General features: G+C 41.1%; 2 protein-coding genes and 2 long non-coding RNA genes across 4 annotated transcripts; 3 read left to right on the top strand and 1 right to left on the bottom strand.

The window, feature by feature from the left end:
- Positions 1-11,644: 11,644 nt before the first annotated feature.
- On the top strand, positions 11,645-30,389 carry LOC309512987 (nuclear factor 7, ovary-like). Its single transcript, XM_082188766.1, has 6 exons — positions 11,645-12,295; positions 15,138-15,233; positions 26,569-26,799; positions 26,877-26,899; positions 26,981-27,099; positions 29,006-30,389. The coding sequence occupies exons 1-6, from the start codon at positions 11,894-11,896 to the stop codon at positions 29,500-29,502; spliced, it is 1,368 nt and encodes a 455-aa protein (XP_082044892.1). The 5' UTR covers positions 11,645-11,893; the 3' UTR covers positions 29,503-30,389.
- LOC309513066 lies at positions 15,244-19,695 on the top strand. Its single transcript, XR_014211264.1, has 2 exons — positions 15,244-16,998; positions 19,123-19,695. It is a non-coding gene; the product is annotated as an uncharacterized lncRNA (long non-coding RNA).
- Positions 30,390-36,379: 5,990 nt separating the features above from the next.
- On the bottom strand, positions 36,380-37,355 carry LOC309513095. The gene is made up of 3 exons (XR_014211295.1): positions 37,258-37,355; positions 36,876-37,025; positions 36,380-36,491 (listed from the first exon to the last, which is right to left on the bottom strand). It is a non-coding gene; the product is annotated as an uncharacterized lncRNA (long non-coding RNA).
- Positions 37,356-49,263: 11,908 nt separating this feature from the next.
- LOC309513057 (zinc-binding protein A33-like) lies at positions 49,264-65,438 on the top strand. Its single transcript, XM_082188849.1, has 7 exons — positions 49,264-49,935; positions 54,961-55,056; positions 56,208-56,438; positions 56,516-56,538; positions 56,620-56,738; positions 61,756-65,047; positions 65,113-65,438. Exons 1-6 carry the CDS (start codon positions 49,534-49,536, stop codon positions 62,259-62,261), a joined length of 1,377 nt encoding a protein of 458 aa, XP_082044975.1. The 5' UTR covers positions 49,264-49,533; the 3' UTR covers positions 62,262-65,047; positions 65,113-65,438.
- The last annotated feature ends 6,651 nt before the right edge of the window (positions 65,439-72,089 follow it).

Raw genomic sequence — 72,089 nt, 5'->3', positions numbered from 1 at the left:
TTTTACAGGAAACGCATTTAGATAATCAAAATGAAATTGAATTGTATAGATGGTGGGAAGGTGAATGTATTCTGAGTCATGGAACAAATTTAAGCGCAGGAGTAGCGATTATCTTTTCCAAACATTTGGATCTAAAGATCCTATCCACTATTGAACTAGAAAAAGGTAGAGTTTTAATAGCAATAGTAGAAATTAAAGAGTTAAAATTTCTTTTCATTAATGTATATGCTCCAAATTTAGGTCCACAAAGATTAGAATTATTTGAAAAGTTAAGCATTGCAATAAGAAAATATGATGATGGAAAAATGTGTGTAATAATGGGAGGGGATTGGAATTGTACTACTGATTTTGTATTGGATAGGAATGGGCAAGAACCTCACTTACAGTCTAGTAATATGCTCCTCAGGATAACTCAGGAACTAGAACTGGATGATGTGTGGAGGAATAAGAATCAGTTAACAAAACAATACACATGGGTTAAAATTTTGGATTCTATTGTGAAGGGAGCACGACTGGATAGAATATATGTAAATAAATCAGACAATAATAGAGTCATGAATGTTGGTATATCTCCTTGTGGGTTTTCTGATCATCATATAGTGACTATTGATTTTAATACTAAAAGCATGTCACATTCAAAATCTTACTGGCATTTTAATGTCAAACTGGTGCAGGATAAGCTATTTTGTGAAAAATGTAAATGTTTTTGGGAGAGTTGGAAAGTAGAAAAAGAAAGCTTTGAAAATGTAATTCAATGGTGGGAGGTAGGAAAAGTCCAAATCAAGATTTTTTGTCAGCAGTTTTCTTATAATAACACTGTGATTGTAAAGAGAAATATTGAAAGTTTGGAGAAAGATATTAATGAAATAGAAAATGTAATTGATTTGAATGTTTCGGGTATGACTAAGGATTTAAAGAAAAAGAGATTGGAGTTGAAAACACTGTTAGAGGAAAGAGCAAAAGGTGCCTTAATCAGAGCAAGGATATCTTCCATTAAGGAGATGGACGCTCCAACAAAGTTCTTTTTTAACTTGGAACGTAAAGTAGTAAAACAAAAAAATATGCTTTACCTTCGGAAGGACAATGGCACATTAACTTCAAATCCTATCGAAATGAGGAATATCGCAGTGGACTTTTATGCTGAACTTTTTGGGTCAAAAGACTGTGATCCTGAGAGTATGGATCAGTTATTAAAAGGACTGCCTATTTTGAAACCTGAGGACAGAAAAACCCTGGATAAATTAATTTCATATGAGGAACTTTCAGAGGCCGTAAAGCAACTGTCCACAGGGCGTTCCCCGGGAGTAGATGGTCTGCCTGCTGAATTTTATAAATCATTTTGGGACATTTGGGGAGAGGACTTTTATAATGTAATCTGTGAATGTTTTCAAAAAGGTATTTTACCCAGCAGTTGTCAAAGAGCAGTACTATCCCTTCTACCAAAGGCTGGTGATTTAGGGTTGTTGAAAAACTGGCGCCCTGTCTCTTTAATGTGCCAAGACTACAAAATATTGTCTAAATGTTTAGCAAATAGATTAAAGAAGTTTTTGAGCATTATTGTGAGGAATGAGCAAACGTACTGTGTTCCAGGACGTACAATAATGGATAATTTATTTCTAATAAGAGATGTTATGGACCTTTCTATGAATGAGGATTTTAATATTGGTTTCTTATCGATTGACCAAGAAAAAGCGTTTGATCGTGTGGGTCATGAATACCTTTTAAATGTTTTGAAGGCATTTGGGTTCGGGGAGACTTTCATTTCTTGGATCAAATTACTGTATAGAGGGGCTTCAGTAATGCTTAAGGTTGGAGGGGGGCTGAGTTGTCCAATACCTGTGAAGAGGGGAATTAGGCAGGGGTGTCCAATTTCCGGACAACTATATAGCTTAGTTATTGAGCCCTTGCTTATTAAACTAAGAAATCATTTGAAAGGTTTTCACATACCAGGGGATTTTAATGGTTCAAGTGTTTCTGTTTCAGCTTATGCTGATGATGTCACTGTGTTTATTACTGGACAAGGGGACATTCAGATACTGTCTAAAAGTTTAGCTTTATATGAGAGAGCCTCCTCATCAAAAGTAAATTGGGCAAAGAGTGAGGGTTTTGTTGTGGGTCCTTGGAAAAATGGTGGGCCACCTAAGCTTCCACGGGGATTACAGTGGAATACGGAGGGAATTAAAATTCTTGGAGTATTTCTGGGTAAAGAAAATTATAGACAAAAAAACTGGGAGGGTATGCTGGAGAAGGTGTCAGCCAAGTTGTCTAAATGGAATTGGCTATTACCTGAACTATCCTACAGGGGTAGAGTCTTGGTTACAAATAACCTGGCCGCCTCCATGCTATGGCACAGACTGAATGTGCTGGATCCTCCAAATGAACTGATAAAAGTTACACAGAAGAAATTTGTGGACTTTTTTTGGTCGGGGCAACACTGGGTTCCTGGATCCGCATTATATTTGCCTTTACAAGAAGGAGGACAAGCTCTGATAGACATCAGAAGCAGGATTATGACTTTTAGACTGCAAACAGCACAAAGAATATTATATGAAGAAGATCTGGGATGGATTCGTGTTGCTTGTGCTATTTTAAGGACAGCATCTGGTCTTGGTTATGAGAAACAATTGTTTTTACTGAGCCTTAAAGAGCTGGACTTGAGTAATTTAACCCTGTTTTATCAGTCAATGTTGAGAGCCTGGCTTGATAATTTTAATATCAACAGAGATCTTTCAGAACCAAAGGAGTGGATAATGGGAGAGCCATTGTTTTATAACCCACTGATACAAACGAGAACTCTGTCATCGGGAAGCTTGGTGAACTGCCTTGCGGGAGCTGGACTCAAGAGGATAGGAGACCTGAGAGACCTGAACGGATGGAAGACGGCTGCAGTACTACAGCGTGAGACGGGTGTTCGATCTCTCCGTCTTCTGCAGCAGGTGTTAGAGGAGGTGCAGAGAGCATTGCCTGGAATCTGTAGGGAGGCACTGGAAACTCAACCAGCTCAAGAGTGGAGGAGAAACTATCAGTTTCCATCTATCAGTGTATCTGCAGCTGCAAAAGATAATTATGAAGATGCTGACACAATATTAACTTTTAAGACCCCGGAGATGGGACAGTTTCGTGAAACAACAAAAAAAGCAATCTACTTTACTTGCGTTAAAGTTGCCCATCAGACTGTTTTAAAACGAGTACGAGCAAGGAGGTGGACAGAAGTGTTTGGACCAGACTTTAAAGGATCCTGGAGGTCTCTGTACAAACCTCCCATTGAGAAGCGTACAGCAGACCTACAGTGGAGACTTATTCATGGTGCTATAGCTACAAACAGACACGTGGCACACCTGAATCCAGCAGTGGGGAGGGAATGTCCTTTTTGTGGAATTGAAGAGACAGTTGATCACTTATTTATTAATTGTGTGAGGTTAGGCAGTGTTTTTATTATTTTAAAAAGTTTGTTTGAAGGTTTTGGTAAGGATTTTTCCAATCAGTGTTTTATAAGTGGTCCTAAATATACCATCTCATGAGAGAAGAAGAATATGCTTATTAAATCTTTTGTTGGGTATGGCCAAAATGGCAATTTGGAAGACTCGAAAGAATAAGTTATTGGGTATAGGTACAGTAGATGCAGAAAATGCTTTTAAAGGCATGGTGACTGCTAGAATTAAAATTGAATATACATATTTTAAATTGATTAATGATATTCAAAAGTTTACTGAAATATGGTCCGTGGAAGGAGTTTTGTGTGAGGTTTTGGATGACATGTTGTATTTCAAATTTTAAAGATGTTTGAAGTATAAATCTTATATGTGTATTGTATATTTATTATAGGTGATTTTTTTTTGTATTATATGATCAGATAGGAAGTCTGGTATTTGGAAAAAGTTAATGTAATAATAAAGTCGTGTTAAGCCTCTCTCTCTCTCTGTCTCTCTCTCTCTCTCTCTCTCTCTCTCTCTCTCTGTCTCTCTCTCTCTCTCTCTCTCTCTCTGTCTCTCTCTCTCTCTCTCTCTGTCTCTCTCTCTCTCTCTCTCTCTCTCTGTCTCTCTCTCTCTCACTCTCTCTCTCTCTCTCTCTCTCTCTCTGTGCGCATGTGCGGAGTGAGTGTGGAAGGAGCCGTTTGTTGGGAGTGAAAGTGTCTCCTTGGTTGAGTGAGATTTCTTTCTTTATTTATTTTTTCACTTATTTATAGTTATTAGGTTTAGGTTAGTTTTTTTGGTTTGTTTGTTTTTTTCCCCTGACTTCGGTCAGAGAGGGAGGATTTTGGGGTCAGAGATGGCGGACCTCTCACAGTTAACCATCAAACATGGTTGTAAGTGTATGCCTGAGGCCGTGGTGTCAGTGGAGGATTGCCTGATAGCTGTGAGTGCGGCGATCGGTGGCGCAAATATCAAATCTGCCTCCCGTATGAACAAAGCAATTGTTTTTTTTCTCAGTGAAAGCCGCATGGTGAATGAATTAATTGAAACAGGGTTGATAATCAAAGACATCTTTGTGCCTGTTTTGCCTTTGTCAAGCCCAGCCAAGAAAGTCATTTTATCAAACATACCGCCGTTTGTAAAAAATGAACAACTAGAGCAATACTCCAGAGGTATGGAAAAATAGTAAGTCCAATTAAAATGATTCCTCTTGGATGTAAAAGTCCGGAGATTAGACATGTAATGTCGTTTCGGCGTCAGGCTTTAATGATTCTGAATTCTCAGAGTGATCCATTAAATCTGTCAGCGAAGTTGAGTATTGAGGGAAAGGATTACACTGTATTTATAAGTTCAGAGTCAATGAAGTGCTTTGTGTGCGGTGAGTTTGGACATGTCAGACAAACTTGCCCGAGGCGAGATAAACCAGCTCCGGCTCTGGTACCGGCTGTCGGTGCGGAGAACAGTGAGAGGGCGGCCGGCGCGGATGATGCTGCGACCGCTGTGGCGTCAGAACCGCAGCGGGACGGAGCGATCTCTGTGCCCGGTGTTCTGCCCGAGGGGACTGGGGTGCTGGAGGCCTCTGGAGACGGCCTGGCGGAGGCTGTTGAGGAGGAAGCCGGCCCGAGTCATGCTCCCGCCGAAACGCAGCCGGAGACGAGCTCGGGACAGGTGGGTTTGCAGCCCATGCCCAAAACTGATTTGTTTTGCGATGGAGGACAGGCGCAGCCTGATAAAATGGAGAGTGATACTACTACTGAGGAATTGTTTAAACAGGGTAAAGATGACATTTCATCTCAAGCCTCGTTGGATTTAATGGATGACTCTGAAAATGAGCATGATGATACGGATTTAATGAGTAATTACGGGGAGGATTCGGAGCTCATCTCTGGAGGTAAGATCAAACTTTATTCACTTCAGCAGATTAATCACTTTTTAGATACTACAAAAGGACTACGTAAACCGAGAATTGATTCATATTTCCCTGATGTAAAATTGTTTTTATTGTCCGGCGCCATGGCTATGAAGAAGGCTTCTTTTGATGAGCTTGATAAACCAAAGCGGTACCGTCTCAAGAAACTTCTTAGCAACGTTAGAAGTTCTTTGAAATTGCAGAGTAAAAAATGAGTATGTTTTGGTTGTCAAATAACCCTTGTGGAGTTTTTTTATTGTGTGGTTATCTTTTACTCTTTTTCATGGCACCTTTGAAATTTAGCACATTAAATATAAATGGGTGTCGTGAGGCTTTGAAAAGGACTAGTCTTTTTGAGTATATTTTTATGAAAAAGAGTAGTGTTGTTTTTCTACAAGAAACTCACACGGATGTTAATAATCAAATCCAGTGGCAGAGTGGATGGAATGGACAGGTTGTTTTGAGTCATGGTTCAAGTAACAGTGCAGGAGTGGCTATTCTTCTTGGAGCTGAGTTTAAGGAACAAAATGTGAGCGTTTTTGATGTTCTACCAGGCAGAATGCAGAGAGTAGATGTTGCGTTACATGGGCTCGGTTTTTCACTTTTCAATGTATATGCCCCCAATATTGGGACTGAACGTATACTTTTCTTTGGGAAACTTCATACAGCATTAAGCAGTGTCCCACAGGGGAGAATTATTGTTTTGGCTGGAGATTTTAACTGCACTTTAGATCACACAGTGGACAGAAATCATGAAGAACCTCATAGGCCGTCAGCAGAAGTTTTTAGAAAATTGATAATTTATCATGATCTTGTGGATGTTTGGAGAGAAGCTTTTCCTGATGTAAAACAATATACGTGGACAAAAGTAAATTCAAATAGGGTTTCTGCAGCAAGACTTGACAGAATTTATGTTCAAAGAAGTTTTTGTGAAAAGTTTCTTGATAGTTCTATTATTCCTACTCCTTTCTCAGATCATCATTATGTGTCTGTTAATATCACTTCTGCACAGAGCACTTTTAAATGTCCTTACTGGCGCTTTAGCAATAAGCTTTTGCAGGATCACCACTTTGTGCACTCTTTTACACTTTTCTGGGAGATGTGGAGAGAGAGTAAGTCTCAGTATAAATCCCTGAGTCAGTGGTGGGATATTAGTAAAGTTCAAGTTAAGATGTTTTGCCAGAAGTATACTGCATATAACAAGAATACTCTTGGAAGCGAAATGAGAAAACTTGAACAGGACATTTTGCAGTTGAACATTGAACAATATGATGGAAGTACTGTTGAAGTGTTGGAAACTAGGAAAATTCTTCTCCACAATCTCCTGGAAGAGAAAGCAAAAGAGACTCTGGTTCGGGCAAGGTTTACATCCTTTAATTGCATGGATGCCCCAACATCTTTTTTTTTCAGTTTGGAGAAGAAAGTTGTTGATAAAAAAACTTTAAGACGTCTGAAACTTCCTGAAGGAGGTGAAACAACTGATGAACATGAAATAATTGCTCAAGCACTGCTTTTTTATGAAAACCTTTACAAAGCAGAGCCATGTGATGGAGAAATAACAGAAACACTTCTCCAGGATTTACCTCATCTGATGGAGAGTGATAAGGCCAAGCTTGATCAGACTTTGCACTTAAGTGAATTGACTGCTGCTATTACAGACATGTCTGCTGGAAAAGCTCCGGGATTGGATGGCTTAACGGCAGAATTTTATAAACAGTTTTGGTCAGTGATTGGAGAAGACTTGTTCTCAGTTTTCTTAGAGTGCTTTGAAAGAGGCACCTTACCACTGAGTCTACGAAGAGCACTGATCACTTTGTTACCCAAGAAGGGTGATCTTGCGGATATAAGAAACTGGCGTCCAGTGTCTCTGCTTGGAGTGGATTATAAGATTCTGTCAAAAGCATTAACTAATAGATTAAAACTCCATATATCGACAATAATTCACCCAGATCAGTCATTTTGTATTCCAAAACGCACAATATTTGATAATTTGTTTCTGCTTCGTGATTTGATCTCATTCGCCAGAGACAATAATGTTAATGTGGGGTTTTTATCTTTAGATCAGGAGAAAGCTTTTGATCGTGTGGATCATGAGTTTCTTTTTAAATGTTTTGAAGCTTTCGGTTTTGGTTCTGTTTTTAGTTCTTATGTTAAATTATTGTATACTGATATTTATAGTTTTTTAAAGATAAGTGGTTCACTTACAAGACCTTTTTCAGTTGGCAGAGGCATAAGGCAGGGATGCAGTATGTCAGGTATTTTATATGCCATAGCCATTGAACCGTTGCTAACTGTTCTGAGGCGTCAACTTTGTGGAGTTTCAACGGCGGGCGTTTTTACATCAGAGATGGTATCCGTTAAACTCAGTGCTTATGCTGACGATGTCACTGTCATAATAAGATCCAATGAAGATGTGCGTGAGCTGGAAGTGGCTCTTGACATGTATCAAAAAGCCTCCTCAGCTCGAGTCAACTGGGAAAAAAGTGCATCGTTGTTATTAGGCCAATGGGAGGAAGAAGGTAGGCCTGTTCCTAAACTTCCTCAGCGCTGCCCCTGGAGTTCAGAGGGGTTTAAAGTGCTGGGGGTCTTTCTTGGAACAGAGCAATACATGCAGAAAAACTGGGAAGGCGTTTATGAAAAGGTGGCTGGTCGGTTACAGAAATGGAGATGGATTCTTCCTCAATTGGCATACAGAGGAAGGGTTCTTGTTATTAATAATCTAGCAGCATCTATGCTGTGGCATCGCTTGACTGTTATCGACCCCCCGAAGGAACTATTACAAAAACTACAGAAAGACTTTGTGGGGTTTTTTTGGGATGGTTTCCACTGGCTTCCTTCAGGAATCCTATATTTGCCAGTAAATGAAGGAGGTCAAGGACTGATTGAACTATCAGCTAAAATCAGAGCCATGAGACTAAAATCTGCCCAAAGGCTGCTTTTTTCTAGAGATTTTATCCCTTGGGTGTCTTTTGGACTAACTTTACTAAGATCCCTTTGCAGTAGTGATCTTGATAAGCAACTGTTTTTGATGTCACCGTTTATTGAAAATGTCACATTTGGTGCTAATTTTTATGCATCGGTTTTGAAATCTTGGGAAGTGTTTAGGTTGTATAGGTCTGAAAATGATCATTATGGCTTGAATGAACCACTGTTTTTCAATCCTTTTTTAGGAAATGTTTGCGTGTCTAATAGGATAGTTAAGTTATGCATGAAGAAAGGCTTTACTAAAGTGGGGCACTTGATTAATGTAGACTCAAAAGAGTGGAGATCAGCAGAAGATATTGCCAGTCAGGTGGATTTGAGGTCTGTGAGGGTGGTAGAGCGGATGATTTCAGGGTTGAAAGCTGCTCTTCCGTTTCCTCTTTTGCAGTTTGTAGAGCTTTCTCTAGAGGGTGGGCCTACACATCTTGATTTTCCTGATTTAGGTGTGTGCCCTGGAGTTTGTCCTGAAACCAGGCAGGTTGGAAAGCTGCTAAATTTTGAGAGATTAAAAGGGCTACTTTTCCATTCTGTGGGGAAAAAAGACATGTATCAGGCCTGTGTAAAAACTGCGTATTTTAAGGATCTTCATGACAGAGTTGATACAAAATGGAGAGAAAAACTCACAGTTGCAGACGATATTTCTCCTTCTTGGAGGCTCTTTTATAAAAGTCCTCTTCCAAAACGTTCAGGTGATTTGCAATGGAGAATATTACATTGTGTGATAGCCACTAATGCTTTTGTGTCCAAGCTCAACTTGAATGTTCTGCCCTTGTGTCATGCCTGTAATAGTCATGAAACGGTTTTTCATGTTTTTATTGAATGTCCAAGGTTAGTGCCACTTTTGGCATTGCTGGAAAGAATTATTGATGGGCTGGGTTTTGAGTTTAACAAAGTACTTTTTATTTATGGCTGTAGGTATTCTAAAGTGAACAAGGATCGCTGTACTGTTGCTAATTTTATACTTGGGCAAGCAAAATTAGCTATGTGGAAGACTTGCAGACTTGCTCTGGAAGGAAGAAGTTTTAACTCTGTTTACAGCACTTGTTGAATCAAGAATAAGGGCAGAATATATCTTTTTTAAAACTTCCAGAAATATGGGTGAATTTATGAACAAATGGTGTGTAAATAGCGGTTGGTTTGTGTTTTGTGAAGAAAACTCTTTATCTTTTGTTTGGTGAATACTTTTGAACATTTATTGTATTAATGTTGAGTGTGTAATGTAATTTTTGATTGAGTAAAGAATTTTAAACGTCTCTCTCTCTCTCTCTCTCTCTCTCTGTCTCTCTCTCTCTCTCTCTTCCCTTTTCTTTCTGTTTCTTTAATTTCATGATCCATCCACGTCTCTATTTCTCCTCCTCACACAAACACACAGACTCGGCCTTTTGTAAAAATCACTCGACAGCTTGTTATTTTGCAATGACTTGTAAATGGGTGATGAATGCTCCACAAATATGGGAAACGTCAGAGATGGGAAAGGTTAATAGACAGTAGAAGTTTTCATGTTTTTTTTTTTTTTTTTGATAATGAAATTCAATTCACTTCCAATGTATTTGTATAGTGCTTTACAAATCGCTTGACAGAGAACAGAAGAGTGTCGTAAACCCCAGTGAGCAAAACCACGATGACAAGGGAAAACTACCGTTTCATGCTGAAGAAAACAACATGTACAATATAAATATGATGTGAGTAAAAGACACTCAGTGATTATTACAGTATTTACGCAGCAATAAATATGTGTGTGTTATTTATGTACTGCTCAGTGGGATTGTAACAGTGGCTGTTGAGGAATGAGAGTGGGATACAGATGCAGACATTTTTTCTTCAAACAAACATAATAAAAGTAAATCCAGGCAAAACTGATAAATGCAAACTGATAACATGCAAGAAAGGCAAACAAAACTGACAACAAGCGCGCACACACACACACACACACACACACACACACACACACACACACACACACACACACACACACACACACACACACACACACACACACACACACACACAGACACAGACACACACAGACACACACACACACACACACACACACACACACACACACAAACACAAACAAACATGGCACAGAACAGGAAATAACAAAAGTCCACACAAGACAGGAATCATGACAGGTATAGTCTAGGGGCCTGTACCATGAAGCCGGTTTAGGGGGATAGCCAGGTGTGTTTCAGGTTAGTTTGCACCAACCCTGGGTTTTAGGCACCATGAAAGTGGTTTGGCTTTTAGCGTGTTCATCGCCATAGTAACTAACGCTCCACGGTAACCTGGTCCGGGTCAGGTGATGTTCCAGGTGAGAGGTTGCAAACCGAACTCGGACCAATCAGCTGTGAGCAAAGTGTCACATGTCTGATGCGATAAAGTCACTCCACTTGTTTCCACTCCAAATTAAAGATCACTACACAGCAAATCACTTTTAAAGACAAAATCGTCCGGCTTTTAGTAATGCTTATTTAGAATCATAACTTTGTATGATTTAGATATTATTTATGTAATTATTGTACCCTTAATCGATCACACATGTACCATTTTAGTTGATCAATTATTATTACGCACATTATTATTTATTATATAAATTATTATTTAATTTAATAAATATATAATCTCCTTTAAAGTTGTCCATTTGTGTTCGCGATTGTGCTGCATTCACTCACAAAAATATTTTTTTTATATTTACAGTAGGAAATGTACTAAATATCTTCATGGAACATGATCTTTACTTAATATCCTAATGATTTTTGGCATAAAAGAAAATTCGATAATTTTGACCCATACAATGTATTGTTGGCTATTGCCACAAATATACCCGTGCGACTCGAGACTGGTTTTGTGATCCAGGGTCACAAATGTTCAATTCTCTCTTTACCTTTATCAACTGTATAAACTAACTTCACAACTTTTACTTGCACTGAAATAGCAAGACTTTTTCTTTTAGTTGTCCTCTTTCATAGACAGCTAATTTCTGGTTGCTGTGTAAATTTGTTTAAATTCTTTATATTTTTCAATCTCGTAATATTCTGTAGTGAATCGAGCTTCTTTTCTCATGAGAAATGAATCTCAGTTTCCCTCTTTCTCAGCCTGTGATTGGCTGTTCGCTGCTGATGTCACTCCTAAACTCCTAAACTCAGGATCAAAGCCTGAGCTGACAGAGAATGTTGATGAACAGCATCATGGTACCAACAAAGCCTGGTTGGATTGGTTTGGTTTTGTCAACTCATCCTGTAACCCTGAGTTTGTTCAACTACCATCATGGTACAGGACACTGATGTTGTTCTTTGACCTGTTTCAACACACCAACTTGATCAGAAGCTCCACCCTCTTACAACACTAACCAGGAAGAGACTGACTTGTTATTTCTCTTTTCTGCCATATGGACTTTGTCTCGACAAAAGCAATTAAGGATCAGTGATCAGTGGAGTACGAAGGGGAAATACTTTATAGAAGAATTTGAGAAGTTTGTTTCTGAACAAGTTTGTTTATGATCTTTGTGATTCTCATGGGGATTTGTGTTTTAAACCGTCGTTCAGAAAGTGAAAGTAAAGTTTAGATTGCTGGAGCTCAAACAGTGAAAATGGCTTCACTAAATGTATCTGAAGAAGAACTTTCTTGTCCTGTGTGTCATGAAATCTTCAAGGCTCCTGTTCTTTTATCCTGTAGTCACAGTTTCTGTAAAGAGTGTCTTCAACAGTTCTGGAGAACCAAGGAATCTCAGGAGTGTCCTGTCTGCAGGAGAAGATCCTCAAGATCTGAACCTCCAGTTAATCTTGTGTTAAAAAACTTGTGTGAGTCGTTCCTGAAGGAGAGAAATGAGAGGCGTTCATCAGGGTCTGAGGAGATCTGCAGTTTACACAGTGAGAAACTCAAACTCTTCTGTCTGGAGGACAAACAGCCTGTGTGTTTAGTGTGCAGAGATTCAAAACAACATGACAATCATAAATTCAGACCCATCAGTGAAGTGGTTTCATCATATAAGGTAAGACAAATGTTTCTTGATTCACATGTAAAGAACCATTACAAGTCATAAACACAGATCGTTCCGGATACTAACGTAACCTCGGTTCCCTGAGATCATGAGCATTGCATCAGTAACTGACGCTTATGAGGAAAACGTAGTTTTTCCCTGAATACTGAAGCCTGATTGGTTCACGTCAGTGTATCTGCACAGACAAATGACTTTTCAGTCCGCCAAAACGGACAGGACCGACTGCCTATTTAAGTCACACCGAAAGCCGAATCTTTCTACTGATAAGCGGCAGCGGTGACTTGTGTACAGTAGAACGACAAACTAGACAATAATCATTCCTGTTATCTCAGGGAAACAGGGTTACGTTAGTAACTGGAACATTCCCTTTTGATACGGTTCATTCCCCTTGCATAAGTAGCTGACACTTATGGGGAACACAATCCAAGAGCGTCGTGCTACTAGTGCAGAGTGGAAGAGAGCTTTATGACCTGAGCTCTAAAGGCCGTGGAAAGCATCTTAAGCACATAGCCTTGTGTTGGTCTAAGGAGGACTTTACTGTCATTAGCCCCAAACTCAAGACAGAATGCATCCACTGAAAGAGCCTGCAGATCACCAACTCGCTTGACCAATGCCAGAGCCAGCAGAAGGGCGTCTTTAGCGAGAGAGGTCGAAGGTCGGCCGTTATGAGGAGCAAAGATCTTTGTGTGATCAGGCCTTCGATTAGGCCAAAAACAACCAATCATTGAGGTAATTCAGGATGCAAACTCCCATCTGTCTCAAGGGGAGAAGGCCGCATCCACGAATATCATAAGAGTGCGTGAAGCAAGAGACAGTCCGAATGGTAGGACTGTAGGTTGGTAAGCCACCCCTTCGAACGTGAATCTCAAGAACTGTGATAAGGGGAAATTTGGATATTAAAGTATGTGTACTTCAGATCCACTGATAAAAACCAATCAGATCTGTAAAAGGAATTGTTTCAAAGTTAGCATTCTGAACGGCCGTCTTATCAGAGCACAGTTCAGAGGCCGCCATCCTTCTTTGGAACGAGGAATAAGCGGCTGTAAAAGCCTGAGTCGCCCTTCGCTAGCAGAGCTTATACTTCAGCTCGGAGGACGTGAGAGTCGCTGTCCGAGACTGAAGTGTTACCCCTAATTTCCACCAACTGCGGAACGGCTTCGGATCCGCTCTGGAACGGCTGCGGATTCAATAGGTTTCCATTAAAGTCAATGTGTGTATTTTCACTGAATGCGGAACGGCTGCGTTTCAACTCCGGCGATCCACAGCCCTCCAGAGCAGATACGCAGGGCACAGCAATTCAGTACTTATATCGCGCAATCATACGTGAATTCGCGTTAACAGTAAAACGTCCATCATTTAACAAATTTTAAAAACACGGATGGATAATACAAAATGCTTTTTGACATTTTGACAGAAAAACAAAACAAGCAAGAACAAAATTTAAACTTAGCCCGTAAATATGTAACATAATTACGTACTGCACTTAAGTTATTATTAACACAATAACGTAACACATGAAGGCTACGTTTCTCAACACTGAGAATGAATAAATAAACGCCTGTTTCTCCAGACTCGCGCTTATCGGTAGCTTAATCCACAAATCACATCACTTTCATAATCACTTAGCCATAGCGATTTCAAATTTATAAAGATTTATTGTTCAGCATTACTTAAGCATTTTATTATTTGCATGGTTGAATGATGTCTTCCTCTTTTCTGAGTGACCATGAATAACTGAGTATTTTAAGATAATCCATGCGGTCCATGTGATCATTGAATCCAGAGGATTAAGTTAACTCAATACAATATTTCAACTTTCCACATCCACCCCAGCCTGTTTACCTTCAGGAGTAAGAAGTACCGCGACTACTGTACTGTCCTCGCTTATGAAATCAGTCTGAGGCCAGCCGCGGGAGTGGAAGGGGGATCGAGCGGGATTCTTTATTAGTGTCGATTTTCAGTCTCTTTTTAATGATAGGCCTTACACATCTGTCAATCATCCCCGCTTGCTATATGGGGAATGAACCCAGCGCTATGATTGGCCGAACTCCGCTTATTTTGCTGTTGCTTGATTTGAGAACTGCACGTGCACAGTGGCGTCACCAGGTTTTTGCGTAGTTTAGAGTGACAAATCGTACCAGCGTACTTTGAAGTCAAAATGAAGAAGAAATCGCATCATATGACCCCTTTAATAATTATATTTTCTCTTGAAGAGTTGGATAGCCGCAGGGGAAAAGCACAGAGCTACAGGTGTCGAAGCGCCGTTAATCCGCTGCTTGAGTCTCATTTCAACGGTGAGCAGAAAGGCTCCTATCTTCTCTTTGGAGACAGCGAGGAGATAATCTTTGCACTTGAAGGAGAACAATTCTGATGAAATTAGTTTTCAGCAGAACTTAAATATGCAGTCGGCCCCGTCCGTTTTAGCGGGCTGAAAAGCCATTTGTCTGTACAGATGCACAGACGAGAACCAATCAGGCTTCAGTGTTCAGTGTTGATTTGATTGAACAGGACTGCAGTGATCAGGACTGGTTGTGTTTAGTCCAGCTGAACTACATTATAAATGCAGTTTCATAGATTTGAGGAATTAGTAACTACGGGGGCAAATACATTTTCACGCCGGCCCAGTTGGTATTGGATAACTTTTTTGTTTCAATAAATAAAATTGTCATTTACAAACTGTACATTGTGTTTACTCAGATTGCAATTTCTGAATCAATTTAGTATGAGATCAGGATGGGGGCAAATACTTTTTCACGGCATTATATGATCATATCACTGTTTTGTCTTCTCTTCATTGTAATCTGGAGTTTTATGTATTTTTGTTCAATTCTAGGAGGAGCTCAATACAGCACTGAAGTCCTTACAGGAGAAACTTAAACGTAATGAAAAACTGAAAGGAGAGTTTGAGAAAACAGTTCAACACATCAAGGTGAGGAAACAGAAACGAGAGTCATTTTCATTACAGCTGTTGGATCACTATATACAGTTATGATTTGATATAATCGATTCTAGTTTATTATTTCTGTAAATGACTAGCAGCAATCTGCTTCTGGATCCGTTTTATGTTGGGTATCCGAGTTTATCTTGGATATTAATGATGTGTGTCGATCAGGGTTGGGGAGTAACGGAATACATGTAACGGCGTTATGTAATCAGGATACAAAAATCCAGTAACTGTAATCCGTTACAGTTACGTCAAAAAAACGTAGTAATCAGATTATAGTTACATTTTGAAAAAAGGGGGAATACTTTCAGGATTACAATGGTTTTATTTAAAACTAAATAATTAAGTATTTTGGCATAATAACACTATATTAAGCGCTGCTTGATTATACAGTAGTTCCTGGTTCTGGCAAATAACAGCTTTCTACAATCTCCTCCAGACGCAGAGTGAATCACTGCTGCTAGTAGAAACGATGCCTGCGGGTAAAATCGCTTTTAATTCATAGAAATTCAACTGCTATTTTGTAGAAATTAGGAGAGTAGCTTTTTTAGTACCCAAAATGTCCTTTCTTAATCTTTTCTCACGTAATGGGGTGTTCGCTGTCTAGATAACGTAGGGGAACTCCCACTGCCAACGCCCCAAGTTCAGTCAGGCAAATTAAGAGAGATCACGGCTTTAGTCACTGCAAAAACTCAAAATCTTGCCAAGTATATTTTTCTAATTTCTAGTCAAAATATCTCATCACACTTAATATAAGACAAAATCACCTAAAGACCAAGATTTAAGTGAGATAAAGGAGCTTGTTTTTAGACAGTGCATCTTGAATATCTTGTTAAGTGAAACTGTCTTGAAAATATCTTGTTTTGAGTCATATCTCAGATGAAACAAGCTTTTTTGACATGTCATAAGGTTTTTAAACTGCTGTGTTATTTGTAAAAGACGAATCGTCTTGTTTCAAGAACCAGACTTTACTTGAATTAAGACAACAAATCTGCTTTATTGAAAACTGCAGGTCAACATGCCCAACTCACAACAACTCACAATGCAGAGTACAGTGAGTACGTATAATATTTAAGTATTGACAGCAAAAAAAAAATATTTATTTATGTATAAACAACTTTACCGACGTACACATTTGTACATTCCTATTTAACTTATGCATATTAATATTGTGGCATTAATGTTTTGACTCTATTGCATTCAATTGTCTTATCAATAAAATTTTCAGTCACATTTATTAATAGTTTAATGTTACTCATAAATAATAACATTTCGCTCTGTTTGTGCCTTCTGCTGCAAACTCGTTTTGGAGGATTAGCCTACATGGTGTTAAACAAGAATACACTTTAAAACCTTAAAAATACCTTCTTTAATCGGTTAACCATTTTGTAATATTTGGTATTTACCGTGAGACACAAAAGGCGTTTTCTCCTATATACCCATAATACACTAAAACACAACATAAATTCACAAAAGACATCAATTTTATTAGCTTGGTGTAATCCAAATCTTTAGAATCCATGCGTTGTTTGCAAGAAACAGATCCAAATTCAGCCCTTTATCCAGTGATCTTCAACTCCATTTCTCAGCAGAGAACGTAAACGTTAAATCCCGGCATTCCGCGCTCGTGGTGAATTCAAATTCAAAAATTGCGCCCGAAGCGTTACGACATGTTTTACGGCAGTGATATCAAACGCTCATTGGCTCTCGCATGTTTCGTCACAGATTGCGACATGCCGTGTTTAAGTTGGTGTACTACATTTGAAATGGAGAAGCGCACAGACTCTTTGGCCGTAATTAAAAGTATTCAGGCAGTAACATCCAGTGGCGGTTCTACATTTAATTACACCCTGGGCGAGACCCCTTTCGAGCGCCCCGCGCCCCCCAAATATAATTGTTGTTACCCCATTGGCAGATAATGTTTTGCTTGTTTTAAGCAAAAACTCAATTTTTATTTATTTCCCCAGAAAACAAGACTTAATATCTTATGTAATTTTACTACTTTACTAAAATAACGTTATGCATCTTTATTTAAGAAATGTTTGATATTTGGACTGGAAACAAGACAAAAATACTAAGTAAGAAAAGCATTTTTGCAGTTTAATAACTGAACTTGCAACAGTTTTGTTGCAAAGAACAATATTATGGTGAAATTAGATCTCGTGTTTGAGTTAAAAACGAATTATTGTTAAGCATAGCAAGAATCATAGCAAAAAGGCTAACAAATAAGAGTTATACCCACCAATTAATATTGCCCCTTCATTCATGACATGGATACCGTAATCATAGAGTAAACATAGTTGCTTTGCATACCTTTATCTTTCGCTCGTTTCTAAATTGGGCACCTGATGGCTTTGACCTTTCTTGTCCATCTCTTATTTGGCCCTCGACATCGACAATCAACAGATTTCCCCTGATCCCCCCATAACTGTCACTCACGCTCACGAGTCACGAGTCACGACCAGAAGTCAAGACTAAACCAATTCACCTTGGTGGTGGTGACCAAGTAATCGTTTTGTATTACCTATTTTTATTAGCCATTCAGACCATTCAGAAAAACAAAAATGTGCAGGAAATATAGAGGCCCGTATTTATAATATTATGAATGAAATGTGCGTTATCTGGAAGAAAGTCAAGGTGTGACTGACTTCGATAACTATATGGATCCCCTGTCTGTCTCCCCCCCTTGTCCGTTCCATTTGGGAGAGACCCAGGTGAACTGTCATCCGCGCCCGCGCCTCCTCCCCTTTCCCCTTCTCAAACAAACATAGACAGTATATAAACGCAAACAAACAGCTTCTGTGCACGGCATCTTCTCAGCAAGCAGGGGCGCCTCCAGCTGCAGGGGGCGCAAATTTGGCAATTCCCCACACAGTGAAATGATAGATAATAGAAAACTGCTTCGCGGCGCAAATTTTTATTTGTTTTTTGCTCGTGCCGGCGGTGCCGCCCCCCCAAAAATGCCGCCCCGGGCGATTGCCCGGTTCGCCCGTGCCTAAAACCGCTACTGGTAACATCAATAAGAGAGGATCTACTAATACAACTTTTTAACAGTTTATTTAGATTACATCGGGGTGGCATAGATGTTCAGTTTTGTTGGGTGCCTGCACATGAGGGGGTTAAAGGGAACGAGATGGCAGATAAACTGGCCAAAGAGGCACTACTAAAAGTAATCATAATTACAATTCCACTAGGAAAAGGCGAAGGTAAAGCAGTGGTTAAAAGGAAAGGTCTTGAAATATGGCAGAAACGATGGGAGGAAGACAGGAAAGGTAGGAGATATTATAAAATACAAAAAAGTGTCAGTATAAAGAATTACATGGAAAAGAACAGGCGTGAGGAAATTGTAATGACAAGACTGAGAGTGGATCACACAGAGCTGAATGCCACATTATTTTTAATGGGGAAAAGGAATAGTGAGAACTGTGAAAACTGTGGGGTTAAAGAAAATGTTGAACATGTAATATTGTACTGTACATCGAATGAAGTGGAAAGACAGGTGCTTAAAGATAAGGTTCAGGAGGCAGGGAGGGAGTGGAATCTGATAGGGATACTGGGATCAGAAGGAGAAGGAGAAGGAATAAGAATCACTAGGAAGGCTCTATTTACTTTTTTAAAAGACTCAGGGTTATGGAGTAGAATTTAAAATGACATGATAATACACACTCCAGTACAGTAGGTTAAATAAGAGAAGAAGAAGAAGAAGAAGAATCCTGGGCTGTAGATGGAGGAGCTGAACACGCAGCAACATCGAAAGGCCAGGTTCTGAATAGTATGGGATGAGGGAAAATACAAGTCTCTGATTCATTGCCCACAGTAGATGGCGGTAATGCTCTATCTGAGAAGCGAGCTGCCAATAAAAACGAAAAAGAAGAAGAAGAAGAAGAAGAAATGGAGAAGCGCGCGCGCCTTCACAGAGCGAACCGCGAACCGAAACCGGATTAACATTTTCATGGATTAATAACTTAAATTCTGCTCTGTAACGTTACCTCATACACAACTATTATACTGCCAGAGAGGACTGCGACACATCGTCATGTGAACGACTTTTGGTACCGGTTTTGACATGTTCTCACTAAATAAATTATTGTGATTAAACGTGTAACGTTATGTCTGTTGTTTTTCTTTATAATTGTAGTTACGTAGTTTTAAGAAATGGTTAGGTTTAGGGGTTAGGATTAGTTGCTCAAACTATCTTTTAATGCTATTATATTGTTAATAAAACTGCCATTTCCCTACACATATGTCCATTACTTTTTATCCTTTTAATATTGTCTATAAAATGGGTATGTTTAGGTGTGGGAGTAGGGTTAATGGATCTTACATTTATAATCTATAAAATGTTCTACTGTGTTTTCATATTGCAGTTCCATAAATACTGTGAGCCAAAATGTTGAGAAAAATGAAGCTGTTTCCCTTTTATGCAGTACTCTGGGACTTTTTGCTGTTTAAATAAAAAATAAAATAAAAAAAAGGTTAAATGCAAGTCTATTTTTCACTTTTTTTTCACTAGTAAACAGTAGTTAAAGTCTTGACTCTAGAAGGTAAAATGTCTTGAATCTAGAACAGTATTACTTTTGTTGAGCTTACAATAAGGTAAATACACTTAAGATGATGACAGGATGGTAAATTATGGCTTATTATGGCAAAAGAGCACTGCCTAATACGAGTCAGGAATGCTAACTTCAAGACATTTTGTCTCAAAATGCCAGTTTCCAATCTTATATCAAGTTGGTGGTGACTTAAATCTAGAACAGTGTAACAATTATAGAACTAAAAATTAGTTAAATACACTTGAAACAAACAGGATGACTATAAAAAAAAAAGCTACTTTTGAGGGGAAAATACTATTTTTGAGCATGTCAAGCTTATTATGAGACACAAAACATCACAATACTAGTAAAATATAGCTAAAAATGAGTTCTCTTACGAGAGGTCTCTCGTACTTGCGTAAGATATCTTACGCTAGGGGAAAACCTCTTTTCCTCGAGATATTGAAGCCAAAAATTATCCTTAATTTTGCAATAATGTAAAACGCATTGCAGCAGCATGCAGACATGGGCGAGACAGCTCGCGCGCCCATTGGCTGCTCTGCGGCAACTGCACCAGCCTATCGATAGAGGCTCCTCATGACGTCAGAACCAATGAGGGCGCTTCGCGCCCATTACGTCATGTCCCGCCGAAATCGGGTGGGGCCAGGGCTATAAATACGGCCCAGAGAGGCTGGTTTGGTCAGTTTTTCATCTCTTCAGCGGGCCTTCGCATCGCTGGATCCTGAGAGGAAGCCGCGCCGTCTGAGTCAAGCACCCAGCGGGATTAGTGCATCTGAAGCTGCTGGTCGACATCTCGCCGCCTTCAGTCGCCGTTTCTGCTGACGCTTTCCGGCGTACATATCCTTTTCTCTTCTACTGTGTTTTGTGTATGTGTGTGTGTTCGCCGCCGCGACACACACTCTCATTGCACTAAAAGAGCCGGGCGTCTTTTTCAAGACGCCCCCTTTCCCCCCCAACCCGCAAAGCTCGCCGGTGCGCCCGCTTGCCTTGCCTGCTTGGAGGATGATACCTGCTCTCCCTCTGTTCGAGCCGCGCAAACCGCGCCGTTCACAGGGGATGTCAGGAGCGGACGGTCACGGGGCTAGCTTTCTCTCTCCCTCTGTTCGAGCCGCGCAAAATGCGCCGTTCACAGGGGAGGCTAGAAGCGGACGGTCGGGGTTAGTTTTTCTTTACGTACAAGAAAGCTACCCTGCCTCTGCGCCCCATTCACGCGTCAATCACCAGCGGAAGAAAACATATTGACGCTATTATATGCTCGTGCATCTGAAAGCCTTTGTGTTCCCCCCTGTGGCTCAGTGGCGGAATCTTTGGTTTTTCACACGAGAGACCGGAGTTCGAATCTCGGTCTAACGGCAGATTAATTATGCCTCCAATGCTTCGCTCTGTCAGTTCCCTGAAAGGCGACTGCAGATGTGCATTTTGCAGCCAACGAGCGCGTTGTACAACCCGCTCGCCTGCACCCAAACACCGTTTCTATGGTTCCCGTGCGTCACTGGCGAAAGGAGAAAAGAGTGTTAATGCCCCGCTGCGGCCGGGCCGAATTCTATTTCTCATTCCCCTCTGAAGTTCGGGCGACTGGAAATGTCATACTGCAGTGAGCGAGCCTGTTGTAATGCACGCACCAGCATGTTGACGCTCTCTGTTTCTATGGCAACTTCTCGCTCGTTCAGTTCCAGTAAATGCGACTGTTCCAGTGTATTCTGCAGTAAACTAGTCGGCGACACAGACAATGTGTATTTTTGCAGCCAACGAGCGCGTTGTACAACCCGCTCGCCTGCACCCAAGCACCGTTTCTATGGTTTCCGTGCGTCACTACCTCCATTCTCACACATTTCTCTGGAAAATGTCAATATTGCAGTGGACGAGTCTATTGTAATACACGCACACCTGCAAACAAACGCCAGCGTGTTGACGCTCTCTGTTTCTATGGCAACTTCTCGCTCGTTCAGTTCCAGTAAATGCGACTGTTCCAGTGTATTCTGCAGTAAACACGTCGGCGACACAGCCCGCTTGCCTGCACACAAACACCGCTTTACGGCTACCCAGATAAATCCCATAGAGTGTATTTTCTGGTGTTCCGACCACGGCCGATGGTGTTATGAGTGTAGACAAAATGCCCAGTGCTCATTCCTACACAGAAACACAGCCCGTCACACAGGGCTCGCGCACATGAAATCGACCCAGATCGATTGCGCATTAAATGTGGTAAATGTGCCCACTGCCCAGTGCCCACAAGCACTACGTTCTGCATGTCTCAAGGTTTCTGTAAAACGAAACCAACATGCATTCGCTCTGCTCAGGCAGACAATGCTCTCAGTGTTGTAAATGTGCCCGCTATCCCACGCCCACATTCACACATAGATATAACAGGTCTTACGGGACTCGCCCAGCCCTCCCCCTCTCGATTGACCACCGCAGAGGAGTCGAGCGCGGGCAATCTGCCCGCTGTTATCAGCGCGCTCCATGCCTCAAATGTCATAAGCTTATGTTGCAGCACACTGAAGCCCCTCTGTCGCTGAGCGACCAGAGCGCGCTTCGCATTCAACCCCTAGCCATTCGTGCAAACGCATGGGCAAGGCTACCCGGGGTTTCGAAGTGGGTGCTAGACATTATAGAAAGAGGCTATTCGCTACAGTTCGGTCCACGCCCGCAACGCAAAGCGGCGCGAATCGATACTACGGTGAAAAAGGAAGTAGCACACCTACTTCGGGCCGAAATAGCGAAGTTACTGAGCAAAGGGGCTATAGAACCCCTATCACAAGCTCAGAGCGAAGGGGGCATGTACAGCAGATATCTTCTGGTACCAAAAAAAGAAGACGGGGGTCTCAGACCCATTTTTAGATCTAAGACGACTAAACAAAGCACTTCTGAAACGACGGTTCAGAATGCTCACGACCAAGAAAATCCTCTCGCAAATTTGCCAAGGGGACTGGTTCATGTCGATAGATCTGAAAGACGCTTATTTTCAAATACAAATAGCGTCACGTCACAGGCGATTTTTGAGATTCGCCTTCGAGGGCCAGGCATATCAGTTCACAGTCCTGCCATTCGGCCTATCCCTGGCACCTCGCGTATTCACGATGTGCATGGATGCAGCGCTCGCACCCCTCAGGCTCCGAGGCATACGAGTGCTGAATTATTTGGACGATTGGCTGGTTCTAGCTCGATCACAGCGGAGCTCATAGAACACAGGACCATATTACTCGATCACCTCGAGAATTTAGGTCTCACAGTCAATTGGGCAAAGAGTTCACTGTCTCCCAGTCAGAAAATATATTTTCTGGGCACAGATCTGGACTCGCTGTCTATGACAGCACAGCTGTCGCCGCAGCGCAGACTAAGTATTCAGCGCATGACAGAGATTTTTCGCCACGGCACTTTAGTCCCGCTCAAGAAGATTCAAAGGATGCTGGGTCTCATGGCTTCAGCATCCTCAGTGCTTCAGCTGGGTCTGCTTCGCATGCGCCCGCTGCAGTATTGGTTGAAAGCGCGCGCCGCACAGAGCTTGGACCTCCGGTCTCGCGCGCCTCAAGGTCGATCAGAAATGCGTCGCAGCTCTGAAACCTTGGACAGTGACCGACTGGTACCGGTCAGGTGTAAGCCTGGGGACTTCCTCGAGTGTGAAGTTGGTGTCTACGGTCGCCTCAACCTCGGGATGGGGAGCGCTGCTCGAGGGCAGACCGTTATTCGGCCAGTGGTCGGAACGGGAAAAGCTTCTGCATATAAACTGCCTGGAAATGATGGCAGTCGACAACGCGCTGAGGCGTTTTTTGTCCCCAGATAAAAAGACACCACGTCTTGGTCCGTTCGGACAACATGTCAGTGGTGGCTTATATAAATCACAAAGGAGGTATCAGATCCAGAATCCTTCACAGGCTGACGGAACGCCTCCTGGTCTGGGCTCAGCACAACCTGCGCTCGCTCAGGGCAGCGCATGTGCCCGGCCATCTGAATGTGGGACCAGACAGACTGTCCAGAAACAATCTGCCGACAGGAGAATGGTCTTTTCATCCACAGACAGTCAAAATGCTGTGAAGGACATTTGGCAGAGCGGAAATAGACCTATTTGCATCTCAAGAGAACGCTCATTGTCAGGAATTCTTCTCCAAGAGCAGGGATGCGCTGGCTCACGCTGGCCCCGCTGCCTGCTCTATGCGTTTCCCCCTGTCACGCTCCTACCCCAGGTGTTAGGGCGAATCAGGGAGAGCAGATGCCCAGTGCTACTCGTCGCCCCATTTTGGACAAACCAAGTCTGGTTTCCAGTCCTGATGCAGCTGACGAGTCCCGCCCCGTGGCCGATACCGGTGAGGAGGGATCTCCTCGCCCGGAGCTTTGGTCCCTACATGTGTGGGCCATCAACGGGTACCCGTTAACCTCCCAGCGGGAGTGTTAAACACGATCACGCAGGCTAGAGCTCCATCTACGAGGCGGCTCTATTCCTCAAAATGGTCTGTGTTCACTAGCTGGTGTACAGCTTCTGGATAAGGGCAGAACCCCATCCACGCTCAAAGTGTATGTGGCGGCCATAGCAGCGTTCGCTGAACCACCGCTTGGCCAGTCATTAGGAAGGAACAATCTGGTCATTCGCTTCCTTAGAGGAGCTAAGAGGCTGAACCCTCCCAGACCACCCTCAGTTCCCGTTTGGGACCTTTCCACGGTTCTGGAAGCCATGAAAGGTGCCCCATTCGAGCCAATACAGTCAATAGACCTGAAACCCTTGTCTTTCAAAACAGTGTTTCTTCTGGCTCTCGCTTCAGTGAAGCGCATAGGGGATTTGCAAGCGCTCTCAGTGAGCATGACGTGTATGGAGTTTGGGCCGAATGACTCGAGAGTCATACTCAAACCAAAGCACGGATATGTTCCTAAATCCCTCAACACACCGTTTAGGGCACAGGTTATCTCCCTGTCGGCCCTGCTGGTATCTGAGGAGGAAGGGGACGCAGGCTTCCTTTGCCCGGTCAGGGCGTTAAGAGCCTATGTGTCTCGCTCGTCTGTTTTCAGACAGACGGAGCAGCTCTCTGTTTTGTTCAGCTGACGTTCTAAGGGACTAGCTGCGTCAAAACAGAGTCTATCCAGATGGATAGTTGATGCTATAGCGCTAGCTTACACATCCAAGGGCCTGCAAATGCCCGATAGGTGTCAAAGCGCACTCCACAAGAGGCATGGCCTCGTCGTGGGCTTGGTCCAGTGGGATTGCCTTGCAAGATATCTGTATGGCGGCAGGCTGGGCCTCCCCGTCTACATTTATAAGGTTTTATAACCTCAAGGTTCCCGCTTTGCAAGCTAGGTTGCTCTCGGTTTAATTTTTCAGTATTGCCCGCCCGATGCTATCGGCTCGGGATGCTGAAACTGCTAGAGCGTCGATCACTGATCGCCTATATACTTCTGTGGGCAGTACGTAAGTCCCCCATATTTACCAGTCCAGGCTGAGTTCGCCCTGGCTGTGTGGAACACTTGATATAACATGCTCTTATCAGAGCTCAATATTACAGGAATGATGCTATTCTAGCCCCTCTTCCCGGATTCTCTGTGAGTCCCTTGTGATTAGGCACTGTATGAGCCCCGGGCACCTGCCCTTGGGACTTTAGTGTTATGTCTCAAGCACGCACGGCGTTTTACATTGTGTTCCCCTAGCGTAAGATATCTTACGCAAGTACGAGAGACCTCTCGTAAGAGAACGTACTCGGTTACTAACGTAACCTCGGTTCTCTCTAGAAGAGGGAACGAGTACTTGCGTATCTTGCCGTGCATGCGTCATGTTCTGATTCGCTTCAGCGATGAAAAACTGACCAAACCAGCCTCTCTGGGCCGTATTTATAGCCCTGGCCCCACCCGATTTCGGCGGGACATGACGTAATGGGCGCGAAGCGCCCTCATTGGTTCTGACGTCATGAGGAGCCTCTATCGATAGGCTGGTGCAGTTGCCGCAGAGCAGCCAATGGGCGCGCGAGCTGTCTCGCCCATGTCTGCATGCTGCTGCAATGCGTTTTACATTATTGCAAAATTAAGGATAATTTTTGGCTTCAATATCTCGAGGAAAAGAGGTTTTCCCCTAGCGTAAGATATCTTACGCAAGTACTCGTTCCCTCTTCTAGAGAGAACCGAGGTTACGTTAGTAACCGAGTACGTTTTCCCAGCTAATTTCAAGATCACTCATATCTTGTAAGGCTTAAATATAATGTCTTATTTCAAGAAATCTTACCAAGAGAATTTTCACTTGTTCCATTGGCAGATTTTTTTGCTTATTACAAGCAAAAATATCTTGTATTAATTTTTTTTTTTGCTTATTTTGGGAGTGGCCTTTTTTCCAGTGGTCAACATGTAGGCCTATTTTAAAATAAACTAATATGTAGATTGTGTAAAATTTTTAAATGTTGTGTTTTTATTTTTTATTTAAAAATAAAACAAAATAATCTGTAATACCATACATTAGCCACTAGATGTCTGTATAGCCCTTTACATAAATATATATTCAGGCCTGTGTGTATATTTTGCAAATATTGTACACTGGACCAAATTCTTAATAAATAAAAGTTTTTATTTTTTTTTAATAATATTTCTTCTTGCTTGACTTTATTTATATACGTGACCTTGAAGTAATCCAAAAGTAATCAGTTACATTGCTTTCATATTATAGTACTTGGATTACGTTACTGAATACTTTTTTTATGAAGTAATTTGTAACTGTAACGGAATACATTTTTAAAGTAACCCTCCCAAGCCTGGTGTCGATTGAGATGACTGAAGTGAATGTGCTTTGATTTCAGTCTCAAGCTGAGCACACAGAGCGTCAGATTAAACAGCAGTTTGAGAAGCTTCATCAGTTTCTCAGAGATGAAGAAGAAGCTACAGTCACTGCACTGAGGGAGGAAGAGGAGCAGAAGAAGCAGAGGATGAAGGAGAAGCTGGAGGAGATGAACACACACATCTCAGCTCTTTCACACACAATCAAAGACATGGAGGAGATGATGAAAGCCAATGACGTCTGCTTTCTGAAGGTCTGTTTTCAGATCATTGGTTGATTGATTGATGATTGATTGAGTTCTTGATGATAAATGGTGTGTTTGTTCTGCAGGAGTTTCCAGTCTCAATGGAAAGGTGAGTGATCTGCTCCTGTCTCTGGTCTCTCTGGTTCTGATCCAAAGCCACTGCAGTTCTGACTCCTGAATGTTCTTCCAGAGTCCAGAGCTCACAGCCGGATCCACAGATGGCTTCTGGAGCTTTGATTCATGTGCCACGATACTTGGGCAACCTGCCGTTCAGAGTCTGGAAGAAGATGCAGGACATCGTCCAAAACAGTGAGTCTGACAGCAGGAGATCTGAGCTGGACATGATGGATGGGTGGAGAGTTAGAGGTTCTTCATGACAGAGATAGATAGATAGATAGATAGATAGATAGATAGATAGATAGATAGATAGATAGATAGAGTTTGATGTTGGTTAGGAGGTTACAATTAAAAAAAAATAATTGTCTCAGAATAATAATAATAATAACTAGAATGTACTTTTCCTGAAGAAAATGAGTGGTGCTTGCAGTGGCAAAACTTGAACCTAGGTAGACGCTGACACAATTAGCATTTTGCTAACATGATGTTAAAACATTTATCATGTTGTTAACATGATTAGCATGTTCTTAGCATTATGCTAACATGATTAGCATTTTGCACACATGCTTTTAACCAAATGCTAACAAGATTAGCATGTTGCTAGCATGATGCTAACACAATCACCATGTTGCTTGCATGTTTTAACAAGATGCTAATATGATTAACATGATGCTAGCATAATTAACATGTTTTTAACATGGTGCTAATGTGATTAGCATGCTGCTACTACGTTTTAGTTAGCATTGTTGACACTTAAGGCCAATTTATACTTCTGCGTCGAGTGTACGCCGTAGTGTACGTCGTAGGGTACGCACGTAGGCGACGCCGTCGTGAGCATTTATACTTCTGCGAATGTCTGTGTTGCTCTGCAGTTACACCGCCGAAACGCTAGTTGGCGCGGGTGGGTTTTAATGTTCCAGTTCCACTGTGTTTACATTCCTCGCGGCTGTTTTGAGTTTAGGTTTCTACGAGCAATGGCGACTGAAGGAGTCATACAGATGGCTGTATTTCCGCACTTCTTCAAGCAATCTCTCGGTTACTTGGTCTGTTTCCATGGCTCTTCACTGATCTTCGGAATTTAAAAATGGCGGGCGAGCGGTGCAGAGTGCAGAAGATCATTCCGGAAATGCGTAGGAGGAAACGCGATGCTATCCAGCCGACCAATCACAGATCTTGCGGTCCGCGTCACCGCGACACGTAGTTACATTTTTGAGGAGGTGCGCGTCAGGGTACGGCGAAGGGTACGACGTATGGTACACGTCAATGCGTATGCTACGCCGTACCTTCTACGCGAACCCGACGCAGAAGTATAAATTGGCCTTTAGTTAATCGGTATTAGCATATAGCTATTCTGCTAGCATGTGAAGCATGATGGAAGTCCTGTTTGCTAGCATTAGTCAAAGGAGCCAACCACCATGTCTCTATGATGTTCTGGTGCAGAGATATAAGTCTTGCTGAACAGTTGCTAGGGTACTCTGTTTGGTTACTAGGGAGTGGCTTGGCAGCTTCAGATGATGTTACTTCAAAGGCTGCTTGCCAGTATGAATGATATAAACCAACCGCAACTCCTCTATGACATTCAGATTAGAAGATATCCCTCTTTGGATTTGGGTTGCTAGGGTGCTCGACAATGGTTGCTAGGGCGTGGCTAGGAAGTGTTGAAGGTGATTCATGATTGTAAGTCAAACACAACAGACAGTCATAATAAACTAATTTAAAACAAAACACAGACTATAAGAGCCAATAAAATGAAGATGATCAGATGCTGCTGAAGATCAGACACACACTTACAGTTCTTCATCTACAGCATAAATCTACACAGATCTCATTGATTTATTGTTATTTAACTTTCCCAAAGTATCAGTTTCTCTTGATGGACACAAATGTCTGAATCTCATATTTAATGTTTGTAGTTGATGCCGTTAAACGCTGATGATAAAAACGAGTGTGAAACTAATAACAGCACTGACAGTGATCAGAGGAAAATGTGTTTGATCAACAGGACGAGTGTCATAATTCATAATAATCTGTGTTGGGTTCACTCTTGATCATTATATGAAGATCAGAATAAAAGCATCTGTTGATTGTGTCTCATCAGCTCCTGTGATTCTGGATCCAAACACGGCTCATCCAGATCTCGTCGTGTCTGATGATCTGACCAGTGTGAGAAACAATTGGAACAATCAACCTGTTCCTGATAATCCAGAGAGATTTGACTGTGATTCCTGTGTTCTGGGTTCAGAGGGTTTTAACTCAGGAACACACTGCTGGGATGTGGAGGTTAAAGAGAGTTTAGAGTGGACTCTTGGAGTAACTACAGCATCAAACCAGAGGAAGGGAAGTGTTTTCTTCAACACTGATATCTGGAGTGTGGAGTATAATCTGTTCAGACGGCCTTCAGGTTCTGGTTTTCATGTTAAACAGGATCTTGATCGTGTGAGAGTGAATCTGGACTATGACGGAGGAACGGTGTCGTTCTCTGATCCTGTAACTAACACACATCTACACACATTCACAACCACCTTCACTCACACACTCTTTCCATTCTTCTGGTGTTATGGCTCTCTGAGGATCTTACCGGTCAATAGTCAGTAAACGTCACTCCTGTAGATCTGGATCTTCCTGCTTTCATCATGTTTCCAATATTTAATCCATATCACATGAGTAAGAGTGCTGTTGATCTGAATATCAGTACGGTGGCTGTGATTGGGCCGTGATGATCACATGACTGATATCCAGCACTACAGCAACACTCAGATCAATAAACAAGAAGTTTTCATTTATATTCCACTTCACACAATTAGACCGATTAGAGACCGTTTTAGCATTCATGTTTTCAGGATAACTGACATTTACCCGATTATTTCAGTCAATGTGTGTTTATTAATTTCTTACTTTTTTGCATCATAATTATATATCGCTTACGTCTTTTCCTCTGTTCCGAACTGCTTTGTTAACACATCTTCAGAATACTTGTCTATGTTTCTTGTCTATGTTTCTAGCATTTCAGATTTAGCATCGATATGTGTCATGTTATGTATGTGTGTATTTATATATGAATGTCTATCTGTGATGGGTGGGGATAGTGAGAGCTTGTGTGTGTGTGTGTGTGTGTGTGTGTGCGTGTGCGTGTGCGTGCGTGTCCGTATGGTGCGTGTGAATGTGTGTGAGGGCGTGTGTTAAGGTTTTTGTTTTCTTTTTTTGTTGTTGCATTATTATTTTATTATTATTTATTTTTATTTGATTGTATCTACTCTGTTGTTCTGCTGTTCTATGTTGTTTGGACATGATCCTGAGGACCCCCATGAAAACGAGATGTTTCATCTCATGGGGTTGATCCTCTAATAAACGTTCATAAATAAATATATGATTATATCACACAATTATACCAATTAGAGACCATTTTAGACAATTACAGACAAGTACAATGCAGAAAGTTAAAGACAAACACAAGGCATCGTGGGACAGTTCAGAGTATGTACTGTCATGTGTAATGGAAATGTTCTAGTGGACTTTGTTGTCTACTGCGCAGGTGCGCAGTAAGGGAGGGGCTCCGGGGGTTGGTTGTGTATATAAATCAGGCAACTGAACTGACAGACGTTCGGTTGGTGTTCAATAAAGGAATGAACACTGTTTAACGAGAACCTAACGACTCGTGTGATTAATTGGTGACAACCATGACATGGTGTCAGAAGTAAAAAACGGGGTATTAATAACGTGAGTTGTTGTGAGATCTGAAGTCTGCATCGCCATGGCAAAGTTCACTCCGCCGGAGCAGTTCGACTTTTGCAAGCCAGAATCGTGGCCGGACTGGAAACAGAGGTTTGCCAGATATCGAGTCGCATCACTGCTTACAGAGGAGAGTGAAGATGTGCAGGTAAATGCCCTCATTTATTCGATGGGAGCAGAGGCTGAGCATATATTCAGATCGTTTACGTTTCAAAACGAGGAGGACAGCAACAAATATCCTGTGGTAATGGCCAAATTTGACGAACATTTCATCCCGAAACGCAACGTTATCTACGAGCGTGCTAAGTTTCATTCGAGAGTACAACTTCCCGGCGAAAATGTGGAAACATTTGTCAGGCAGCTATACGAGCTAGCTGAAAACTGTGATTTTGGCACACAAAAAGAAGAGCAGATGCGGGATCGCATAGTAATAGGGATTCGGGATAAGCAAGTGTCACAAAAACTACAGATGAAAAGTGATCTAACACTGCGCACTGCTATTGAAATGGCCAGACATTGTGAATTAATTAAATTCCAGAACACAGAGGGAGTTAAGAGCACGGAACATGTGGATAATGTGAAAGCGGTGAGAAAGAAAGAATATAAGAGAACTGGCAGCCCAGCAAAAATGTACAAAAACGTGAGAAAAGGAATATGCACAAGATGTGGGCGTAATCACGATGGCAGTGAACTGTGTCCTGCTAAAGGAAAAAAATGTATGAAATGTACTAAAGTTGGACACTTTGCAGCCGTGTGTCACTCAAAAGCAGCAGTACAAGAGATAACTGAAACGGATGAGGACGATTGTATGTTTTTGGGATCTGTTGAGCAGAAAAAAAACAGAGGTGCATTGTTAGCAGAGGACGAGCCACCATGGCGCACCACTTTAACTTTGGCACATACGCCAGTCTCATTTAAAATTGACTCCGGGGCCGATACCTCAGTAATTTCCGAAGCTACTTATGAAACACTGCAAAACAAGCCTAAACTGACGGCAGTGAAAAACACTCTGCAAAGTCCAGGCGGCGTAGTGGCCACAAGGGGGCAGTTTTTAGCAAAAATTAAAGCCCATGTCAATGGACAGCTACGTGATTGCAGCTTTAGGGTAGTAGTAGTCAAAACTACTGGGGAAAACCTTCTAAGTCGAACAGTGGCAAGCAAACTAGGCTTGATCAAGCGCATTGACGAAACCTGTGTGCTTGGTGGTGTGGGTACTTTAAAAGGGAATCCAGTGAAAATCATCTTAAAAGATGGTGCACAACCGTACAGTGTGGCTGCACCACGACGGGTCCCTATTCCCTTACTCCCGAAGGTAGAAAAGGAGCTACAAAGAATGGAGTCAATGGGCATAATAGAAAGAGTAACGGATCCAACAGAATGGTGTGCCCCCATGGTTCCAGTTATAAAGAAAAATGGAAACATAAGAATCTGCGTGGACTTGAAACGTCTCAATGAAAATGTGAAACGTGAGAAGTTCATCCTGCCCACATTGGATGATATACTCCCTAAGCTAGCCAAGAGCACCGTGTTCTCCAGTTTAGATGCAGAAAGCAGGTTTGGACGAACTGTGAAACCAAACCCCAAGTATGCTAGTTAGCTGAGATGTTGGACATTAAGGGCAGAATAATCCCTGTCTCATCTCAAGGGATCGTGGTAGTCTACCCACACCCTTAGTAAGTTTTTTTTTGTTATTATGATAAAAAAAAAAAGGGAGGGTGAAAAGCGTTGCTGCAATACCCCCTTTTGTTTGTTGTGTGACAAGAATTTGTTTTGTTTAGATAACTAGTTAATAGAGGATTAATCTTAGAGGGTTAAAGTTATTGTTGTGTTTTCTTACTTTTAAAAAAGGGGAGATGTCATGTGTAATGGAAATGTTCTAGTGGACTTTGTTGTCTACTGCGCAGGTGCGCAGTAAGGGAGGGGCTCCGGGGGTTGGTTGTGTATATAAATCAGGCAACTGAACTGACAGACGTTCGGTTGGTGTTCAATAAAGGAATGAACACTGTTTAACGAGAACCTAACGACTCGTGTGATTAATTGGTGACAACCATGACATGTACAACAAAGAATAATAATATTTAAATATATATATATAATAAAAGGTGCTATATAATATTACGGCATGTTACAAGCTTTTGATTTTTTGAAATATTTTTATAATCTTTTTGTTTTGTGATTTCATGTTTGAAAGAGTTTCAGAGTATATTGTGAGATCAATATTATAAAAGGTAAAATATAAGTGTTTCTTTTGAGTTATTTTTGTGTTTTAGAATATATAATATAATCATATAAAAACAATTTTTTTTAAAATATGGGTTTTGAAATCAAAGAAAAAATGTCATGAGGTTCTAAATGAAGAGTTCTGTTGAGTTTTTGTGTGTCATGTCTATTTTTAAGTCAGTCCAAAAACAAATAGAAAAGGGGCAATAAAAATAAAATGTTCAATATCTTCAAATTATGTGTTACAAAAAGTACATTAATGACAAACAGTATGAATATATCTACTAATGACTGCATTTACAGGATAACATCTATGAATAATTTTGTAAATGATTTCTTTTACTTTATTAGAAATAACATATTTATATGGTAATGCCAAGATATACAATGAGGTTTAAGCCATTTTGATTTACATAAAGGTTTGGATCTGACATTAAATAATTTTATGAGGTTTGTTTCTCCAGATGAAATGAAAGAGTAATTCCTCTATTTGTGAGCATTTCTCCTTTGAGGCACTAATGAAGAGAGAAGAGCTGCTCTCCACATACATTCTGCCTTACTCACTATTCTCCCTGAAATATAGAGATCTCTTGTCAACCATGAGTTTAAAGGGTGTTTATCATATTACTCAACACTTGAGCTACAACTAAAAACAGGAATGCAGAAATTGGACAGCCGTCAGATGCCTCGGTTTATTTTAAAGGTGCCATTGCATGGATTATTTTATTATTTTAGAATGTTTCCTGGGGTGCCCTTATAATGTTAGTATGTTTTTTAGATCAAAAGTTGTTATAATTTAGAAATAAAAGGCATATTTTCCTCGCCTGATTTTAGCCTCTGATTTGAACGCTCTATTTGAAGGGGCGTGTCTGCTGTGAGACTTCAGTGTAAAGGCCCTCTGCTGTGATTGGCTGCGAGACTTCAGTGTAAACGCCCACTGCTGTGATTGGCTGTGAGACTTCAGTGTAAAGGCCCTCTGCTGTGATTGGCTGTGAGACTTCAGTGTAAACGCCCACTGCTGTGATTGGCTGTGAGACTTCAGTGTAAAGGCCCTCTGCTGTGATTGGCTGTGAGACTTCAGTGTAAACGCCCACTGCTGTGATTGGCTGTGAGACTTCAGTGTAAAGGCCCTCTGCTGTGATTGGCTGTGAGACTTCAGTGTAAACGCCCTCTGCTGTGATTGGCTGTGAGACTTCAGTGTAAAGGCCCACTGCTGTGATTGGCTTTGAGACTTCAGTGTAAACGCCCACTGCTGTGATTGGCTGTGAGACTTCAGTGTAAAGGCCCTCTGCTGTGATTGGCTGTGAGACTTCAGTGTAAAGGCCCTCTGCTGTGATTGGCTGTGAGACTTCAGTGTAAACGCCCTCTGCTGTGATTGGCTGCGAGACTTCAGTGTAAACGCCCACTGCTGTGATTGGCTGTGAGACTTCAGTGTAAAGGCCCTCTGCTGTGATTGGCTGTGAGACTTCAGTGTAAACGCCCTCTGCTGTGATTGGCTGCGAGACCTCAGTGTAAACGCCCTCTGCTGTGATTGGCTGTGAAACTTCAGTGTAAACGCCCTCTGCTGTGATTGGCTGCGAGACTTCAGTGTAAACGCCCTCTGCTGTGATTGGCTGCGAGACCTCAGTGTAAACGCCCTCTGCTGTGATTGGCTGTGAGACTTCAGTGTAAACGCCCTCTGCTGTGATTGGCTGCGAGACTTCAGTGTAAACGCCCTCTGCTGTGATTGGCTGCGAGACCTCAGTGTAAACGCCCACTGCTGTGATTGGCTGTGAGACTTCAGTGTAAAGGCCCTCTGCTGTGATTGGCTGTGAGACTTCAGTGTAAACGCCCTCTGCTGTGATTGGCTGTGAGACTTCAGTGTAAAGGCCCTCTGCTGTGATTGGCTGACATGCTTGCATATGAAATATTCACATAACCCACATGTGGAGCTCTCTCGAAAACTTTTACTATTACAGCTAGGCTATTATACGTTTTTACTATTACAACTATCGAGATTAACGAATCGTGAGAAGTTTTTTAAGTATTTAGATCTATTCCCATCACATAAAAGGTTGCAGTGATGAGCATCGAGCAGATGACAGCCTGTTGATCACGTGAATGAAGATCTTATCATTTGTGTCCAGATAAATGTGATTGACAGCTTGGGCGATTGGAAAGGGATTGTTCTTTGATCGCTTTCTGTATATTAATCACAGTTTAAGTAAGATTATTTTCATCCTACCAAGAGAAACGATGTGAAGTTGATCGTTTAGTCACTGGCTTGATTTACTGATGCATAAACAGATTGAACGATTTTGAGAGAAAGATTATCTGTCTGAACTTGAACAATTACACATCAGTACTTACCGCTTGCTGGAATATAGTTGGAATTGCCCCCTTCTTCAGTATGAGATACTGCTTGATATTGTCCCAGGTTAGAAAAACAGTCCGTGGTGAAATGGGCAGAGCAAACTAACAACTTCGAATTAAACTGTTGCGGTATCCGATTATAGATAAACATCACCCACGCCTGTTGACATTTGACTGTTGACTGCGCAGTTCTGCCTGGCATTGAACATGGGCTGGCATATGCACATTTTTGGAGGCGTACATATTAATGATCCTGACTATTTTTCAGGGGTGTTTTTCACAAACGAGATTTAAATAAGGAGAAAACAATGGTGTTTGAGACTCACTGTATGTCATGTCCATGTACTGAACTCTTGTTATTTAACTATGCCAAGATAAATTCAATTTCAAATTCTAGGGCACCTTTAAATCTGGGAGATGTTCTGTTAGCGAGTTTAATAGAGCTATTACTGACATAGTCCATCGTTTTTACACTTTTGATGAAACCAAAGAATTTTAAGGAATCAAATATAACTATGGCTGACTGTATCAAAAGTTATAGAAGTGAAATGATCATTTGTTCATTGAAATAAATGGATGTAAAAGCTCTTGCTGATCCACAACAATGTTGAATGAAATAGAAATACTTAATATAGAAATACTTGATTCAGATGTTTATAAATCTGATCCTCACAACAGATGATCAGTCACGGGTTGTTCCAAGTGTAATTTATACATGTGTGTTTCCCCAAGGGTTAGGACATTTCCACCTCAGGGAACAAAGAATCTTCTGAGAACCTCTAAATGCACTTTGACTGGAGAAACCTGAGAATAATTTGAGTTCCGGAAAAATAGTTACAGGTGTTGTTTATTATTATTAAAAACAAATGTAGGCGGTGTTGTTGTAAGAGAAACATACAGAGAGTGAACCAATTGAGGGCATGATGAAATGAGAGCATGAGAACAATTTACTAAAATTATCAACACAATGTAAAGAATAATTTTGTCAACTTGTACTCGCACTCATGTCATTCCAAACCTGCATGATTTCTTCTGTCGAAGATGATATTTTGAAAAATGACTCAATAAAAAGTCAATGGGATCCAATGGGATTTTCATTGTATGAACAAAACAGATTAACAATCCTTTGCTTTAACTTGCAATCATTGATAGCTTTAACTTGCAGCCTGAATATGTCATTTTTATTTTAAACAAATACAGAGAATGTGTCTGACAGTCAAAAATGTACTAACACAGAAAAAGAGTGACCTGTTCCTGAGTGTCTCTCTTTTGGGTTTATTTAGCTGTTTGACACACATCACAATTGAGGAAAAAAGAGAGAAGACCAGACCATTCTCATCTGGGTTTTCCCAGGCTAAGAAGACAGCTGAATATTAGTCAAATATTACATAAATCTATACAGATAAAAATTTGTCTTTTTTCATCAGTGATTATTGACTAATTAATATGTCAGGAGTTCTCAACTCTGGTCCTCGAAGTGCACTGTCTTTCAGTTTGTGTCCAGACCTGATCAATCTCACTTGCTCTTTTAACCAGAAGAGCTGGATTAGCTTGTTCAGGCGAGCTGGACCAGGGCCGGTGCTAAAGTCTGCAGGACAGTGGTCCTCAAGGGCCAGAGTGGAGATCCCCTGCACAATGTTCTGAACATGACTAGATCCATCCCTTACAGCAGTGGTGTCCAGTCCTGGTCATGGAGGAGTTTAGCTCCAGCCTGTCTGTAGTTTCTGCTGATCCTGAAGACCTCGATCAACTGGTTCAGGTCTGCTTAACTGGGGTTGGAGCTCAATTCTGCAATCAGGATTAGATGGAAATAAATACTGAAAAGAGAGAGGACAAACAACATTTCAAATACAGTATTTGTTCAGGGGGTGAGGAACATCTCATTAAAAAAATATATATATTCCCAAAATATTAACATAACATAAGCAAAATGTTTATGAAAATACAATTATTTATATGGTGCAAAGAAAGTTTTTGTAGACGTCTATGACAAATCTACAATGCAAACACTGAGAATGTGTCAGACAGTGATTCCAACAGAATACTTACACAGAGCAGCACCAATTATCTGATTACACACGTGGAAAAGGGAGAAAAAGAAACAAAAATTAATATTTCAGTCAAATATTTACAGTATCTGTATGGACAAACGTTCTGATGAAATGTATACATTCAAAAGAAATTATTAAATGAATGAATAGTATTTCATGGCCTAAATGTTTTACTTCCATTATAACTTTACATAATTAAGTTAATTAAATATTACAGATGGTTGATTTCATTTCAGTTATCAATTAAAGTTAGAATTGTAAAATCTGTTATTTTTAGGTCACGTTAACATGATAGTTATGACCCCATGTAACGCTATATGTAAGATAACTTAATAGCCGAACTGATTTGCTGTCTGTCAGCACGCAGTGTTTATCGGTGTCTATCAATTATGAGCAATCATAATCATATTTAACGAGATGTAATAAGAGTGTGTAGCTTATGTATTGTGTTTATGCTACATAAATCCTCGTTTACATCGCTATTTAAAACTTTAAAACAAAGACATGACTTGACATGACTTGAGCCCGGCCATGTGTCCGGCTCAGCCCTATTCATCACGTAAACGGGAAAACACTAATAAATAGGGATGTCAATTTTCACAAATTCCCATGATCGATCGTCGTTTAAATTAACGATCAATTAATCGATTAATCGTTAGCCTTAATACTGCGATATGCGTCTACTGCAGTGGCTATAACAGGATGACAGGGTCTGCAAATGCTGCTCAAAACGCTATGTTCCTCACCAAATCAATTAGAATGGTTTTAAATATAAATAAAGGGCTAGTAGGATTGTAAAATGCTTCGATGTGATTGATAATTAAATTAATTATTTAATAATCAAATATAACTACTAATACAACGTGTCACCAACGCCGCCTCATATGCGCTTAGAATGTGTGACTGTTGTGGACGCGCTCTTCCTGGAACAACTGCACGCGCTGAATGAATCTGCTACCGTTAAACTGGAGCACTTTGCTAGCACGTTATTTATCTAAAAGAAACGCATCCTATATGAGATTAATCAGATATATTCAAAATAAACATAATTTTACAAATTATATCTGCACAAAATGACGCAAATTCATGCACAAGTGAACGTACTCGGTTACTAACGTAACCTCGGTTCTCTCTAGAAGAGGGAACGAGTACTGCGTAAGATATCTTACGCTAGGGGAAAATCCTTTTTCCGCGAGATATTGAAGCCAAAAATTATCCTTAATTTTGTAATAATGCAAAACGCGTTGCGGCAGCATGCAGACATAGGCGAGGCAGCTCGTGCGCCTATTGGCTGCTCTGCGGCAACTGCAGCAGCCTATCGAGCGAGGCCTGGCGTGACGCCAGACCCAATCAGGGCACTTCGCGCCCGCTGCGTCACGTCCCGCCGAAATGGGCGTGGTCTAGGCCTATAAATACCGCTCGCAGGCAGCTATTATCTGGTTTTTCATCATCGAAGCAACCAGAGCGTGTGCATGCACGGCAAGATACGCAGTACTCGTTCCCTCTTCTAGAGAGAACCGAGGTTAAGTTAGTAACCGAGTACGTTCTCTTACGAGAGGTCTCTCGTACTGCGTAAGATATCTTACGCTAGGGGACCCAATGCAAAACGCCGTGCATGCTGAGATCTGACACCAAAGACCCAAGGGCGAAAGCCCGGGGTACATATAATGCACAATCACCCAGGGAACTCAAAGGGAGTCCGGGAAGAGGGAGGGGCGGAGCCGCACTCTTCCACATATGGCAGCGTCGCTTAGACGCGAATTTCATCATACAGACAGGGCGGGGTACGGCCTGAACTGATGGGGAAATGTGGGTCTTACACAGTTTGCCCAGGCACATCTCGTGCTGCTGCTTTTCACTGTCGATCATCGAGCTGTGCTCAGTAGACGCAGCATTCTGAGCTGATAGCATCAGGTCAGATAATACTGGTTAACTTAGACCGACAGCAGCCTGGCCTGCAGGGCGGGAACCTCTAGGTTGTAGAACCTTATAAATGTAGACGGGGAGGCCCAGCCTGCCGCCGTACAAATATCTTGCAAGGCAATCCCACTCGACCAGGCCCACGAAGAGGCCATGCCTCTCGTGGAGTGCGCTCTGACACCCAACGGGCACTGCATGCCCTTGGAGGCGTATGCCAGCGCTATAGCATCAACTATCCATCTGGATAGGCTCTGTTTCGACGCGGCTAGTCTCTTAGAACGCCCGCTAAACGAAACAAAGAGCTGCTCCGTCTGTCTGAAAACAGACGAGCGAGACACATAAGCTCGTAATGCCCTGACTGGGCAAAGGAGGCCCGCGTCTCTTTCCTCATCGGGGACCGGTAGGGCTGACAGGGAGATAACCTGCGCCCTAAACGGTGTGTTGAGGGATTTTGGAACATAACCGTGCTTAGGTTTGAGTATAACTTTCGAGTCATTAGGCCCAAACTCCATGCACGTCGTGAGAGCGCGTGTACGTCCCCTATGCGCTTCACTGAAGCGAGAGCCAGCAGAAACACAGTCTTGAAAGACAGATGTTTCAAATCAATTGACTGTAAAGGCTCGAATGGCGCACCTTTCATGGCTTCCAGAACCGTAGAAAGGTCCCATACGGGGACTGCGGGAGGTCTGGGAGGATTCAGTCTCTTAGCCCCTCTAAGGAAGCGGATGACTAAATCGTTCCTTCCTATTGACTGACCAAGCGTTGTTCCTGAGAACGCTGCTATAGCCGCCACATAAACTTTGAGCGTGGAGGGGGCCCTGCCCTTGTCCAACAGCTCTTGTAGGAAGGAAAACACCTCCGTCACTCCACAGTCTGTGGGTGACACGCCACGGGCTGTGCACCAGCCCGAAAACACTGACCATTTCGATCGTGTTTAATACTCCTTTAGGGAGTCCAACATGTACCCGTTGATGGCCCAGACATGAAGGGACCATAATTCCGGGTGAGGATGCCAGATCGAGCCGTGGGCCTGGGTCTCTCCTCACTGGTACTGGCCACGGGGCAGTACTTGCTAACTGCATCACGACCAAGGTTGGTTTTCCCAGAACGGTGCTACCAGCAATACTGAGCATCCTTCTTCCCTGATCCGCTCTATCACCTGAGGCAGGAGAGAGACGGGGGGGGGGGGGGGGGGGGGGGAGGGGGGGGAAGCACAGAGCGGGCGGCGGGGCCACACATGGGCCAGCGCGTCCCTGCTCTTGGTTTTCTTGAGACGCAAACAGGTCTACTTCCGCTCTGCCGAATTTCTTCCACAGCAGTTGGACTGTCTGTGGGTGTAGAGACCATTCGCCTGCCGGAACATTGTTCCTGGACAGTCTGTCTGGTCCTATATTCAGGAGCCCTGGCACGTGCGCTGCTCTGAGCGAGCGCAGGTTGCGCTGAGCCCATACCAGGAGGCGTTCTGCTAGCCTGTACAGGTTCCTGGACCTGAGGCCGCCCTGGCGATTTATGTAGGACACCACAGACATATTGTCCGAACAGACCAGGACGTGGCGTCCTTTTATTTGGGGACAAAAACGCGTCAGCGCGTTGTTTACTGCCAGCATTTCGAGGCAGTTTATGTGCAGGAGCTTCTCCCGTTCCGACCACTGGCCGAAGAACGGTCTGCCCTCGAGCGGCGCTCCCCATCCCGAGGTGGACGCGTCCGTGGACACCACTTTCACCCTCGAGGAAGTCCCCAGGCTTACACCTGACTGGTACCAGTCGTTCGCTCTCCAAGGTTTCAGAGCTGTGACGCACTTCTGATTGACCCTGAGGCGAAGCAAACCGGATGCCCACGCTCGGCTTGGGACTCGCGCTTTCAGCCAAAAACTGCAGCGGGCGCATGCGGAGCAGGCCCAGCTGGAGCACTGATGATGCTGAGGCCATGAGACCCAGCATCTTCTGAAATTTCTTGAGCGGGACAGACGCGCCGCAGCGGAACGAGTTCGCTGTGCGTTGAATGTCTACCGCGCGCTGTGGTGATAGTCGCGCTATCATGGACAGCGAGTCCAATTCTGTGCCCAGGAAAGATGTCTTCTGACTGGGTGACAGAGAGCTCTTCGCCCAATTGACACTGAGACCCAAATTCTCGAGGTGATCGAGTAAAACGGTCGTGTGTTCTATGAGCACTGAGCGAGATTGCGCTAGAATCAGCCAATCGTCCAAATAGTTCAGTACTCGCATGCCTCTCATTCTGAGGGGTGCGAGTGCCGCATCCATGCACTTCGTAAACATACGGGGTGCCAGGGACAAACCGAACGGCAGGACTGTGTACTGATATGCCTGGCCCTCGAAGGCAAATCTCAAATATCGCCTGTGACGTGACGCTATCTGTATTTGAAAATACACGTCTTTCAGATCTATTGACACAAACCAATCTCCTTGGCGAATCTGCACAAGGATTTGTCTGGTCGTGAGCATCCTGAACTGTCGCTTCACAAGCACTCTGTTCAGTTGCCTCAGATCTAGTATGGGTCTGAGACCCCCGTCTTTTTTCGGTACCAGGAAGTATCTGCTGTATAGCCCTCCTTCGCTCTGAACTTGAGAGAGAGGCTCTATGGCCCCTTTGTTCAATAGTTTCGCCACTTCGGCTCGAAGTAAATGTGCTACTTCTGCTTTTACCGTGGTCTCGACGCGCGCCGCATAGCGGCGAGGGCGTCGGCGAAACTGTAGCGAATAGCCTCTTTTTATAATGTCCAGCACCCACTTCGAAACCCCGGGCAGCTTTGCCCATGCGTCTGCATGAATAGCTAGGGGTTGAATACGAAGCGCGCTCCGCTCGCTCAGCGATGGAGAAGCTTCGGCGTGCTGTAACACAAGCGTCGCGCTCGTGACATTTGAGGCATGGGGCGCGCTGATAACAGCGGGCAGATTGCCCGCGCTCGACTCCTCTGCGGTGGTCAACCGCGAGGGGGAGGGCTGGGCGGTTCCCGTAGGAACTGTCATGTCTATGTGTGGATGTGGGCGCGGGACAGCGGGCACATTTATCACACCGAAAGCATCGTTCGCTTGAGTGAAGCGAATGCACGTTGGTTTCGTTTTTACAGAAACCGTGAGACATGCATAACTTGGTGTTAGTGGGCACTGGGTAGTGGGCACATTCACCATGTTTGAAGCGCAATCGATCTGAGTCGATTCATGTGCGCAAGCCCTGTGTGACGGGCTGTGCTTGTGTGTAGAGATGGGCACTGGGCAGTGGGCATTCTTTCTACACATAAAACACCATCGGCCGTGGCCGGGACACCAGAAAATTCACACTTATGGGATTTATCTGGGTAGCCGTAAAAACGGCGTTTGTGTGCAGGCAAGCGTGCTGCGTCGCCGACTTGTTTACTGCAGAATACACTGGAACAGTCACATTTACTGGAACTGAACGAGCGAGAAGTTGCCATAGAAACAGAGAGCGTCAACATGCTGGCGTTTATTGCAGGCCTGCGTGCATTACAACAGGCTCGTTCACTGCAATATTGACATTTCCAGTCACCTGAATTTCAGAGGGGAATGGGAAATGTATAGGAAATGGAGGTCGGTCCGTCCGCAGCGGGACCAGAAAACTCCCTTTTCTCCTTACGCCAGTGACGCACGGAACACCATAGAAACGGTGTTTGGGTGCAGGCGAGCGGGTTGTACAACACGCTCGTTGGCTGCAAAATACACATCTGCAGTCGCCTTTTCAGGGAACTGACAGAGCGAGCATTGACGGCATAATTTTATCTGCCGGTAGACCCGGGATTCGAACGCGGGTCTCTCGCGTGCAAAAACCTGAGAGTCTGCCACTGGGCCACAGGGGGAGACACATTGTAACTCAGTTAGCGCGAGTATTATCAGAGCGCGTCAACGTGCTGGCGTTTGCTTGCAGGCATGCGTGTATTACAACAGGCTTGCTCACTGCAATACTGACATTTCCAGTCGCCCGAACTTCAGAGGGGAATGAGAAATGTACGAGAAAGAGGAGGTCGGTCCGTCCACGGCGGGACCAGAAACACTCTCTTTTCTCCTTTCGCCAGTGACGCACGGAAACCATAGCAACGGTGTTTGGGTGCAGGCGAGCGGGTTGTACAACGCGCTCGTTGGCTGCAAAATGCACATCTGCAGTCGCTTTTCAGGGAACTGACAGAGCGAAGCATTGGCGGCATAATTTTAACTGCCGCTAGACCGGGATTCGAACACCGGTCTCTCGTGAGGAAAACCTATGATTCCGCCACTGAGCCACAGGGGGGAACACAAAGGATTTTGGATGCACGAGCATATAAGAGCGTCATGTTTTCTTCGGCGTTTGCTTGCAGGCGCGCTTGTATTAAACACGGCTTGAACAGAGGGAGAGAGAAAGCTAGCCCCGTGACCGCCCGCTCCTGACATCCCCTGTGAGCGGCGCGGTTTGCGCGGCTCGAACAGAGGGAGAACAGGTATCGTCCCCCAAGCAGGCAAGGCAAGCGGGCGAACCGGCAAGCTTTGCGGGTTGGGGGGGGGGGCGGAGAAGCAGTCTCGGAGAAGGATGCCAGGTGAGTCCTCAGAGTCACCATAGGCAGTAACTAGCTCGCAGTGAGGGCAGTCGCCGTCAGCTCTTTTAGTGCAATGAGAGTGTGTGTCGCGGCGGCGAGCACACACACATACATAAACACAGTAGCAGAGAAAGGATATAACGCCGGATAGCGCAGCAGGAAGGCAAGGAAGGCGGCGCGGCCAGCGACTTCAGTGACTCGTCCCGCTGAAGGTGCTCTCTTTCAGACGGCGCGGCTTCTTCTCCAGCTCCAGCGATGCGTGTGCTTCGCTTGAAGGATGAAAAATCAGAAAATAGCTGCCTGCGAGCGGTATTTATAGGCCTAGACCACGCCCATTTCGGCGGGACGTGACGCAGCGGGCGCGAAGTGCCCTGATTGGGTCTGGCGTCACGCCAGGCCTCGCTCGATAGGCTGCTGCAGTTGCCGCAGAGCAGCCAATAGGCGCGCGAGCTGCCTCGCCTATGTCTGCATGCTGCCGCAACGCGTTTTGCATTATTACAAAATTAAGGATCATTTTTGGCTTCAATATCTCGCGGAAAAAGGATTTTCCCCTAGCGTAAGATATCTTACGCAGTACGAGAGACCTCTCGTAAGAGAACTTGAACTAAGTTACGTGCCATTCATTCAGAACTACTCATGTTGTGGACGCGGTCTTCCTGGAGCAACGCAACACGGCAACTAAACCCAAATAATTCACAATGTTTTATTACAATATTGTAATCTTTATAATGTTATGTAATATTACAGTCCCAATAGTCATTATTAGTCGTGCACTGCCGTTTGAGCTGCGCGCGCTGAAGCTGACGCTTTACTACAGAGTTAATTCTTAACCAAATGCATCCAATATCATGAGATCAATCAGATATAGATAGGCCTACAGAAAATAAACAGTATTACAACTTACATTTGCACAAAACAAAAGGCTGCGAATGCACACGCAAACTTATAGTCATGATGAAGGTGTAAAATGGTCCCAAAGATAACTCCGGCGCGCTCGCTTTACATGTTTCGTGGTTGAGTAGACCACGAAACATGTAGACTACTAAATGAGCAGCGCGCACGAGCATGAAGACCTGCTTAATCGATGATCGATAAGTTGTATCGATTAAATGTATTATCGACAATTAATCGATCGTCGATTAATCGTTGACATCCCTACTAATAAACCAAATTATAATAACACCAAAAGTGTAAAACACGTACAGGTAATGAAATCATGCAGTATTAAAGTATACATTACCTCGGAGACTGTCTGAGCAGCTAACGTTAGTCGACCGTTATTACCGTTTCATTTAAACAGCAGCAGAGAAACGTTAGCTATACTGTATAGCCTATAATCATAACAATAAAATGAGTGTAATTTAATACCAATTAATTAATTACCATTTTGACCCATTTCAGTCATTTTAATAGAAAACTCAAATTACTATGGAAATTTAAGCTTACCTGTTTTAGCTTACCAGTCGAGTCCAGAATGACAGCTCCTTAACGATGCAAAGTTCCAGCAGTCTCATTGGTTAGAATTAATCACGTGATGACGCCATCTACTGTATTACTTATCTTTTTTTTGTTGCAGTTTTAAGAAATATAATATTATATAAAAAAATATCTAATTTATCAGTGATGTATTTATTAGTATAAAAAAATTATATAATTTTATAATAATATTTATAACCCTTAATCACTGTTAACCCTTAAACCCTTAACCCTTAATCACTGTTAAAAAAGGACAACACTTAAGGTGTTTGGGGTCATTTTGGGGTCATTTTGGGGTCATTTTGACTCTTGCTTTGAGTTGAGTTGAATTGACTTTGCAATTACTTTGACATATGCAAGTAATTTTAGTGTCAAGGTAATAAGCAATGTTCATTATGCGTCAGTATTTACTGATAATTGCTGCAATAACAGCTTCTGCTCTCTGCCCCCGCTTAAAATTATTGGCAACACAAATTGTTTGGAACTATTGAGAGCTACACGAATCACGTGACCGCACGGCGGCGAGATCACAGTAGGCTTGTTCGACTTGAAACGGCACACTGCACAGACCAATCGGTGAATGACATTAAAATACCGCAAGAGCGATTAGAGAGTAGACGGCTCTGTATGCTTTTCAATCGCTCTAGCGATTTCGCTCTATACTTTGATGTCATAAACTGATCGGTCTGTAAAGCGCCGGTTCAAGTCGAACAAGCCGTGTGTGTTGCAACCTCTTATATACTGTCTATGGTCGCAACTCTCATATTTAACGGCTCTGGTTCGCGCTTAGTAGATACCACCAAGGCAAGTTCAAAACAAAGCGCGCACGTTGTAGGCTACTGTGATAGGTGGCTCGTTTGACCAGTTAAGTTTTTATCCGCTCATAAATAAAAAGGAACGACTGATTTTGAAAATGTAGTAGAGTAAAAAGTAAGATATTTGACTTTGAAATGTAGTGGAGTTAAAGTAAAAGTCTTCCCAAATTTAAATACTTAAGTAAAGTACAGATACGCAAAAAAGCTACTTAAGTACAGTAACGAATTACATTTACTTCGTTACTGTCCAACACTGATTGCATTGCACGATAAATGGAGCGCATCTCATCCTAACTTAACGAAACTCAGTGTATGCCTCACACAGACATGAGAAATACATCAAATACACAAAGCTTGAAATGTCTTTAAACGAAATAATTCAAAACGAAAAGAAAAAGGCTACTCTCTGAATATGTAATCCACAGTGGCGGTTCTAGACCACAGCAACTGGGGGGGCCAGGCAGGGGCCACTTGTGCTTTTAGGGGGCACACCTTTAACATTCATCTTAACCTATTTTCAGTATTATTTCAAGTCATTTTTCACCATGTCATGCATGACTGCAATCTCTAGAAAAAGCTAATAAATTATATTAGCTAAGCTAATAAAACAATTTCAATTCAAATGAATGTTTCATTATGTTTAATTGTAGTGTGATATAATGATCAATAATAACACATTTTTAGCATCTAAGCACATCTAGGCACTTTTTTTTACACCTGGGGTGGGCGATATGGCAATAATATCATATCACAATCTTTTTTTTTTTTTAAAGGAAAATCACGATTTTATCACGATTCTTTTTTCATGTTGGTTTTACTATTTTGCATGTGACTGAGCATTACAGCCAAACTAATGTCCCTATTTTAAAAGCAAAGCCTTATAGGTAACAAAATATAGGTAACAAAATATAAAATAAAAAAGAATGGCAGACATTTAGGCCAAAGTGGCAAAGATAAAAATCTTTGTCACTATTTTCTTCGTTATTAAAAATTAAGAACAGAGATACATATTACACATACACAACTTAATATACAAATGAAATAAACAGTGCTTTATTTTTTCAGCTATAGGTGTATTTAACAGTAGAATTGAAGAAAGTAATTAAATGAACAAATATTAAAATAAAACATAACAGACTTAAAGTTCTCAGTCAAGAGCAGTGAATGATTTCCTCTGTGTGTTTTGTTGTTTTATTAACATTAAAGGGATAGTTCTCCCCCAAAAAAGTCATAATTTACTCTCTTAAGTTGTTTTAAACCTGAATAAGTTTCTTTCTTCTGTTGAAAATAAACGCTATTTGAAAGAATGTGAGTAACCAAACAGTTGATGTACCCCTGTGACTTCCATAGTATATTTTTTTCCTACTATGTATGGAAGTCAATGGGGACCAGCAACTGTTTGGTTTTGGGTGAACTATCTCTTTAAAGGGATAGTTCACTTTGAAATAAAATTTTGGTATGTTTTAGCTTACCTCAAGGGTATCCAAGATGTAGTTGTCTTTTTTTCCGCAGAAGTTTCAATTTTGATATTTTTAGGTCAAACCGTTCTTGTCTGTCAGTCATATAATGCAGGTCGATGGTCACTGTCTCAAAACACATGCACAGAGTCCAAATTAAAACAATTCCCCATCGTCCAAATTACACAATTCCCCATCGTAAGTACACATTGATGGCCTAAGACACGAAACGAGCGGTTTGTGTGAGAAAACGAACAGTATTTATATCGTTGTTACCTCTTGAACACAGCCGCGTCCAGTGATCAGAGAAATAAATATGTGTGTGTTATTTATGTACTGCTCAGTGGGATATCATAACAGTGGCTGTTGAGGAATGAGAGTGGGATCCAGATGCAGAAAACTTTTTTTCAAACAAACATAATAAAAGTAAATCCAGGCAAAACTGATAAATGCAGACACATGCAAGGTAGGCAAACAAAACTGACAACAAGCGCACACACACACACACACACACACACACACACACACACACACACACACACACATGGCACAGAACAGGAAATAACAAAAGTCCACACAAGACAGGAATTATGACAGGTATAGTCTAGGGGCCTGTACTATGAAGCCGGTTTAGGGGGATAGCCAGGTGTGTTTCAGGTTAGTTTGCACCAACCCTGGGTTTTAGGCACTATGAAAGTGGTTTGGCTTTTAGCGTGTTCATCGCCATAGTAACTAACGCTCCACGGTAACCTGGTTCGGGTCAGGTGATGTTCCAGGTGAGAGGTTGCAAACCAAACTCGGACCAATCAGCTGTGAGCAAAGTGTCACATGTCTGATGCGATAAAGTCACTCCACTTGTTTCCACTCCAAATTAAAGATCACTACACAGCAAATGACTTTTAAAGACAAAATCGTCCGGCTTTTAGTAATGCTTATTTAGAATCCTAACTTTGTATGATTTAGATATTATTTATGTAATTATTGCACCCTTAATCGATCACACATGTACCATTTTAGTTGATCAATTATTATTACGCACATTATTATTTATTATATAAATTATTATTTAATTTAATAAATATATGAAGGTAATATAAATACGCTTTAGAATCAATAGATAAAGCTATTATCTGCATGACTGCATGTGAGCTTAAATGTGACCCTGGACCACAAAACCAGTCACATGGGTCAATTTTCTTAAATTGAGATTTATACATAACCTGAAAGCTGAATAAATAAGCTTACCAGTGATATATGGTTTGTTATGATATGACAATATTTGGCCGATATACAACTATTTGAAAATCTGGAATCTGTTGGTGCAGAAAAAACAAAACATTGAAAAAAATCTCCTTTAAAGTTGTCCATTTGTGTTCGCGATTGTGCTGCATTCACTCATTATATATTATATATTTACAGTAGGAAATTTACTAAATATCTTTACTTAATATCCAAATGATTTTTGCCATAAAAGAAAAATCGATAATTTTGACCCTTACAATGTATTGTTGGCTATTGCCACAAATATACCCGTGCGACTCGTGACTGGTTTTGTGATCCAGGGTCACAAATGTTCAATTCTCTCTATACCTTTATCAACTGTATAAACTAACTTCACAACTTTTACTTGCACTGAAATGTTGAATGTTGATGAACAGCATCATGGTACCAACAAAGCCTGGTTGGATTGGTTTGGTTTTGTCAACTCATCCTGTAACTCTGAGTTTGTTCAACTACCATCATGGTACAGGACACTGATGTTGTTCTTTGACCTGTTTCAACACACCAACTTGATCAGAAGCTCCACCCTCTTACAACACTAACCAGGAAGAGGCTGACTTGTTATTTCTCTTTTCTGCCATATGGACTTTGTCTCGACAAAAGCAATAAAGAATCAGCGATCAGTGGAGTACGAAGGGGAAATACTTTATAGAAGAATTTGAGAAGTTTGTTTCTGAACAAGTTTGTTTCTGATCTTTGTGATTCTCATGGGGATTTGTTTTTTAAACCGTCGTTCAGAAAGTGAAAGTAAGTTTAGATTGCTGGAGCTCAAACAGTGAAAATGGCTTCACTAAATGTATCTGAAGAAGAACTTTCTTGTCCTGTGTGTCATGAAATCTTCAAGGCTCCTGTTCTTTTATCCTGTAGTCACAGTTTCTGTAAAGAGTGTCTTCAACAGTTCTGGAGAACCAAGGAATCTCAGGAGTGTCCTGTCTGCAGGAGAAGATCCTCAAGATCTAATCCTCCATGTAATCTTGTGTTAAAAAACTTGTGTGAGTCGTTACTGAAGGAGAGAAATGAGAGGCGTTCATCAGGGTCTGAGGAGATCTGCAGTTTACACAGTGAGAAACTCAAACTCTTCTGTCTGGAGGACAAACAGCCTGTGTGTTTAGTGTGCAGAGATTCAAAACAACATGACAATCATAAATTCAGACCCATCAGTGAAGTGGTTTCATCATATAAGGTAAGACAAATGTTTCTTGATTCACATGTAAAGAACCATTACAAGTCATAAACACAGATCGTTCCGGATACTAACGTAACCTCGGTTCCCTGAGATCATGAGCATTGCATCAGCAACTGACGCTTATGAGGAAAACTTAGTTTTTCCCTGAATACTGAAGCCTGATTGGTTCACGTCAGTGTATCTGCACAGACAAATGACTTTTCAGTCCGCCAAAACGGACAGGACCGACTGCCTATTTAAGTCACACCGAAAGCCGAATCTTTCTACTGATAAGCGGCAGCGGTGACTTGTGTACAGTAGAACGACAAACTAGACAATACTCATTCCTGTTATCTCAGGGAAACAGGGTTACGTTAGTAACTGGAACATTCCCTTTTGATACGGTTCATTCCCCTTGCATAAGTAGCTGACACTTATGGGGAACGCAATCCAAGAGCGTCGTGCTACTAGTGCTGAGTGGAAGAGAGCTTTATTACCTGAGCTCTAAAGGGTGTGGAAAGCATCTTAAGCACATAGCCTTGTGTTGGTCTAAGGAGGACTTTACTGTCATTAGGCCCAAACTCGAGGCAGAATGCGTCCACTGAAAGAGCCTGCAGATCACCAACTCGCTTGACCAATGCCAGAGCCAGCAGAAGGGTGTCTTTTGCGAGAGAGGTCGAAGGTCGGCCGTTGTGAGGAGCAAAGATCTTTGTGTGATCAGGCCTTCGATTAGGCCAAAAACAACTAATCATTGAGGTAATTCAGGATGCGAACTCCCATCTGTCTCAGGGGGAGAGGGCCGCATCCACGAATATCATAAGAGTGCGTGAAGCAAGAGACAGTCAGAATGGTAGGACTGTAGGTTGGTAAGCCACCCCTTCGAACGTGAATCTCAAGAACTGTGATAAGGGGAAATTTGGATATTAAAGTATGTGTCCTTCAGATCCACTGATAAAAACCAATCAGATCTGTAAAAGGAATTGTTTCAAAGTTAGCATTCTGAACGGCCGTCTTATCAGAGCACAGTTCAGACATCTCAAATCGAGGATGACCCTGAGGTCGCCATCCTTCTTTGGAAAGAGGAAGAAGCGGCTGTAAAAGCTTGAGTCGCCCTTCGCTAGCAGAGCTTGTGCTTCAGCTCGGAGGACGTGACCATCGCTGTCCGAGACTGAAGTGTTAACCCTAATTTCCACCAACTGCGGAACGGCTGCGGATCCGCTCCGGAACGGCGGCGGAGTCAATAGGTTTCCATTAAAGTCAATGTGTGTATTTTCACTGAATGCGGAACGGCTGCGTTTCAACTCCGGCGATCCGCAGCCCTCCAGAGCAGATACGCAGAGCTTCTATTTTTGCCGGATGCCGGAGAGCTCCGCAGCAATTCAGTACTTATATCGCGCAATCATACGTGAATTCGCGTTAACAGTAAAACGTCCGTCATTTAACAAATTTTAAAAACACGGATGGATAATACAAAATGCTTTTTGACATTTTGACAGAAAAAAAAAACAAGCAAGAACTAAATTTAAACTTAGCCCGTAAATATGTAACATAATTAGGTACTGCACTTAAGTTATTATTAACACAATAACGTAACACATGAAGGCTACGTTTCTCAACACTGAGAATGAATAAATAAACGCCTGTTTCTCCAGATTCGCGCTTATCGGTAGCTTAATCCACAAATCACATCACTTTCATAATCACTAAGCCATAGCGATTTCAAATTTATTAAGATTAATTGTTCAGCATTACTTAAGCATTTTATTATTTGCATGGTTGAATGATGTCTTCCTCTTTTCTGAGTGACCATGAATAACTGAGTATTTTAAGATAATCCATGCGGTCCGTGTGATCATCAAATCCAGAGGATTAAGTTAACTCAATACAATATTTCAACTTTCCACATCCACCCCAGCCTGTTTACCTTCAGGAGTAAGAAGTACCGCGGGAGGCCAGCCGCGGGAGTGGAAGGGGGATCAAGCGGGATTCTTTATTAGTGTCGATTTCAGGTCTCTTTTTAATGATAGGCCTTACACATCTGTCAATCATCCCCGCTTGCTAAATGGGGAATGAACCCAGCGCTATGATTGGCCGAACTCCGCTTATTTTGCTGTTGCTTGATTTGAGAACTGCACGTGCACAGTGGCGTCACCAGGTTTTTGCGTAGTTTAGAGTAACAAATCGTACCAGCGTACTTTGAAGTCAAAATGAAGAAGAAATCGCATCATATGACCCCTTTAATAATGATATTTTCTCTTGAAGAGTTGGATAGCCGCAGGGGAAAAGCACAGAGCTACAGGTGTCGAAGCGCCGTTAATCCGCTGCTTGAGTCTCATTTCAACGGTGAGCAGAAAGGCTCCTATCTTCTCTTTGGAGACAGCGAGGAGATAAACTTTGCACTTGAAGGAGAAATATTCTGATGAAATTAGTTTTCAGCAGAACTTAAATATGCAGTCGGCCCCGTCCGTTTTAGTGGGCTGAAAAGCCATTTGTCTGTACAGATGCACAGACGAGAACCAATCAGGCTTCAGTGTTGATTTGATTGAACAGGACTGCAGTGATCAGGACTGGATGTGTTTAGTCCAGCTGAACTACATTATAAATGCAGTTTCATAGATTTGAGGAATTAGTAACTACGTGGGCAAATACTATGGAAGTAGAATAATGTCAAATGTTTTTGAAATAAAAAGCCTGTTGAATTGCACTACTTGAAAAAAAAATAGGCATTGCATTAACCATGCTTGCATTTTAACGCATTGTATTTTTAGGGCTTGCATTTTTATGGGCTGAAATTCAACATGGTTGAATATTTAAGCTGTGAATATTTCAATTAAAAACATTTCAAACACCTTTTCATTATTAAAAATTCAATAATCCATATTCACCTTTCATATTTCACTTCCAAAATATTCAAACTGTTTAAAAATACAACCAATAATATTCAACAGGCAATTTTCGGTCCATTTTATTTCGCTTTGCAAATTCACTTCCACAAATTCAGTGGTTCAAATTCGACAGTAAATTCAACATTGACGTCCAGGAACTGCAGGAAAAGCAGTAGATTGCCGAGCATACTCTCCATCTGCTGTTAGTCTACCTCACCAGCAGATGGTGCAAAAGCGCTTGTTGTTGACGAAGACATTCATTCATAAAATGAAAATGATTATGTGTCAGTATATGCGGAAAAGATGATAAACACACAAAAGCTGTGTTTATGTTTCATTCAATAACTTCATTGTTACTTTCCCTGTGTATTCTACATGTCATCAGCTTTCTCTACCATGAACAGGATTATAATCGGTTTCCCTCAATACCTCATACTCAAGGATTTCCCTTCCGTTGATAGTGATATGAAAGACCAATCTTGCACCTTATTAGGGAAGTAGGCTGTAGGCTATTATATAGGCTACAGGCAAGAAGATGGACTCAGAATATGAACTTAACGCGCAAAGTTTCATGCTGAGCGTTTCGTGATATACTGGCATAAAATCAACACATACATATAGAATGCATACGTGTATTGCATTAGCTTAAACTGTCACAGCACTTGCATATTGTCCTCCTATTGTTAGTTTAACTGTAAATTGCTTTGGATAAAAGCGACTGCTATGACTAAATGTAAAAATTGGCTTGACATTGGACATTCGCACATTTAGGGACCGTCTCTAAAGTTGCATACAACATTGGCATACACGTTTCTAACTTCAATAGCAAACTTAAATTTATTTGAATACATATCAAAAATCCAAAGGGTGCGCATTATGCCTGACACTAAATGAACACTTTACAGTAGGTTTTATGACTGTAAGTCGTTCTATTCAAATGCTATCGGAGTTAGAAACGTGTATACCAAAGTCGTATACACTTTAGAGACGGTCCCTAAATGTGCGAATGTCCAACATCAAGCCATATGCCAGTATCACTGTGAAACGCTCAGCATTAAGCTTTGCGCGTTATTCTGAGTCCATCTGCTTGCCTGCGAGTTTGGTCTTTTACATCACTGTAGTCCATTAAGCTACGTTAAGCGTTGTATATGTCCAGCAGGGGAATCCTTAAGTATTGAGGGAAACCCTAATAGCCTGCATGCAGCACATCGCCACAATATAAAGTTAAGGCAACTAAACAACCAAGAGAAATATATGTCAGCCTCAAAAATGTAACATTGGATCTGTATATCCGCATCGGGGAATAACATTATAATCTCGTTCACGGTAGAGAAAGATGCATGTATAGGCTACACAGGAAAAGTAACCGTGAAGACACTGGATTTAACATAAAACAGCCGTCATAATAATCACAAATACACTTACATTGCTGTAATGAATGACTTGTTCTAACTGTTGCTGATCTTCAACACGCTTTTGCACCATCTGCTGGTGAGGTAGACTAACAGCAGATGGAGAGTATGCTCGGCAATCTACTGCTTTTCCTGCAGTTCCTGGACGTCAATGTTGAATTTACTGTCGAATTTGAACCACTGAATTTGTGGAAGCGAATTTGCAAAGCGAAATAAAATGGACCGAAAATTGCCTGTTGAATATTATTTTTAAACAGTTTGAATATTTTGGAAGTGAAATATGAAAGGTGAATATGGATTATTGAATTTTTAATAATGAAAAGGTGTTTGAAATGTTTTTAATTGAAATATTCACAGCTTAAATATTCAACCATGTTGAATTTCAGCCCATAAAAATGTAAGCACTAAAAATACAATGCATTAAAATGCAAGCATGGCTAATGCAATGCCTATTTTTTTTCAAGTAGTGCAATTCAACAGGCTTTTTATTTCAAAAACATTTGACATTATTCTACTTCCATAAAATACATTTTCACGCCGGATATTGGATAACTTTTTTGTTTCAATAAATAAAATTGTCATTTACAAACTGTACATTGTGTTTACTCAGATTGCAATTTCTGAATCAATTTAGTATGAGATCAGGATGGGGGCAAATACTTTTTCACGGCATTATATGATCATATCACTGTTTTGTCTTCTCTTCACTGTAATCTGGAGTTTTATGTATTTTTGTTCAATTCTAGGAGGAGCTCAATACAGCTCTAGAGTCCTTACAGGAGAAACTTAAACGTAATGAAAAACTGAAAGGAGAGTTTGAGAAAACAGTTCAACACATCAAGGTGAGGAAACAGAAACGAGTAATTTTCATTACAGCTGTTGGATCACTATATACAGTTATGATTTGATATAATCGATTCTAGTTTATTATTTCTGTAAATGACTAGCAGCAATCTGCTTCTGGATCCGTTTTATGTCGGGTATCCGAGTTTATCTTGGATATTAATGATGTGTGTCGATCAGGGTTGGGGAGTAACGGAATACATGTAACGGCGTTATGTAATCAGGATACAAAAATCCAGTAACTTTAATCCGTTACAGTTACGTCAAAAAAACGTAGTAATCAGATTATAGTTACATTTTGAAAAAAGGGGGAATACTTTCAGGATTACAATGGTTTCATTTAAAACTAAATAAATAAGTATTTTGGCATAATAACACTATATTAAGCGCTGCTTGATTATACAGTAGTTCCTGGTTCTGGCAAATAACAGCTTTCTACAATCTCCTCAGACGCAGAGTGAATCACTGCTGCTAGTAGAAACGATGCCTGCGGGTAAAATCGCTTTTAATTCATAGAAATTCAACTGCTATTTTGTAGAAATTAGGAGAGTAGCTTTTTTAGTACCCAAAATGTCCTTTCTTAATCTTTTCTCACGTAATGGGATGTTCGCTGTCTAGGTAACGTAGGGGAACTCCCACTGCCAACGCCCCAAGTTCAGTCAGGCAAATTAAGAGAGATCACGGATTTAGTCAACGTGTAGGCCTATTTTAAAATAAACTAATATGTAGATTGTGTAAAATTTTTTAATATTGTGTTTTTATTTTTTATTTAAAAATAAAACAAAATAATCTGTAATACCATACATTAGCCACTAGATGTCTGTATAGCCCTTTACATAAATATATATTCAGGCCTGTGTGTATATTTTGCAAATATTGTACACTGGACCAAATTCTTAATAAATAAAAGTTTTTATTTTTTTATTTTTTTAATAATATTTCTTCTTGCTTGACTTTATTTATATACGTGACCTTGAAGTAATCCAAAAGTAATCAGTTACATTGCTTTCATATTATAGTACTTGGATTACGTTACTGAATACTTTTTTTATGAAGTAATTTGTAACTGTAACGGAATAAAATTTTTAAAGTAACCCTCCCAAGCCTGGTGTCGATTGAGATGATTGAAGTGAATGTGATGTGATTTCAGTCTCAAGCTGAGCACACAGAGCGTCAGATTAAACAGCAGTTTGAGAAGCTTCATCAGTTTCTCAGAGATGAAGAAGAAGCTACAGTCACTGCACTGAGGGAGGAAGAGGAGCAGAAGAAGCAGAGGATGAAGGAGAAGCTGGAGGAGATGAACACACACATCTCAGCTCTTTCACACACAATCAAAGACATGGAGGAGATGATGAAAGCCAATGACGTCTGCTTTCTGAAGGTCTGATTTCAGATCATTGGTTGATTGATTGATGATTGATTGAGTTCTTGATGATAAATGGTGTGTTTGTTCTGCAGGAGTTTCCAGTCTCAATGGAAAGGTGAGTGATCTGCTCCTGTCTCTGGTCTCTCAGGTTCTGATCCAAAGCCACTTCAGTTCTGACTCCTTAATGTTCTTACAGAGTCCAGAGCTCACAGCCGGATCCACAGATGGCTTCTGGAGCTTTGATTCATGTGCCAAGATACTTGGGCAACCTGCCGTTCAGAGTCTGGAAGAAGATGCAGGATATCGTCCAAAACAGTGAGTCTGACAGCAGGAGATCTGAGCTGGACATGATGGATGGGTGGAGAGTTAGAGGCTCTTCATGACAGAGATAGATAGATAGATAGATAGATAGATAGATAGATAGATAGATAGATAGATAGATAGATAGATAGATAGATAGATAGATAGATAGATGCATTTGATGTTTTGTTAGGAGGTTACAATTAAAAAAAAATTTGTCTCAGAATAATAATAATAAAAATAACAATAATGTACATTTCCTGAAGAAAATATGAGGGGTGCTAGCAGTGGCAAAACTTGAAACTAGGTAGATGCTGACACATGTTGTTAACATGATTAGCATGTTCTTAGCATGATGCTAACACAATCACCATGTTGTTTGCATGTTTTAACAAGATGCTAATATGATCAACAAGTTGTTAACATGATTCTAGCATAATAAACATGTTGTTAACATGGTGCTAACATGATTTGAATACTGCTACTGCGTTTTAGCTAGCATTGTTCACATGTTTCAACACTTAGTTAATCGCTATTAGCATGTAGCTGCTAGCATGTGAAGCATGATGGAAGTCTTGTTTGCTAGCATTAGTCAAAGGAGCCAACCACCATGTCTCTACGATGTTCTGGTGCAGAGATATAGGTCTTGCTGAACAGTTGCTAGGGTACTCTGTTTAGTTGCTAGGGAGTGGCTTGGCAGCTGCAAATGATGTTACTTCAAAGGCTGCTTGCCAGTATGAATGATATAAACCAACCGCAACTCCTCTATGACATTCAGATTACAAGATATCCCTCTTTGGATTTGGGTTGCTAGGGTGCTCGACAATGGTTGCTAGGGTGTGGCAAGGAAGTGTTGAAGGTGATTCATGATTGTAAGTCAAACACAACAGACAGTCATAATAAACTAATTTAAAACAAAACACAGACTATAAAACAAAACAAAACACAGACTAAAGCCAGACGGAGATTCTGAAGAAAGACTTCAGGAATCTAATCGATACGGTACGCAGCACATCGCCTGAAACAACGATCATTGTGTCAGGACCGCTTCCCACGTACCGACTAGGGCATGAAAAGTTCAGCAGATTATTTGCGCTAAATGAATGGTTAATGTCATGGTGCAATGAGCAGAAACTGCTCTTTGTAAATAATTGGAATCTGTTTTGGGAGCGTCCTAGGCTTTTCCGTGCTGATGGCTTACACCCAAGCAGATTCGGAGCGGATCTTCTGTCAGATAACATCTCCAAAATGTTAAATACCCTTTGACTAGTAACCAAAAGTCCAAATCATAGTCTCTGCTGCACCAATTCAACTGATATAAATACTAGTGTAGAACATTGCATAGAAACCGTGTCTATTCCTCGTTTAGTGAGATCAAATAATAAATCTAATGCAGGATCTAGGAAAAATCTAATTGTTATTAAAACAGAAAATGTTGCTATTAGTAAACAAAAACTATTTCTAAAGCTAGGTCTTCTAAACATTAGATCACTCACACCTAAGGCAGTTATTGTAAATGAAATAGTCACAGATAATAGCTTCGATATACTTTGCCTTACTGAAACCTGGCTTAAACCAAATGATTATTTCGGTATTAATGAGTCTACTCCTCCTGGATACTGTTATAAGCATGAGCCCCGTCTGATTGGTCGTGGCGGAGGTGTTGCAACCATTTATAAAGATATTCTAAATGTTACCCAGAAAACGGGTTATAAGTTTATTTCATTTGAAGTACTTGTACTAAATGTTACGCTCTTAGATGTTAGAAAAACATCCCTATTATCTCTAGCCTTGGCTACCGTATATAGACCGCCAGGGCCTTACGCTGATTTCCTAAAAGAGTTTGCAGATTTTCTCTCAGACCTATTAGTCAATGTCGATAAAGCACTAATTGTTGGAGATTTTAACATACACGTAGATAATCCAAATGATGCGTTAGGAGCTGCGTTTACAGATTTATTAAATTCATTTGGGGTCAAGCAAAACGTCACCGGACCAACACATCGTCTTAATCATACACTCGATTTAATTATATCACATGGAACCGATCCAACCGATATAGATATCATTCCACAAAGTGATGAAGTCACTGATCACTACATGGTAACTTGCATATTACGTACTGCTGTAATATGTCATGCGGCGTCGCGTTATCAACCAGGCAGAACAATCCTCCCATCCACCATAGATAATTTCTCAAATTGCTTATCTAATCTGTCTCAGCTGCTGCCTGAACCCAAACAAACAGATGAACTAGAAGAACTAACTAGCACTATGAGCACCATTCTCTCTAGAACATTGGATGTGGTTGCACCTATTAAATAAAAAAAGGTCAGAGAGAAAAATAAAGCACCATGGTATAACAATACTACGCATGTTTTAAAGAGAGAAACGCGTATTTTAGAGCGTAAATGGAAACAAACTAATTTAGAGGTCTTTAGAATCGCGTGGAAAGACAGTATGTCACGTTATAAAAAGGCCCTAAAAGCGGCCAGGGCTGAGCACCTCCGCAAACTAATAGAAAACAACCAAAACAATCCAAGGTTTTTATTTAACACCGTGGCTAGACTAACAAATAAACAGACGTCACCCGAACAAAATATCCCGTTACAGTTCAGTAGTAATGATTTCATGAACTTCTTCACTGAGAAAATAGAAAGCATCAGAACCACAATTGTAAACGTTCAATCTTCAATCGCGCCTTATAATTCAGCTTCAATTATCACCCCGCAAGAACAATTACAGTGCTTTACAACTATAGAACAAAAAGAGTTAAATAAACTTATCACTTCATCTAAAACAACAACATGTTTATTAGATCCTATACCAACTAAACTACTGAAAGAAGTGTTACCTGTAGTGGAAGATCCTCTCCTCAATATTATTAACTCGTCTTTATCTTTAGGTCATGTTCCAAGAACATTTAAACTGGCAGTTATAAAACCTCTCATTAAGAAACCACAATTAGATCATAATAATCTAGCAAATTATAGACCCATTTCAAATCTTCCATTTATGTCTAAAATATTAGAAAAAGTGGTGTCCGCTCAACTGGGCTCTTTCTTGCAACAAAATGAGATCTATGAAAAGTTTCAGTCTGGATTCAGACCGCATCATAGCACTGAAACTGCGCTCGTTAAAATCACAAATGATTTACTTTTAGCTTCTGACCAAGGCTGTATCTCAATACTAGTTTTACTTGATCTTAGTGCTGCGTTCGATACTATAGATCACACAATACTCTTAGATCGACTACAAAATTATACTGGTGTTCAAGGACAAGCACTAAGCTGGTTCAAATCATACCTATCTGACCGCTACCATTTTGTCTATTTAAATGGAGAAAAATCGATCATAACTCCAGTAAACTATGGAGTGCCGCAGGGATCTGTATTAGGCCCTCTGTTATTTTCAATATATATGATGCCACTTGGAAATATTATAAGGAAACATGGAATTAGTTTCCATTGTTATGCTGATGACACTCAAATATATATTTCATCACGGCCGGATGAAAACGCAAAATTTTCCAAATTGACAGAGTGTGTTAAAGATATAAAAGATTGGATGACGCGTAATTTTCTTTTATTAAATCCAGACAAGACAGAGGTAATACTTATCGGTTCAAAAAACCGCCCACAAAACCTCGCACAATACAACTTTAACATCATAGGATGTCCTGTTACTTTATCCTCTACAGTAAAAGACCTGGGTGTTATACTCGATTGCAACCTGTCTTTTGAAAATCATATTTCATATGTTACAAAAACAGCATTTTTCCACCTTAGAAACATTGCTAAACTACGTAATATGCTATCAGTTTCTGATGCAGAAAAGTTAGTTCATGCATTCATGACCTCGAGACTGGATTACTGTAATGCTTTACTAGCTGGTTGTCCTGCATCCTCAATAAACAAGCTACAGTTAGTCCAAAATGCCGCCGCTAGAGTTCTTACTAGATCAAGAAAATATGATCATATAACACCGATTTTATCATCACTGCATTGGTTACCTATAAAGTTCCGTATTAATTACAAGGTATTGCTACTGACCTATAAAGCCCTAAACGGCTTAGCTCCAGTCTATTTAACGGATCTTCTATCACCCTATAATCCACCGCGCTCTTTAAGATCACTAAATTCAAGGCTTTTGGTCATACCTAGGATATCCAGAACCACCAAAGGAGGGAGAGCATTCTCACATTTGGCTCCAAAACTCTGGAATAGTCTTCCTGATACTGTTCGTTGCTCAGACTCGCTCTCCCAGTTTAAAACTAGATTAAAGTCGCATCTCTTCAGCCAGGCATTCATATAATCCTACAGTTCAAACTACAATCCGGCCTCTAGCTCATAAATGCCAGAGGAGAACTGGCCCCAGACTGAGCCTGGGTTCTCCCAAGGTTTTTTTTTCTCCATTAGGTCACCTGATGGAGTTTTAGGACACCATTAGGTCACTTGATGAAGTTTTTCGGTTCCTTGCCACTGTTGCCTTTGGCTTGCTCAGTTGGGGATATTTTGGGGATATTTAATTTAATTTTATCAATCAATAAATTCCTCTTGAAACAAACTTTGTTGTATTATTTTAATTTAATACTGTGAAGCTGCTTTGATACAATCTGTATTGTGAAAAGCGCTATACAAATAAACTTGACTTGACTTGACTTGACTATAAGAGCCAATAAAATGAAGATGATCAGATGCTGCTGAAGATCAGACACACACTTACAGTTCTTCATCTACAGCATAAATCTCAACAGATCTCATTGATTTATTGTTATTTAACTTTCCCAAAGTATCAGTTTCTCTTGATGGACACAAATGTCTGAATCTCATATTTAATGTTTGTAGTTGATGCCGTTAAACGCTGATGATAAAAACGAGTGTGAAACTAATAACAGCACTGACAGTGATCAGAGGAAAATGTGTTTGATCAACAGGACGAGTGTCATAATTCATAATAATCTGTGTTGGGTTCACTCTTGATCATTATATGAAGATCAGAATAAAAGCATCTGTTGATTGTGTCTCATCAGCTCCTGTGATTCTGGATCCAAACACGGCTCATCCACGTCTCGTCCTGTCTGATGATCTGACCAGTGTGAGATACAGCGGGATCAATCAAACTCTTCCTGATAATCCAGAGAGATTTGACCGGTGTCTCTGTGTTCTGGGTTCAGAGGGTTTTAACTCAGGAACACACTGCTGGGATGTGGAGGTTAAAGAGAGTTCAGCCTGGAGACTTGGAGTAACTACAGCATCAAACCAGCGGAAGGGAAGTGTTTGGAACACTGATGTCTGGAGTGTGCAGTATAATGTGCGGTATAATAAGTACAGACTGTATTTTGGTTCTGGTTTTCATGTTGAACAGAAGCTTGATCGTGTGAGAGTGAATCTGGACTATGACGGAGGAACGGTGTCGTTCTCTGATCCTGTAACTAACACACATCTACACACATTCACAACCACCTTCACTCACACACTCTTTCCATTCTTCTGCTGTTATTCCTCTCTGAGGATCTTACCGGTCAATAGTCAGTAAACGTCACTCCTGTAGATCTGGATCTTCCTGCTTTCACCATGTTTCCAATATTTAATCCATATCAAATGAGTAAGAGTGCTGTTGATCTGAATATCAGTACGGTGGCTGTGATTGGGCCGTGATGATCACAAGGCATCGTGGGACAGTTCAAAGTATGTACAACAAAGAATAATAAAAAAATACATTAAAAAACAATACTGTGATAAAAGGTGCTATATAATATTACGGCATGTTACATGAATTTGAAAAGCTTTTGATTTTATTACATATTTTTAAAAGCTTTTTGTTTTGTGATTTTATGTTTGAAAGAGTTTCAAAGTATGTTATGAGATCAATATTATAAAAGGTAATATATGAGGGTTTCTTTTGAGTTATTTTTGTGTTTTAGAATATAAAACTTTGCCAAAATAACTAAGATTAATCATAACATTTTGTTTTTCAAAAAAACATGGGTTTTGAAATCAAAGAAAAATGTCATGAGGTTCTAAATTAAGAGTTCTGTTGAGTTTTTGTGTGTCATGTCTATTTTAAAGTCAGTCCTAAAAGAAATAGAAAAGGGGCAATAAAAAAATGAAATGTTCAATATCTTCAAATTATGTGTTACAAAAAGTACATTAATGACAAACAGTATGAATATATCTACTAATGGCTGCATTTACAGGATAACATCTATGAACAATTTAGTAAATTATTTATTTTACTTTATTAGAAATAACATATTTATATGGTAATGCCAAGATATACAATGAGGTTTAAGCCATTTTGATTTACATGAAGGATTGGATCTGACATTAAAGGAATTTCTTATAAAATTGTTATTAAAACGATAATCAAATCAGGAGAGACCATTTACAAAAAGTTGGGGATTTTGTAAGATTGTTAATAATATATACATTTGAGAATTGGGTTAAGATAATTGTGCCATTGGGGATAGCCTTAATTACTTTGTTTAATTATTTTTCATTTACAAAAATATATATATATATTTTGAAATAAAATGAGGGGAATTGTCATCATTATGTAGTTTATCCGTGTAAGCTGTGTTCTATTATTATCCTCGTGTGTGTTTGCTTTATAAGTTCGGTCTATGTTGTATTAAGTGTGTGTTGCCCGTCCTGTCCTGGTGTTATTTGTATTACTCTCATTAAACTATTCTAACTTTTCTACATTCTCCATGTACAACGACTTCTTATTATGAATGATATCACCATTATTCCAGATAAAACACCAAAACTGTGTTTGTACAAAAGTGAGCAGAACAGGAATGCTTGTTTGTGATAATTGGCCAAAGCAATAGGAAGTTTACCAGTTATAGAAGGACATTGCAAAAAAAAAAATTAATAACCCAAGTTTTTTAAAAAAAAGGGACGATATTGAATATATTTGTTTGATAAAAATAAAATTTAAAAAAGCCAATTTTAAGCCAATTAATTTAAGATTTGATTGAAAATAGTCAAATTAAGAACATTTAACCCACCATCAGATAATTGATCATCAAGGACACTTTTCTTAATTTTATGAGGTTTGTTTCTCCAGATGAAATGAAAGAGTAATTCCTCTATTTGTGAGCATTTCTCCTTTGAGGCACTAATGAAGAGAGAAGAGCTGCTCTCCACATACATTCTGCCTTACTCACTATTGTCCCTGAAATATAGAGATCTCTTGTTAACCATGAGTTATATTTATTTTGCATTTTTTCAATATCAGGCCTGAAATTAGACTTGACCATTACATCAGTGTTTTTAGTGATTTTAATTCCCAAATAGGCTACCACACCTTTAACAGGAATATTACACAGTGGATTGGTTGTTGTCTTTAAGTTGTAGGATCTAGACAAATTTTAATTCAATCTGGAGAATTTTGAGAAGCTATTAATGGTTTTCAAAGCCAAACCTCAGTACTATCATCAGGAGAAATTGTCGTGTTCATCAGCAAGTTGCGATATTTGAATTTGTCTTTTAGGAATTTTAATACCTTTTAAAGGGTGTTTATCATATTACTCAACACTTGAGCTACAACTAAAACAGGAATGCAGAAGCTGGACAGCCGTCAGATGCCCCGGTTTATTTAAATCTGGGAGATGTTCCGTTAGCGAGTTTAATAGAGATAATACATCGTTTTTACACTTTTGATGAAATATCGATTGAAACCAAATAATTTTAAGGAATCAAATATAACTGTATGGCTGACTGTCAAAAGTTATAGAGGTGAAATGATCATTTGTTCATTGAAATAAATGGATGTAAAAGCTCTTGCTGATCCACAACAATGTTGAATGAAATAGAAATACTTAATATAGAAATACTTGATTCAGATGTTTATAAATCTGATCCTCACAACAAATGATCAGTTTCTCTGCGACTCACTGAAATCTCTGACAAAGTTTGACTAATAGTGATAATCCCTTGAACTATGTGTTTTAAATAAATAATACCCATGTGATTATGTGATTTAATGTTCAGAGTGAAAGATTAAATGTTCGCGTATATCGCAAATTATATTGTATCTTTCGCATCACATTGAAAAATGCAGAGAATAATGAGGCAATTGAAATGCGCCAGTTTACTGCTCACTATTTGCATGAATAATAGGCCTAATAATAAATTATGAAATATTAATCAGAAGATGATGGTGAAGTGGGACAGCTTGTCTGACAGAACTGCATTTATGTGATGAAGCCCATGGGTTTGGACAGGGCAGCTCATTTCTCCTGTATGCAAAATGTTAGGATCCATTAACAAGATTAGTACAGTAAAATGTTCGGTCATATAGCAACAATCTTTAACGTTAGTCTTGAACATGTAGTCGAGCCAGTTGCGGTTTGAGAACGCGTGTATTCAAATCATTCAAGACAAAAAAAAGTTGTTAGTTCTGGTTTCAGAGTTCAATAACATCAAATCAATCAAAAACATCAAATCGCTGCTATTTCCCCCTCAGGGACAGAACTGTAACCTAACTTTTTTTATGTGTGTGTGTGTGTGTGTGTGTGTGTGTGTGTGTGTGTGTGTGTGTGTGTGTAGGGCATGCCTATATTTAACTTTTTTAAATGGTCTCCGACCTGCTGTTTTAACAATCTAAAAATCGTTTAGAGCTTTTTGAGTTCAACACCCTTTATTTTTTCTAATTTGTTTGAGATAAAATGATATTACATATTAATAAATTGTATTTATAAAATTATTTTAACAAGTGTCATATTTGTGATTTTCATTTGTCAAGTAGCCAGATCCTTCCCATAAAATTGTGATTTTATGGCATTCATTTTATTTATTCAGATACAGACGTAACATGTTGTTTATTTTACCTTTCTTTCTGGCAGTATTGGAAACTCCTTCATTCTTCCTTCGTTTGACAGACGCACATTTGTAGTTTGACGAGCTGCAGAAATGTTCAAGGTGCTATTTTCCTCATCCATTTTGAAACAACACGCTATTATAAATTATTAAATTGTCTACATAAAATGATATAGACAAGGAGGCTGTCCCCATATTTTTCAAAGCCAGACCAGTTCCTTATGCAATGAAGGCAAAAGTAGAAGCTGAAGTAGAACGCCTGTGAAGAGAAAACATCACTGAACCTGTTAAACCCTCTGAATGGGCTGCACCTGTAGTGCCGGTGTTAAAGTCTGAGAATACAGTACGACTATGTGGCGACTACAAGCTAACAGTAAATCGAGTTTCAAAGTTGGAACAGTTCAACATCCCTCGAATAGAAGATTTGTTTGCAACATTGTCAGGTGGGCAGAAGTTCACCAAACTGGATATGAGCCGTGCTTACCATCAGACTGCATTAGATGCAGAGTCCAAGAAATATGTCACAGTGAATACCCACAAGGGGTTGTTTACTTACCGTGTTTTACCCTTTGGAGTTTCTTCTAGTCCTGCCATCTTCCAGAGGACCATTGAGGGAGTACGGCAAGGTATACCAGTGTGGAGGTTTTCCTCCATGACATCAATCATGAACTAATCAACAAGAAAAACTACAAAGGATTACAAAACATGGCACAGAACAGGAAATAACATAAAAGTCCTCACAAGATAAGGGGAACACAAGACAGGAATCATGACAGGTATAGTCTAGGTCAAGCTGATCTTTTGCTGTGAAAAGAAGCCCACAACTTTAGGATTAATAGGAATTTAAATGTAAAATTTATAACAAGGATTTTTCTCCATATAATGGACTTCAATGGGGTCCAACAGGTTGAGGGTTCAAATGTCAGTCTCAATCATAGGTCTCAATACCCTGGAAATCCAGAGTTCTCACGAGAGCACAAGTTGAATTTGCTCAGTGAGTTGCTCTGGCATTGAGTAATGATGCTCATTAAATATGCCCTTGTATCCGAGCTGCACCAATCACATCAGGTTATCTGATATAGGCGGGCCAGAGGCGAGATGACGACAGCGCTGTGACGTCCAAGTCATTAGTAAACATTGCAGGATGGCTATGGAGGAACACCAGTTGTTTGAAACGGCTTTGGCCGCTACAATGAACGAGTTAGACTTGGCTTTTCATCTAAAAGAGGAACAGAAGACGCCGCTCGAATCCTTCCTTTGCAAGAAGGACGTTTTTTGCTGTTTTGCCGACCGGATACGGCAAGAGTCTAATCTACCAGTTAGCTCCGCTGGTAGCTAAGCGTATGGGGTTTATTGTTGTGATTGGTCGTAGTGTTATCCAATTGTGTGCAGTGTGTAATGATGGGTCTGAGACGTTCGGATCCATTTGCAGTGTTTATTAGATGAATAGTCGAACAGGCAGAAATCAGGGAACAGTGTCAAGAATATCAGAGGCAATCCAGAATCACAAACAGTGTTTGGCAGAAGTCGGGGCAGGCAGCAGAGAATCATAAACTATACCAGGCAGAGGTCAGGGCGGGCAGCAGACAAAACACGAGAGTAAGTAAACAGGCAGAGGTCAGGATACAGGAATCAATACAATGCAGAGAAAACGCTCAGAAATGTCAGCCGTGGCAAAACAAGACTTCGCAATGATCAAGAGTTCAAAGTCAGTATAAATAGGGAGGATAAGTGGATGCACCTGTGCAGGTGATTAGTCCTAGATACGGGGCTGATGGGAATTGAAGTTCAATACTCAGGTGAACCTGATCTTTGGTGATTGGAGAGAGCCACAGAGGTGCGATCTATGACACAGTGAGATTTTCAAATGCATGCTTGGTGCCGCCCCTTGAGCTGGCCGAGTTTCATTAGTCGGTGCCAGACCAATAATCTGTCAGATTTAGGTCTGGATTTCCAATCATAGGTCTCAATGCAGCTTCAAAGTTTCGACACGATCCCAGCCGAGAAATAAGGGTATTTTCTAGTGAAGCGATCGGTCATTTTCGAAAAAAACAAAACAATTCTATACTTTTTAACCACAAATGCCTGTCTTGTCCCATCTCTGAGATGCGTCAGGCATTACATCATCACGTTGGAAAGGTCACAATTTTTTTTTTAATAAAAATAATAATAAATTAAAACAAATATGTCGGACCGTTTTGAAGATAGAGGAGAAAGGAGAGGGAGTTTTTTGCCCTTCCCTTCCTTTTTGAACCAGAGTATACAGACAAATAACTTAGAGAGATGGCGTCACGCGTGACCTTTCCAACGTGATGACGCAATACGTGGCCAATTGTTTCGCTAGATAAGACTCTTATTCCTCGACTGGGATCGTATCGAGACTTTCGTATCGAAGCTGCACTGAAACTCACATTTGGACCTTCAACCCGTTGGACCCCATTGAAGTCACTATATGGAGAAACATCCTGGAATGTTTTCCTCAAAAACCTTCATTTCTTTTCCACTGAAGAAAGAAAGACATGAACATCTTGGATGACGTGGGGGAGAGTAAATCACAGGATATTTTTATTTGAAAGTGAACTAATCCTTTAATGCTGCACAGTTTTACCCATTTAAAACAATCGTACTAAAAGTACATTTGAACGAAACCACAGTATTTGCAAGTTATGGCTTAATGTTTTTATGCAACACATACTGTATTTAATTTCACTGCCATAGACTTGATAAAAAGCATTACTGAAGTAGGCTACAAACAAATTGATATAATATGTGTACAATAAATCATATATATTTGCTTACCTGTCTATTAAAACACATGCGATAGCTGAGTCTCTGTCAAGTCCAAGTTTGTCGTGAAGCTCTCCATCTCGAAAACTCCACGCCAATATTGATCCTTGTTTTATTTCTGTTTTTCCCAAAGCTTGCTTGCCTCAGTTGATCGATGTTTAAGTTTTTTTTTGTGGAATTTCTGAACTCGCAATCAATAATCGTGATCCATGATGACTGAACGACACCACAACAGCATCTGCAATATCATAGATATATATTGAAATGGCCGCTAATGAGGAATCTTTGTATATATATATATATATATATATGGTTTCTCTATATAGGGATGTCCCGCGTGACGTCATGCCACTTGGAGCAGCCATCTTGACGGAATAGAAAATGCTAAACCGCTGGTGATAATACAGCTCGTCGCGAAATATTCATCTGTTCATCTATTCTTCTATCATGCCCGAGCGATGCTGTGCAGTTGGATGCGATGATCAGATACGGGATCATACAAAAGCAATATCTTTATACCGTATCCCAAAAGAAACAAAACGGAGAAACAAGTGGTTGGCGGCAATAAACAGGCAAAACGCTGATGGCGGTGTTTGGCTTCCAACTCAACACACGCGGCTTTACAGTCTTCATTTTGGATCAGGTAAGTTGTCCCCTCGAAGGCTAATGAATGATTTCTCTGAGTTCAGGATCAAATGTTATAAATTCACTGTTGCCATAGAAATCCGCAATGTTTGTGTGCACTACCAAGCATTCAACATAACGTAAGCTTGTCTTAGCCGGACACACCAGGCTCCCAATTTTACGATATATGCCTATATATAAATTTGCTTTAAACAGAAAATCAATTGTTAATCAAACGTTTAGCTGTCGCCCTTTATGATAAAAATATTGTGCATTTTTTTCTTCACGGTTCTAACGGTGTATGGGTTGACTACATTTTTCTACGTTTTTTTTTTTGTAGCAGTAAAAAAAAAAAAAAACTACCAACATTAGCTAGAAACAGTATTAAAGTAGTAGCAAAGAGTAGAGAAGAGAGCCGTGGAACTGCTCAGTTAGCTTCAGAGTCACTACTGGTAAATGCATTTAGCTAACACACTGTAGCCCAATGTCAAAACGTTTTTATGTGAACGTTAACACCAGGATTTTACCTTTTAATACCTACATTAATTTATTATGGAAAAAGCCTGCCACTAATACCACAATGCTTAGCAACATGACATCACAATCCTGAACTCTTATATCAGAGAAACAGTTACATCTGTGATTCTGTGTACTTCCAGCAAATTTACTTTAATACCATTGAACAAATAAATGACCCAATGTAATATCTTTGGTTGCAGGTGCGAAAAGTGATCATCCCTACCACCCGGACTACGTGCCAACTATATGCATGTGTCAACACCAAAGAAAAGGAAAACTATGAATGCAGTGGCAAATTTTGACAGGAGGCAAAATTTGAAACGTAAACGACTGCAAGCTGGGAAAGTTGATGATGCAGTTCAAGGATTGCTACATCTGTCACAAACTGATAATCATGAAGAATTTGGCGAACAAGCGGATACTGGATCAACACCAAACGATTTAACACACTGCAATAGTGACCAATGCAAGAGGTATATAAAGATTTTGGAGGATGAATGTCAACAGTTAAGGACTGAAAACATGGAACTAAAACAGAAACTGCACAATCTCAAATTCGATGAAAAGGGATTTGAAAATAATGATGACAAAGTTCGAACATTAACTGGTTCCCTTTCGTAAAGGGAACTCCCGCTGCATCGATACTCGATACTTTGGGGAATGCCTTCGGCATGAAGCGTCTGAAGTCAACTATGGAACTATTCCAATCTTGATTGGTGCAACGTCACCCGTGACGTCGCATGTGACGGTGATCCGGAAGCTACAAAAGGGTCACAGGAACCAGGAAATGTTAGCTTCTGGTCTTCAGCAAGCGCTCTATGTCATCTTGTCTGTTCTATTTGGTGTTGTCTGTCCCGTGAAAAGAGTATTATTTATGGTGAATAAAAGAGAAGCTATTCAGGCAGTGTGCGTCCTCTTGCCCACGTTATTTAAGCGAGGGTGACACACACTCGCTTTGTGTAGTTTGTCTGGGAGTGGAGCATGCACGGGCGGTGCTCGAGGGCGCTGTCTGTGCAAACTGTTTTCAATGAAAAAGCTCCGCTCCCGTTTGAGCTTGTTCGATCAATTAGATCAGGCTCGCGTTTCCAGTGCATCAGGTCCCGCGTCTGTTGAGGCAGCGCGCCGCTTGTATGCATAGGATTCGCACGTGGGGCTGGCATATGATACTGAGACGGTTGCGACCCTTTCTCAGTGTTTATTAACCAGCTCCACTGGTCTCGCGCACGGTTCGGAAGCCCGCGCTGCGGCTTCTTCCGACCGTGTTAAAGACAGAGCGTTTGATTCGATCAAATAGATCAGGCTCGCGTTTCCAGTGCATCAGGTCCCGCGTCTGTTGAGGCAGCGCGCTACTTGTATGCATGGGATTCGCACGTGGGGCTGGCATATAATACTGAGACGGTTGCGACCCTTTCTCAGTGTTTATTAACCAGCTCCACTGGTCTCGCGCACGGTTCGGAAGCCCGCGCTGCGGCTTCTTCCGACCGTGTTAAAGACACAGCGTTTGATTTATCTGGCTCCGAGGAGTTAGATATTATTTATCAACACTGAATCACGTGGATATGGGGATTCGCCACCCCATATTCCCGTTAGTGAGGAGTTGCTGGAGGTTGTAATCTGGGCAGTGGTTAAATTAAATGTTAAATGGCCATATAATAAGCAGGAAGCGACTAAGAAAAATAAAATGAATGAGCGTTTCCTGCAGACCCAGTCACAATCTTCGTGTCAGAGCCTTCCCTTTTTTCACTGATCTCCATACTGAGGTATCGAGATCATGGAAAAATCCATTTTCATCTCAATTATTTCCCCCCCATGTATATATTTACTCATCCATTAGGGAATCTAATGAAAATGGTTATGAGGTGATGGCTCGGGTTGAGGAATATTTTGCGAAATATTTTCTCCCCGACATTGCGTCACCCCTGATAGCTCAGATACTTCCCTCCAAATCTCGTACATCGAATTTGTTAGGGAAAGCATATATGGCGGTGGGTCGAGCCGGTGCATGCCCACACACAATGGGGTTATTACAGGCATATCTGGCTGACCTCCTCAAGCAGGTGGATGATAACTGGGAGGTCTCACTCAATGGTATTACTGAATTTCATAGAGTAGCTGACTTATCTCTCCGTATTATTAAAGAGACGGTCCGTGCTATTGGCCGTTCTATGGCAGCACTAGTCGTCTCAGAGAGACATTTATGGCTTAATCGCTTGTGGATCGGGGAGAAAGACAGGGCTTTCCTTCTCGATGCTCCCCTTTCACCTTCCGGCCTCTTTGGCGACGCGGCAAGATCCGTTGTCGAGAGGCTTCAGGAGGCAGAGCGACAATCAGCTATCCCCAGTTGTCAGTCCAGGTCTCATGGGGTTGCTGCCAGGGGGCAGCCTCATGGGACAGCCGCCAGCTCCTCATATTTTGAGAAGGTTTCCTCTCGTGCCCCCCCGTATAAGGCTTGGGGCCAGAAGAAACATTCTCGCACGAAGCACTCCATACCGAAGACAGGTCTGAGGACTGTCTCTCGGGCTAAGATGGCTTCAACTAAGAGGTCTTGTCGTAACACGCAGACCCTTATGGGCATTCCCCCAGGAGAGCGAGTACAGGAGTCTCGCCC

This window comes from Leuciscus leuciscus (assembly GCF_965113295.1).
Source record: "Leuciscus leuciscus genome assembly, chromosome: 13".
NCBI classification, from domain to species: domain Eukaryota; kingdom Metazoa; phylum Chordata; class Actinopteri; order Cypriniformes; family Leuciscidae; genus Leuciscus; species Leuciscus leuciscus.
Note: the sequence above shows the minus strand (reverse complement) of the source record. Positions and strands in the feature narration are given on the sequence as shown.

Coding starts and splice junctions, on each gene's coding strand:
- LOC309512987 (XM_082188766.1), top strand. CDS start 11,894: ATGGCTTCACTAAATGTATCTGAAGAAGAACTTTCTTGTCCTGTGTGT. Junction 26,800..26,876: donor ATGACGTCTGCTTTCTGAAG/GTCTGTTTTCAG, acceptor TTTGTTCTGCAG/GAGTTTCCAGTCTCAATGGA. Junction 26,900..26,980: donor TTTCCAGTCTCAATGGAAAG/GTGAGTGATCTG, acceptor ATGTTCTTCCAG/AGTCCAGAGCTCACAGCCGG.
- LOC309513057 (XM_082188849.1), top strand. CDS start 49,534: ATGGCTTCACTAAATGTATCTGAAGAAGAACTTTCTTGTCCTGTGTGT. Junction 56,539..56,619: donor TTTCCAGTCTCAATGGAAAG/GTGAGTGATCTG, acceptor ATGTTCTTACAG/AGTCCAGAGCTCACAGCCGG. Junction 56,739..61,755: donor GCAGGATATCGTCCAAAACA/GTGAGTCTGACA, acceptor GTGTCTCATCAG/CTCCTGTGATTCTGGATCCA.